Source organism: Denticeps clupeoides, chromosome 8 (assembly GCF_900700375.1).
Source record: "Denticeps clupeoides chromosome 8, fDenClu1.1, whole genome shotgun sequence".
Taxonomy (NCBI): Eukaryota; Metazoa; Chordata; class Actinopteri; order Clupeiformes; family Denticipitidae; genus Denticeps; species Denticeps clupeoides.
In genome coordinates, this window is record NC_041714.1 from 5,661,019 (window position 1) to 5,730,330 (window position 69,312).

At 43.2% G+C, this 69,312-nt stretch overlaps 8 protein-coding genes across 8 annotated transcripts in view; 5 read left to right on the forward strand and 3 right to left on the reverse strand.

Moving 5' to 3' along the window:
• The first annotated feature begins 950 nt into the window (after positions 1–950).
• On the forward strand, positions 951–5,830 carry LOC114795295 (lutropin-choriogonadotropic hormone receptor-like). Its single transcript, XM_028988386.1, has 9 exons — positions 951–1,013; positions 2,382–2,456; positions 2,566–2,640; positions 2,754–2,828; positions 2,938–3,015; positions 3,145–3,213; positions 3,733–3,807; positions 3,909–4,184; positions 4,699–5,830. Exons 2-9 carry the CDS (start codon positions 2,410–2,412, stop codon positions 5,828–5,830), a joined length of 1,827 nt encoding a protein of 608 aa, XP_028844219.1. The 5' UTR covers positions 951–1,013; positions 2,382–2,409.
• Positions 5,831–6,614: 784 nt separating this feature from the next.
• Positions 6,615–11,454, reverse strand: gtf2a1l (general transcription factor IIA, 1-like). The gene is made up of 9 exons (XM_028988502.1): positions 11,431–11,454; positions 11,233–11,331; positions 11,030–11,153; positions 10,893–10,945; positions 9,413–9,506; positions 8,941–9,338; positions 8,612–8,866; positions 7,296–7,385; positions 6,615–6,951 (listed from the first exon to the last, which is right to left on the reverse strand). Exons 1-9 carry the CDS (start codon positions 11,452–11,454, stop codon positions 6,844–6,846), a joined length of 1,245 nt encoding a protein of 414 aa, XP_028844335.1. The 3' UTR covers positions 6,615–6,843.
• Positions 11,455–11,776: 322 nt separating this feature from the next.
• ston1 (stonin 1) lies at positions 11,777–17,792 on the reverse strand. The gene is made up of 4 exons (XM_028988499.1): positions 17,622–17,792; positions 13,129–15,058; positions 12,430–12,632; positions 11,777–12,346 (listed from the first exon to the last, which is right to left on the reverse strand). The coding sequence occupies exons 2-4, from the start codon at positions 14,990–14,992 to the stop codon at positions 12,281–12,283; spliced, it is 2,133 nt and encodes a 710-aa protein (XP_028844332.1). The 5' UTR covers positions 14,993–15,058; positions 17,622–17,792; the 3' UTR covers positions 11,777–12,280.
• Positions 17,793–18,431: 639 nt separating this feature from the next.
• Positions 18,432–32,002, reverse strand: ppp1r21 (protein phosphatase 1, regulatory subunit 21). Its single transcript, XM_028988498.1, has 22 exons — positions 31,381–32,002; positions 30,531–30,599; positions 30,248–30,394; positions 30,044–30,145; positions 29,804–29,968; positions 29,262–29,320; positions 28,969–29,063; positions 28,765–28,817; positions 28,435–28,584; positions 28,242–28,343; positions 28,078–28,166; positions 27,063–27,199; positions 26,629–26,721; positions 24,268–24,395; positions 23,161–23,313; positions 22,891–22,983; positions 22,350–22,613; positions 21,006–21,041; positions 20,746–20,862; positions 20,206–20,304; positions 20,002–20,130; positions 18,432–19,714 (listed from the first exon to the last, which is right to left on the reverse strand). The coding sequence occupies exons 1-22, from the start codon at positions 31,432–31,434 to the stop codon at positions 19,685–19,687; spliced, it is 2,364 nt and encodes a 787-aa protein (XP_028844331.1). The 5' UTR covers positions 31,435–32,002; the 3' UTR covers positions 18,432–19,684.
• Positions 32,003–33,670: 1,668 nt separating this feature from the next.
• exoc1l (exocyst complex component 1 like) lies at positions 33,671–36,648 on the forward strand. The gene is made up of 3 exons (XM_028988503.1): positions 33,671–34,803; positions 35,037–35,200; positions 35,897–36,648. Exons 1-3 carry the CDS (start codon positions 34,599–34,601, stop codon positions 36,155–36,157), a joined length of 630 nt encoding a protein of 209 aa, XP_028844336.1. The 5' UTR covers positions 33,671–34,598; the 3' UTR covers positions 36,158–36,648.
• A 428-nt stretch (positions 36,649–37,076) lies between these two features.
• smc2 (structural maintenance of chromosomes 2) lies at positions 37,077–48,410 on the forward strand. Its single transcript, XM_028988497.1, has 24 exons — positions 37,077–37,360; positions 37,533–37,682; positions 37,750–37,872; positions 37,955–37,993; positions 38,082–38,192; positions 38,274–38,318; positions 38,421–38,654; positions 38,738–38,887; positions 39,592–39,825; positions 40,297–40,456; positions 40,663–40,780; positions 41,364–41,502; positions 41,624–41,743; positions 42,189–42,393; positions 42,926–43,061; positions 43,308–43,432; positions 43,544–43,737; positions 43,988–44,131; positions 44,331–44,525; positions 44,653–44,853; positions 47,268–47,384; positions 47,551–47,711; positions 47,918–48,065; positions 48,185–48,410. Exons 1-24 carry the CDS (start codon positions 37,193–37,195, stop codon positions 48,371–48,373), a joined length of 3,606 nt encoding a protein of 1,201 aa, XP_028844330.1. The 5' UTR covers positions 37,077–37,192; the 3' UTR covers positions 48,374–48,410.
• Positions 48,411–62,358: 13,948 nt separating this feature from the next.
• On the forward strand, positions 62,359–64,937 carry LOC114796107 (FERM domain-containing protein 1-like). The gene is made up of 3 exons (XM_028990008.1): positions 62,359–62,413; positions 64,412–64,596; positions 64,805–64,937. The coding sequence occupies exons 1-3, from the start codon at positions 62,401–62,403 to the stop codon at positions 64,901–64,903; spliced, it is 297 nt and encodes a 98-aa protein (XP_028845841.1). The 5' UTR covers positions 62,359–62,400; the 3' UTR covers positions 64,904–64,937.
• Positions 64,938–67,857: 2,920 nt separating this feature from the next.
• Positions 67,858–69,312, forward strand: part of LOC114795646 (structural maintenance of chromosomes protein 2-like) — a 3,698-nt gene continuing 2,243 nt past the window's right edge. The window contains exon 1 of the mRNA XM_028989165.1: positions 67,858–67,869. Coding sequence (XP_028844998.1) covers positions 67,858–67,869 — 12 coding nt within the window. The remainder of the gene's footprint in view (positions 67,870–69,312) is intronic.

The following is a 69,312-nucleotide window of genomic DNA, read 5'->3' on the forward strand; positions in this document are numbered from 1 at the left end:
GGAAGTGGCTGGATAGGATGCAATATCTGCACACATGTAGAGAGGTACTAGATCTGCAACAACTAGTCTTAGATTCCCAGTGGTGGCCTAGCGGTTAAGGAAGCGGCCCCGTAATCAGAAGGTTGCTGGTTCGAATCCCGATCCGCCAAGGTGCCACTGAGGTGCCACTGAGCAAAGCACCGTCCCCACACACTGCTCCCCGGGCGCCCGTCATGGCTGCCCACTGCTCACTCAGGGTGATGGGTTAAATGCAGAGGACAAATTTCACTGTGTGCACTGTGTGCTGCGCTGCTGTGTATCACGTGTGACAATCACTTCACTTTCTTTAAAGCCTGTGACTTCGTTCATCATTTTCTGTGATCTTAGTTCTTCTTAAAAGAGTTGCACTGGCCAAATTTACACTAGTACAGTCTCTAGTACATCACCCTAAATCACCCTAATCCTTTGAATGGCAGTGTAGGTTCTTGACTGCTCATTATAGAAGAGGGAAATAACTTACTTTTATCTATGCAGCAACGACATGGAAGGGGTAGTAGCACTTAAATTAAGAAGTCCATTATAATAATAACCAACTAGACAAGCGAGCGTGGCTGACACCAGTTGTCGTCTTGGCGCGGGACGCGCGCGTGACGTCGCGCGCGCGCGCGCGCGTCCCCCCACTTATTGGAGCGCGCAGGTGGAAATGGATCCAGTGTCCCTGGCGTCGTCGGGACCATGCGGAGCCGCCTGTGGCTGCTGGCCGCGCTGTGGCCCTGCTGGAGCCTCGCCTGCCCGCCGATCTGCCGCTGCACCCCCGCCAGCCTGCGCTGCACCCGGGACACGCAACTCGCGTCCGGGTCCGGCGGCGGAGCGACGCGCAGTCTGTAAGTTGCGGGTCGGGGTGGGACGTGTCGCCCGCGGACGCGACGCTCATTTTTTTCCTGTCTTTTGTCTGCTTGTAGGCAGTTCATTCACCTGCCTTTGACGGAGGTCCAGAGCGGATCTTTCGAAGGTTTGCTGAACGTGTCCAGAATGTGAGTCCCATTGCGTGTGTCGTACCTGCAACTCTCCTCCAAACCTGTAAAATGTTGAAATGCGGACTGGGTGCATGGGACGTGGGAATGTGTAGTGGGTTTTTTTTTTTTTTTTGTTATTAAAGATCTCAGCCACCATTAAAAACACGTGGAGACCATGTTGTCATGGTGATCGTGACTGTCTTGTGGGGTGTGTCCAGGTGGTCCCACAGTGGTCACCTTCATGTTAACTATGATGTGCACCATCAGAAGGTGGAGACCCACCTCACAATCATCTGCTGATAACATCTAGTCACCAGATGCCTCAGAGGGCATGTTGGGGTGTATGTTTTGATGTTTAACGGCATCATGAGAGGGACCTACGTGATAATAAGCAGCTTTCTTTATTTGTGTGTTTCTGGAATGGATGGAGGACTGTTTTATGCAGATTTTCTAGCAATGCCTAATTAAAACAATGATGGAAATATTACAATAGTAAATTGCGTCCATTTTGCAATCTGTGTCCACAAGATTTTCCAACATTGCTGCCATATTTCCAAGTATTAATACACCTTGTCCAAGAGCTGCAAGTCTGTCTTAATTTATTTAAGAAAGGGACATGGTTTGGAAGATCTGACACAATAATTTTTTTTTCCAAAAGCGAAGCGAATTGTCAGTGATTGCTGGGCACAAGATCTGCCCATAAAAAGCAAGAAAGAAAAAAACCACGTCTGACATGTTCTGACGTTCTCTCAGAACCAACAACGCTTTCCTTGATGATCTTCTCTAATTGGTTTTTTAAAAGTTTCTTGGGGTGTGAGCGAAGGTAATTGTGAAAATTGCCGCGAGCAAGAGGGAGAAGGAGGGCGAGTGGTTATTGGAGGGCAATTTCTACAAGATAGAATCTAAATATTGTTTTTGTGTGTTTTTGTAACAAAGTGCTTTGTTAATTATGCAATTAAGATAGCAGAGTAGTGCATGGCTTTGTTTATAGGGGTGTGGAATAATGAAAAAGGCAACGGTGAAGGGCATGTCACAAGGGCCTTCTCCACTCGGCTTGTTTTGAAGAACCGAATGCTGAAAGTTTTTTTTTTTTTTTTTTTTTCCCCAAAGTTAATGTTTTTGGACGAGAGTCAAACCAGTTCATTCATCCCAAGGTTCTAATGTTTTCTGCCAACTGGGAACCCTGCCATCCGAAGGAAAGAAAATGTATTTTTAATGAAAATCCATATGGCCACAAAAGGTTGCTGTGAATTATTCAGTGCTGGGCAGTAATAAATTCTACAAAGCTTCCAAAATGCCCGATCTCATCTAATGAAGTATATGGCATGCAATGTACATATCATGCCGCTGTATAATTACATTAGAAGTAATATTTTTGTGTTGCAGTGAAATCTCTCAAAGCGACTCGATCAGGATGATAAGAAGCCAGGCCTTCATTTCCCTCAGAAGCCTCGCAGAAATGTAAATACTTTTCAATTCTTTCACTTACAACTTTTTTTTCCACAGTCAAGCTTAACTAGGAAATCATTATTATTTGCCTAGTTTCATCTGCGACGTTTTCCTGTTCTAGCTCCATCCTAAATATCAACCAGCTCGTGGCTATTGAGAGCGGGGCGTTCACCGACTTGCCCAAGCTGAGATACCTGTAAGACTTCTCTCCCCTTCCTCAAACTGAAACCTGCCTCGTCCGTTAATGCGGTAACTGTCACGGTGTTACAGGTTTGTGTCTCACTGTTGCACTTCCTTTCTCCTCTCCAGAAGCATCTGCAACACAGCCATAACCCAGTTCCCTGATCTCAACAGCATTTCATCTCAGGAGTTATACTTCTTTCTGTGAGTTGTGGGTTTTTTTATTGGTTCAGACCAGTCTGGCTGAATGAACAGGCGTTGCCATGGCGTTCGGGGGGAATGATGAAACACAATTGGTTTTCCATGTGTGCAGAGAGATGGGAGACAACCTGCATCTTGACGGTATCCCCTCCAACGCTTTCAGAGGCATGAGTGAGGAGTATGTGTACATGTAAGTACCATGAAGCCCACCAGGCTAGATACATCAACCTTTCATCCGTTTTCTGCTTTTTTCAAAAATGTTGAACCTCAAAAATAAAAAAAAGCCATAAGAGGCATGATTTTTAACGTTCTTTTCCAGGAATCTAGTCAGAAATGGCTTTAAGGAGATTAGGACTCATGCGTTCAACGGGACAAAACTGGATAAGCTGTGAGTATCCTGCATTTGTTTATTGGTTTGCAGCCCTTTGACTGACTGTTGCCGCTATAACTTGTTACAAACCTTTTATCCGGCTGAAGGCCCGGCTTAATCTTTGTTCCGGAAAATAAACAGCCCAGACAAAACATTGATTGCGAACCGTGTTATTTAATTGCAAGTACACAACCGTGCCGGACCAAACAGCCTAAACTATCAAACCGATCTTTCTAACTCTGACCTGACTTGTATTCCAACACTAAACTGCGCCAAATATTACATTTTACATTTACCAGAGTGACTTGCAATCAGTAGTTACAGGGACAGTCCCCCCCTGGAGACACTTAGGGTTAAGTGTCTAGCTCGGGGACACAATGGTAGTAAGCGGGATTTGAACCTGGGTCTTCTGGTTCACAGGCGAGTGTGTTACCCACTAGGCTACTACCACCCAGCAGTCATATTACAGTCAGAGATCCGATTTAAACACTAAATATAATGCACTAATACACATATTGCATGGATTCCTTCCCGCAGAGTCCTAAAAGGCAACAAACGCCTCTGCGAAATTCACGAGGACGCCTTCGAGGGAGCCACTGGGCCGAGCGTGCTGTAAGTGAACCGTGTCTCAATGTTGGGACCGTGGTGTTACCGGGTCTGGGTAAATATGGAGTTGTGCGGAACGCTCATGAACATTTTGGTGTGCTATGCAGTGACGTGTCGTCGACTGCCCTCCGCGCTCTGCCGGCGCGTGGCCTGAGGAAGGTGAAAGTGCTGATGGCGCTCTCGACCCCCAGTCTGAAGACCCTGCCCCCTCTGGAGAACTTCCAGGAGCTCCACGAGGCCCAGCTCACCTACCCCAGCCACTGCTGTGCCTTCCATAGCTGGAGGAGTAGTAGCAGGTACAGGAGAGGCCATCTTCTGCTGATTAGAACGCCTTTAGCCGCCTGTTCCAAGCTCCAAAATGATGTGGCGAGCGATAAATCAACGTCCCGTTGGTTATTCAATAAAAGGTGCCGTCTTTTCCGTACTCAGCTGTAGCCTAGTGGGTAACACACTCGCCTATGAACCAGAAGCCCCAGGTTCAAATCCCACTTACTACCATTGTGTCCCTGAGCAAGACACTTAACCCTAAGTGTCTCTGGGGGGGGGACTGTCCCTGTAGATACTGATTGTAAGTCGCTCTGGATAAGGGCGCCTGGTAAATGCCGGAAATGTAAACGGTAGACTGATTTGAGGCTGGAAACAAGACATTCTGTCTGCTGATGGGACGACTCAAAATGTAAAGCAAGATTTGTTTCTGCGCATTTCTACCTAAAAACGGCATTTTTCTGCCCTCCTTGCAGAGATACGGAGCTGGTCGCACGTTTTAATCTGACAAGGCTGTGTAACGAAGATAACGTACTGGATGTTGCGTAAGTCGCGGTTTCATTAGCCCGAACGGCAGCGGTTTAGCGCGCGGCCACTTGCGTGACTCAGTCTACGTAATCTCTCTGGCCGCAGCGAGGCGGTCGGCCTGTACGACGTCAGCTTCCAGTATCCGGACCTGGACCTCTGTGCCGACAGCTCGCCCATCAAGTGCACGCCGGAGCCCGACGCCTTCAACCCCTGTGAGGACCTGCTGGGTTACGCCTTCCTGCGCTCCGTCACGTGGATTATCACCGTCTTTGCCATGTCTGGGAATCTGACCGTCCTCTTCGTCCTTCTCTCCAGCCACCAGAAGCTCACCGTCTCCCGCTTCCTGATGTGCAACCTGGCCTTCGCCGACCTCTGCATGGGACTCTACCTGCTGATCATTGCGTTCGTGGACTTTTACTCCCGCCAGGAGTACTACAACCACGCCACCGCCTGGCAGACGGGAGCGGGCTGCCACGTGGCCGGCTTCCTCACGGTCTTCGCCAGCGAGCTGTCCGTCTACACCCTGACCCTGATCACCCTGGAGCGCTGGCACACCATTACCCACGCCATGCGGATGGACCGGCGGCTCCGCCTCCGCCACGTGCTGGGCCTGATGGCCGCGGGCTGGGGCTTCTCCGGGCTGGTGGCCCTGCTGCCTGTCCTGGGGGTCAGCAGCTACACCAAGGTCAGCATGTGCCTGCCCATGGACATCGAGACGGCGGCCTCGCAGGGCTACGTGGTGGCGGTGCTGCTCCTGAACGTGGCGGCGTTCCTGGTGGTCTGCTACTGCTACGGCCGGATCTACGCCAGGGTGCGCAACCCCGAGGTGGCCACGCGCCGCGGCGACGCCAAGATCGCCAAGCGCATGGCCGTGCTGATTTTCACAGACTTCCTGTGCATGGCTCCCATTTCCTTCTTCGCCATCTCGGCCGCGCTGAACATGCCGCTGATAACCGTGTCCCACTCCAAGATCCTGCTGGTCCTCTTCTACCCCATCAACTCGCTGTGCAACCCCTTCCTGTACACCATTTTCACCCGCGCGTGCCGCCGGGACGTGTGCCTTTTCCTGAGCCGCTGCAAACGCCACGCCCACACGCGCGCCGGCCGAGGGCAGGGCCGGGCAGCGCACGCCGGCAAAGCCAAGCGCAAAGACCCGTCCAGGAAGCCCCACTCGCTGCAGTTTTACACCTACCACATCAAGATGCAGGGCTGCTTTCTCAGCAGAGCCGGCACCTGACGCCTCGCCACGTGCTGCCTGTATAGTGTACATACTCTTCAAATTCAACTTTTGTAATAAAATATTGGCAAAAAACGGTATGGTTTTTTTTTTTTTTTTTTTTTGGCGAGACATTCAACATTAGCCACCAATAACCGTAGAATGTAATAGGAAGAGCATCAAAATGCCACAATTAGACCTTTTTATTCTAAATAATAGATTTTTATATATGTGAAACGTTGGAGAGAAAGAAAGATTGTCTGGACTCCAGGTGTTCGGGAATATTGAACTTTCTCCATGGAACAGCAGCTCTCAACAATTAAGTGCAAAGAGCTGGAGGGCCGGCTGAGCGCTTTAATCTCCGAGGGACACTGGGAGCAAACATCCAGTCACGTGTGGCCAGTCCTGGTCTGGGTGTAACGTCTTGTACACGGAGGGATCCATCTTCTGCACCCTGATATCTCGTGGGAACCGAGAGCAGGCTGGGGCAGCAGTGCACATTATACACAAACTGGCACAAAAAGAACACAACTTATCATCTGCAACCAATTTAATTAATTCAGAATACAGTAAGCATTTGCTCAAATTTTGACAAAATGGAGTTTATCTTCAAAATAAGCACATAATTGTGAACAGAAAAAAAGAAAAAAAAAAAGCCACAGTCGTCAGCGGACTGTTTTAAAATCCCATAATGCACAGCTAACATTAGGCCAGCACTGTTAGTGCCGTCTCCAAGATCACAGAGACAAATGAGCCACACTTTAATGGCTGCGCGTAACAAAACACAAACAAATGGGATATCCAGGCCAAGCACGATAGGGGCTCATTAGAAACGTAACCTTACATAAACTGTTCCATAGAGAAAAATTACGGGAGGCTGCTGTGAGGAAACAATGTTCTCTCATAAACAAAAAAAATTATGCATAATACATATATCTGCTCTTCACACACACTATGAACACTCTTTATTCTCCTTTTCTTAAACTTCTTAATCTGCTGGGGTTTATTCGCCGAGGCAACGTCTTCCTTGAGCCTCACCATTCCGCCTCCCCAACCGCCTTAGAGAAAACATAATCCTTTCCCCTGAAGCTCATCACCCCATCCTTCAGGTAGAACTTCCAGCGGTTTTTACTGCGGTGTATCTGCAGAGAAGTGAAATGCATTCAGTGCACCGGCATTAAAATGCAGGAACAGAAACGTCCGACAACGGATGCAAAACCCTCACAGCCCTCATCCCTAAACTGGGATGCCGGACCTCATCCTGGGACACTAGGCGCAGGGTGGGGACTCGGCCAGGGCGAGGAGACACACAAACCAAATCACCTAGCACTCATGCTTTTAGACTGTAAGAGGAAACTGCACACACAAGCCGGGTCCGAGCCAGGATTCACGCTCGCAACCCTGGAGTTGCCACGACCCCGTGCAGGTCCCAAAATGATTTATTATTATTATTATTATTATTATTATTACACGGGAATGGGCTTACCTTATCATACTGACATACTATGACGTTGTCGGTGTCAAACAGATCTGGAACATCTTGCTCACTCACATCATCCCCTGAGTTCAGTGGGTCCTGTCAGATTAAAGTTGACAGCACTTGGAATCAATAATAAAAAAGCTTGTCAATATGCCTTGAAGGAAATAAAATCAACAATTGTGCAGTGACCACGTTAATCTCTGAGCATCAGGTACCAAACGTAAGGTTTCGCATCACCGTTAATATTTCATCTTGTGGACGGCATGCACCTTTGCTACAGGATAGATCTCCTAACCAGCACAGCCCCTCTCGTGCAGACAATAGATCAATATGTCTGGTGTACAAATGTGCCATTTCCTGCATTAGGCAGCATCTTCACTCACTCGCCTTTAATAACATCATCCTGACGGGTTTTCAGTGGGTTATAGAATGACCAATAACACAAATAAATAACCTGGTTAAATGGAAACAGCCAGACTGTGTGAGAAAATGTGTGATTTCTAGTTACTAATATTCTCTATTAAGCCAATACTCCTGAATTACTTAATTAACGATTACAATGAATACCCATAATCAAATAAAGCTGACAAAGTTATCTTAGTGGGAATTAATCATTTGACTCATACTACTGTCTTAGCCTTGTGTAATATTTTATTATCCTTCTAATAACTGTCTAGTTCCATTAACCATTTATGGAACTCCAAAATGCTCTAAATTAAATAAATTACCATATGAATAAATAAGGGACTGATATATATAATACCAAAGGGAAATTGTGAAATAACTGAACACATTTTGATATACAGCTTATTACTGTGAAATATTTTGCAGTCTGCTATATTACTGTGAAATATTATTTCACGTTCAACATACATTATTGCAGAGGCCTTTTATTTCATTCCAGCAGGTTTTAATTCCAAACCGTCCGTTTTTCAGAGTCAGAGTCTCAGCCACTGCGTCGCAACAGCTACACCTGGTGTCCTACTAATGTAGCGCGTGAGGAGACGTGCTCCACGAACCAGGACTTTAAAGCTGCATTCCTATTGCCCAACAGGAGCGGTCCTATTGGACAGGAATCGGGATTTCTTGTCCAGCAAAACTGCAGACCTCCTATTGCGTCTTCAAAAAAAACGAGTATTAATTAGTAAGTGTAGTGTAGTGATGGTCATTGCGATGCACGGAACAGCGCACGGTGCCACAACGAAATGAGTCTCTGAGTTTGGCCCATCACCCTTGGTGAGCAGTGGGCAGCCACGAAAGACGTCCGGGCAGCAGCGTGCGGGCACCTTGGCGGTTCGGGATTCGAGTCCGCCTCCTCTTACCTCTTCTTCCAGCATGATGTCTTCCAGCTTCTCGCTCCCGCTGCTGGACGCACTGCTGCCGTCATCGCCGCTGTCTCCTGCTTCCTGAAGGGCCTCCAGGGCGTCGGCGTTGATCATGCCGAGGAACTCGTTCTCCCCCAGAACCCCGGCATCGGCCCCGCCCTCGTCTTCGTCGTCGCTGCTCCCGCCGCACGGCCCGTCCAGCTGCACGATGTCTGCCAGCTCGTTGTAGTTGTAGTCCCTCAAGCTCTCGCGCTAAAGACAAGACATTTCAGTAATAAAAGAGGACGCGGAACCAAACGAAGCGCTTTGATGGAGAACGCTCCTGCCTTGATCGCCTCTTCCAGCGGGCTGTCCAGGTCGGGCACGGGCGCCGCCTTCTCCGCGTCCTCCTCAACCTCGGGTCCCAGCAGCCGCGTCTCTTCCGACTTTGCCGGGGTCCCCGCTGGACAGCCCGCTGGGGGTGTCTGCAGGCTCATGTCCAGAGGCTGTGGGCTGAACTCGATGCCCTCCAAGGTGAACTCGCCGGGACTGTCTGGGACGGGCGCGGTCGGCGGCCGCGGCTCCTCCGACTGGCCGGGGGGTTTGGAGGGAGCCGCGGCGGTCTGGGGGGGCGGCGGCTTGAAGGCCGCCGGCTGCACGGCCTGGACTTTGGGCTGGGACGTGGCCCGGTTTCCTCCCGGGCCCTGGGTCACCACCACGGGTACGTTCACCTTGTAAAAGTGGCCTGAACATCACAGCAGAGGTCAGAGAGATGGGGAGAGAGAAACAACGAGGTCGGCGTTCACCCGGTCAAATTACCCGAAGCCGTCTGCAGAGTGACGCCGGCAGGGATGTGGACGGGGTAGGTCACGCCGGGCGGGAGCGAGAACGTGGCGATGGCGCCGGGATTGGCCTGCAACCCACCAGCAAGCACAAAGGCGGCATTCAGCGATGTCAAGGGAATAATCTGGCATCTGAAGGGGGTCAGGAGGGCGCGGCCGCGGCTTCTCGCCGAGAAGCTGTCATTGTCACAGCGTCACGCGCGACCCACTTTCATTCAGCGCCAAGAAAGCCTTCCTGCTCAGGCTGAGAATATTCTTGGGTTAATTCCCCCCCCCCTCTTCCTTCTATTCTTCGGCGTGCTGAATGCAATGTCACCCCGACCAGCAGGAAACGGTGGTTGGCGTCACCGTGGCGTCACTTGACCCCCATTTCCATTCCCACAGAGCTCGTTACGTCATCGCGACCCCTTCATTCAGACCGGGTAGAGATCATCACAATTGTCCCCATCTTCAGAGCACTATAACTGACGTGGCCCTGTCCTCTACCAAACACATTAAAAGACATCAAATAATGCCCCCCCCGCGACGCGGCGAAGAGGCGGGCGGAACTGGAGCAGAACAGCGGGCGGGTACCGGCGGTGGCGTACGGGTTGGAGACGGTGGCGCTGGCAAAAGGAAGACTGGAGGCAGAGACGCAGATGGTGAAAGTGAAGTGACTGTCATTGCAAAACCCAGCAGAGCGGCACACGGTGGCACAACGAAGAGTGCCCTCTGGATTTAACCATCAGCCTTGGTGAGCAGTGGGCAGCCATGACAGTCTGGGTTGCACGTTTTTGGAAATGAAGCCATAGTTTGGATAGAGGAGGGAAGTAGGAGGTTTGTGGACGCGTCGAGTGAGGACATGCAGGTGGCTGGAGGCCGTGGAAGACTATTTGATATGGTGCCCCCACGTCCCATCAATATACAGTACAGGCCAAAAGTTTGGACACACCTTCTTATTCAATGTGTTTTCTTTATTTTCATGACCATTTACGTTGGTAGATTCTCACTGAAGGCATCACAACTATGAATGAACACATGTGGAGTTATGTACTTAACAAAAAAAGGTGAAATAACTGAAAACATGTTTTATATTCTAGTTTCTTTGCTCTGATTACTGCTTTGCACACTCTTGACATTCTCTCGATGAGCTTCAAGAGGTCGTCACCTGAAATGCTTTTCCAACAGTCTTGAAGGAGTTCCCAGAGGTGTTTAGCACTTGTTGGCCCCTTTGCCTTCACTCTGCGGTCCAGCTCACCCCAAACCATCTCGACTGGGTTCAGGTCCGGTGACTGTGGAGGTCAGGTCTCCACTTTTTGTTAAGTACATAACTCCACATGTGTTCATTCATAGTTGTGATGCCTTCAGTGAGAATCTACCAACGTAAATGGTCATGAAAATAAAGAAAACACATTGAATGAGAAGTCGTGTCCAAACTGTTGGCCTGTACTGTATTTGTAAGTAAAATTCGAACATACCGGCTTTGCAGTGAAACTCTGAACGGTGTGGCCTGCAGGAATAACAACTGAGGCTAAAAAAGGAAGAAGAAGAAGAAGAAGAAATAAGTTCGCTGTCCCGGTGAGACGCTCGGCGCCTGAAACTGGGGTCTCCTGACCTGTGGGTTTATGGAAGGCCTCCGCGTAGCTGGCCGGGAGCTGCAGGACGAAGTTGGACGGGTTGATGGCGTCCTTCGTGAAGCCCTCCACCGCTTTGGACTGCGTGACCTTGGCCTCCCACCGCTGCGCGGAAACAGAGCGGCCGTGGTTGCACTCGCCGTTCGTGACCCGCAAAAGTTCCGAGTTCGACGGCGGACGGTACCTGGCGCAGGTCTTCCAGCACCTCCTCCACTCCCTCCTCCAGGAACGTCTCCCGCAGGCCCTCGATCACATCGTCGATGACGGAGAGGTACAGTTTCGGCTGCGGGGGAGACGGCGTCTTTGTTTCTTTGTGGGTTTTTTTTTTTTGGTTGTTTTTTATCGGCCTGGCCAATTAGCCGGTTTACGCTCGAGAACTTACCAGAACGTTCGCGCTCGACAGCATGGCCGGTTTTAGCCCGGCTGCTAGCGACCCCGCTCGGCGTCATGCGTCCAGGTGATGGAGCCTCGCAGCCTTCCTCCTGCTCTCTGGGTGAAGACGCTTCTTCTTCTTCTTCTTCTTGTTTTGTTTTTTTTGTTTTTTTTACAAAATTCTTTTAAAAACGTCGCACGCTCACGCCGTAAAACAACTTTTAATTGTCGATGCTGAACGTGATCGATAACGAATTATCGATACCCATTATACAACATACGACACTGTGTATACGTGCCGTGGTCTGCAGATGTAAAAAAAAAAAAAAACAATAAACCACAATGATGATTTATAGTTTAAAATATGAACAGTTTAATTAGCTTGGTCCATAATTTTACCAAAAATACACATATGACTGCATATACAGTACTTATAAAGTCACGTGGTTACAGTTCACATTAATAATAAATTCATTTGGTATGGTTAGTACCCAAATCTTGATTTTGCTAGTGCTCAGATAAATCTTTTCAGCTTCTTTTAAATACGGAGACACCAAAAATCCACCGTTCTCATTATCTCCAACTGTCATAATTAGAACACAAGCCGTCTATTAGTAATTAGCAAAAAGTATAAAGTGCAATGCATCTGTAATGCTGAGAATATAAATGTGTCACCATGCTGTGGCTTCATATTCTTAAGTTAGACACAATGGTGGTTGTTCATGCTGTGCTGTTGTAAATTAAACCACAGTACAAAGTCAACATGAAGGTGCACATCCCAGTTACTTTGAGTACAACTTTTCCCCGTCTTAAATCGAGATTGTGTTGGCAAGTTGGTCACTTTTTTTGTGCATCATGCATCACTGTGTCATGCAGTTTGCTCGTCTCTGTGTTTCTGTCTCAATCCACTTCTGTTCTATTTCCACCTAAGGAGAATGCACACGTCACATTAATATCATATAAACACTACTTGGAACGTTATATACAGAATACTTGGCCATGTCCTTACCTGAAAATGGTAGAATGATTTGCTGCTCACGTGCTTTTGGGGCTGAATGTCACTCTCTGTGCCGAGAGACTTCACTTTTGTTTTGGACACGACTGTGTCTGCTACCTCACACTCAATAGTGACAAATGGATACCAATCATTGGGGATCTCCTGATCAGACCCAAGTTCCAACTTGCAGGACAAGGAGTGTGGATAGTCCAGTGCTGTAAAGAGGAAAGAAGAAACATGTCAGTGTTCCTGCTCCACCACCAGAGGGCGCACAATTACTGTATACACTGAAAAAAGTAAAAACTACCATGACCTGAAATCTGGAGACACTCAGGGTTAAGTGTCTTGCTCAGGGACACAATGAACCTGTGACTTTGTGATCTACCTGATCATATGCGAGCATGTTACTACATTTACATTCACAGCATTTATCAGGCGCCCTTATCCAGAGCGACTTACAGTCAATAGTTACAGGGACAGTCCCCCCCTGGAGCAATTTAGGGTTAAGTGTCTTGCTCAGGGACACAATGATAGTAAGTGGGATTTGAATCTGGGTCTTCTGGTTCATAGGCGAGTGTGTTACCCACTAGGCTACTACCACCCTACCATTCTAAACCTCACATTTAATCCTTTAAACAATTATCAAGTCGTTCTTTCAGAATATTCTTAATCATACTTTGTCAAGAACAATAAATAGCCGAGGATTCTTACCCACGTTCTTAGCAGGGAGCCTGTCAATCCTCCAAACAATCGCGCCGTACACATTTTCATACTTGACTGTACCAAAAGTCACCTGCATCGCAGGATGAGATTCCAGCAAATTTACTGAGCCCAGGCACGTGTTCCTGTTCATGCGGGCCTTTAGAGACTTCTGTCGCAGCAAAGACACCGTACGGGACGCCTTGATCCATTTCCCTGGCACGGGCACGCGGATCAGCACGTTCTCACACAACGGCTGTGCCTCAGACGTCCCTCCCGGACAGGGAAAGGAGGAGGACAAATTTAGGAAGGCCTGCAGCTCCACGTAAGCCCCCTGCACGGCGACCGAGGCCTTCACGGAGAACGGCGGTGCGCTGCATCCGAAGGACGACGTCTTGTAGCGCGCGAGCTCTATTCTGCAAGCTTCGGGCGGCGAGAACCTCACCAGCCGCGACTTCTGGAACTCTGCCTGTTTGACGCACTTGTGGAAGTAGCACTCTGCGATTTCCATCCAGACCTCATCGCCTTCCTCGCTTCCATAGCTGGAGTCTCTGCTTAGCAACCCAAGGTCATTCAAAGCCATGAAGCATTCCCCCGCGCCGTTGAGGAAGGCCAGGCAGTGGATCCTTGTGATCGCCGCCATTTCCAGCACAGCCCCGTCCTTGTCCAGCCTCATCCATACGTGATCTGCTATCTGTATCGCGAGTTCCTGCTCCTCATAGTGCTTGCGTTGCTGGCGGGGAGGCGAGAGCTTCATCAGTTCCTCCTCGATGGACATTACCAGGTCCTCCATGTCCCCATGTTCGGTGGTCCCAAACTTCAACAACTGTTCCACCTCCGCCTCGTGGATCACCTCGGGCTTTGGGTGGTAGCGTTTGCGCTCCGCGTAAGAGACATGCTCTACCTTCACGGTGTGGATTTTACGTGGCTCCCCATAGCTTTCCAACTTCGGACCCGAGAGACGAAACTGTGGCTGAAGCTGAACTTCCTTGAATGGCTTGTCCAGGCCTTTCTCATAGTACATCTGCAGGATCCCTCCAGGTAGCAGCTGCAAGTAGATGGGTCCCCACTGGCGGGAAGACATCCTGTTCTTTTTCTCGGGGATCCTCAACATCAGGGCCCATCCATTTGTCTGCTGGCTGCAGAACAGTCCCTGCGGCAGAAAGGGAGATGGCTTTTTTGTTACCTCAGTGTCTCTGTCCCATTCCGAGTCAGGACCCCTACTCTCTCTTTCTTCCACAACTCCACTCTCCTCATCCCCTTCATTGGCACGCAGACGCTCCAGCTTGTGGCAGATGTAGGAGTAGGAATTTTGAAGATGCGCCGCCGGGGGTGGCTCATAACCTTCTTTGGTCCGAATGAAGAAACGGGGCAAGCTGGTGCCTGACTCGGAAGAGTCGGAAGAAGAGCTCCCAGACTCTAGGTTGTGCCTGCTCTCTTCCCAGAAGGGACTGCAATGGCCTGGGTCATCCTCAAACAGAGGGAAGGGACTGGTGTTCTCCGATGTTGATGGAACCATGGTTTTTCCAGGAACTGGCAAGGCCGCGCTCGTGGATGAGGTGACGGAGAGGCCCTGTTGCCCCCTGGAGCCAAAATGGAAGGGGGAAGCGCTAGAAGGAGTCTCGTTGACCGGCGTGCACAATGGGGTGTTGCTAGGCACACAGGAGCTGCCATTCAGGCTGAAGTACAATTGAGGAGATGCGAGGGGGCTGCTGAGGCTCCGCGATGGATCACCTGGTGGCGGGAGCAACAGCTTCAGGCCATTGGGTCGCGGTATGGAGCCCGGGCTTGGTGTTGAGGGTGTTTTCAGGTGTTTTTGGGGTGAAGAGAGAGGAGTCCCCTCATCCTCAAAGGTTACCCAATTAGGATGGTTCATTGAGAACTTCAGACTTCAGCAAACACAGTTTCTTGGTTTAATGTGTTTATCCACCAAAATTGGTATCTGTTCAGAATGGGAAAAAAAAATATATTAGACACTAATATACAAGTGCAGCCAGAAGAAAAAGTAATTCCAATTCCAATATATAGACAGTGTGGTGTGTGCTTAAAATGGAAAAACTGCCACTACTGCAGCTGGATGATGCCAGATGGATGCCAGCCAACCTCCATCATGATTGTTAATTTAATTATTCAATTGCACGACAAGTTTCTGGCTCCTTTTAGATTCCATTTCAACCAGTTTTCTCCGGTTTGAAATGGAAACATCTGGAGCAGCGCAAAATGTGCTACTCGAGCCCAAAATCTTGTTAGCGAGATGTCGAAAGGGAAGGAATAAAATGTGCACTGCTGCCACATTCCATATGTCCACCTAAGTAGCCCCGAGGAAATGTTTAAATATAGTAGCCTGAATCAGCTGCTGAGTAACGTCTGTCTGGTCCTGCTTAGTAAAGATTCAGCAGTAAAGGGACATTTTACACAATTAGGTTGGCAAATGCCCACAGTCTCTGTTAACCAGTTGATTTATATTCTAGCTATACAGGTATGAAGATCAGATGTGGACTACAAAGCACTGATGCACGTTGCTCTGAATAAGGGCGTCTAGACGATTCTCTAGGTGATGTATGGGACATTTTGACAAAAACAAGTATCTTTATCCCCACTAGTGGTCAGAACTATGACCAAGGGAAAGTGAAGATATTGTCATTGTGAGACACTGCAGCACAACTTTACTTTACTTTACTTAGCAGACGCTTTTATCCAAAGCGACTTACAAGAGGAAGACACCAGCAATTCTCGTTCGGTTTCTATAGATTTTGAGTTACAAAACTATGAGCCCCGATAAGGCATAACTTGTCAGGAAAAGAACACAACGAAATGTGTCCTCTGCTTTTAACAATCACCCTTGGTAACCACTAGGCCACCACTGCCCGTGTACGTAGTACTTGTCGTGCTTTACTACTGGGTAGTTCAATATAAAGTTATGACAAAAGCCATACAGGCAGTTTGAAAACTTGCCACGTGATGCACGGGACACTTGTTAAAACCAACTTCCACAATAAAATTCTGTAAACTCTATGAGCATTCAGACAAAACAATTGCACCAAATATTTCACTGAATAATGGGTGTCAAAACTGAGCAATACAATTATCAGTAGTATCTAATATTAAAACACATGTTTGATGAGAGCAGATAAAAGTTCGGTTTCAGCCAGCCTGAAATCAGTGCTTTTGGTGGCGCTTTCCCTTTTTATAAAAGTATAAATCACCAAACAGTGATGACAGCTTCGCTAAATACGAAGAGGAAGAAGAAAGAACACCGGTGGTGTGTGTGTGTGTGTGTGTGGGAGAGGGAGGGGGGTGGAGTGTGTGCTTCTCTGGGGAAAAGCTAACAGGCAGAATCAGAGAGAGGGACAGAAATGACCCAGATCCAGTCCCCACTGAATAAGGAGCGCAGAGAAACCAGGAGGTTGGAGGCCAAGCAAGGCATTCCACGCATTCCTCCGGGACGATCTCCGCGCACACAGGAAATACCACGACTATCTTCAGCACCTTCACAGTTACCAACAAACGCCTGTCAAAGTCCACTGAAGTACTACAGCGACAGCACCATTCTGGACACGTGCATGATGGGTACGGTCCCTATACCGCCAGCCGGAAGTGAAAGTGATTATTCGACATGCGTGATCCGCTAGGCCGCCATCGCGTGTGTGCAGGCGGGATTGTTGGCATCGGTCGGTTTCCGGGTCCTGTTTACACTCCAGCGTTATCAGCCAGGGGTCAAGTCCAGGTCACGCTGCTGTGCAAGAGGCAGATATGAGCACTGGACCCACGTCGGCGCCGACGACGCAGCCCAGCGGTACAACCTGGTACAAAAGGTGTAGAATGTGTTTATTTCATCTTATCTAGTGTTAGATGTGGGTCCTAAACCCAAAAGTCAGATAAATGTCAGCATCTGTGAGTTTCGTGGTTGATGACCTGGACTTGACCCCTGGCCAGACATGCTCAACTTTGCCTTTATTCCCATTATTATCCGCATATGATGCACACTGCTGTGCTGAGTGTGGAATTCCATGAAATGAAACACTGAATACAGAAACGCGTCTGAGGGAAATTATTCATTTCGGGCAAAACGACAAAACAAAGAAAGATCCACCTCTTCAACTGGAAAAGTAAAGAGCTGCTGGAATGTCGCGTGGGATGTACAAATATATAAAAGAAGGATGTTTTATCTAAAAAAAAAAAAAAAAAAGAGATCGGGGACGAATCATTTATAGCCGGGACGGAAGGAAGGAAAGAAGGATGGAAGGATGGACATTTAAAGAGTCTCGAAGTTCAGCCTCGTTCGCTAGTGTGGCTATTTTGCACGGTTCCGAACGAACAGAATCCAGTTGTGTTTTAATGAGAAGAAGTTTATTCCCTAAACTGCGCCACAAGTCCGCACATTTTAGTTCGAAAGGGAAAAAGAGGTCTAAAAGCATTTGTACACGTCGGCCTCCGAGTTTTAAAAGCCCTTCCCTGGAACTTTTTTAAAAGTGTCCCCGAGGAAAGTAAAACGCGCCACTCACCCGGACTTCTCGCTGCTCGCTGGGTAAAATCCTCGGGCCGACGTTACATGACGGTGGACGCGGGGCGAAGCCGCTGTTGTTCCGCTGGCCGGGTTTCGTTCAAGATGGCAGGGGACCGGAGCACCGCAGGCCGCCCACTCGCCCCCTCCCGCGTCCCGCGTCCCGCACACGCGCACTCGCTCCCCATCTTTCACGGCGGCGGGGGGGGGGTCATATACATGCACTGAGGTCACCCGAGAGCACCAACCGTATTTATGAGGGTGGTGGTAGCCTAGTGTGTAACACACTCGCCTATGAACCAAAAGACCCAGGTTCAAATCCCGCTTACTACCACTGACATTGACACTTAACCCTACGTTGCTCCAGGGAGACTGTCGCTGTAACTACTGATTGTAAGTCGCTCTGGATAAGGGCGTCTGATGGCAAGTTAGTGACCGTGTAAGAGAGAGCAGTTTATTTTAATAATAATCTGGATTTGGATTAGAACCTGTTTCATGTCCCATCTCCTGTTCGGTGAAATGTAGTGTCCAGCCTTTTCAGTGTCAAAATTGCTTGGATTCTAATAGGTTGGCTAAGCTGCCAGGAGAACATTTATTCCTCCTCACCCCATGTAACAGACAACGGTGAGACCAAGTGTTAACAATGGCCTAGTTTTCAGATTTTGAAGGTTTTGGCAAAGGATATCAAAGAGAAAAAAAAAAAAAAAAAGTTTCCGAACAAACAGTGATTTTGACAGTACCACTAGCCCACTTTATACTGTAGAATAAATAATAATAAAACACTTTAAATAGGGGAATAAAAACATGGAGCTAGGTCTTTTAATTACTTTACTTCTGACTTGCTTTGAGTACATTTTGGTGATACACACGGTTAATAAGATGTGCCGGCAACCTATTTGCATTTGGACTCCTCAAGGCAGTAAACACCGTAGTAAACTCGGGCGTCCAGGTCTGCTGAACTACCATGCAACTGAAAGAGCCGTTTTAGATTCCACTGCAGAAAGTTTGCCAACACACCAGCACATAGACTTGCATTTATAATGGAATAGGATATACTGCTCAGCATCAAATCTCTATTATAGACATAACAAGTGGTAGCTATGGTTTTTACTTTTCACCCCTCTTCGTATTCCGGTGCTCTCGATCAGCAGTGATTCTTATAATCAGCACATAAACCAAAAAACAATTATAATAATTTCATTGGTTCAGCTACACATTCAGAGCCTGTGTTTGAAATTCCTATGCTCATACATTATTAAAAAAATTAATCACACGGTACAACAACCGTGTTTTTGTATAAGTACGTTATACAAAATGAAAGTGTATTGTTCACATTTAAACCCTTTTAATCTGTCGAAGGTTCCCAGGTTTAGAAGACAGGTTAAATCAGTGCACATCCAACAATATCCACACTGGATATCCTGGAAAATATCAGTATCTTCTACTTCTGGATATTTCCTCTCTTGTAGAACATGGGAGTGTATGGACAACCAGATGAAGAAGAGTGTAAAAAGCAGCTGATTGAGAGGAATGTGTGACTAATCATGGACTTTTTATATTGTACACTCATAAGCAGCCACGTCTATTTCCATAAAACTGTCATACAAATATAAAAATAAAAATAAAAAAAAAAAATGCCTCACTATTTCTCTCTCACACACAATGAACAAAGGCATTCTCCCATCGTATTCACATGTTAAAAACCCACACATAGAACAGAAGTGCATTCCAGTAACTTCACCACCTCGATTGTATGTGGACATGAAACTTCACACGCCTCCAACACACCAGTAAACCAGGCCACACATCTGGGCAGCGCTGTCATGTCTTTGGCGGGCCAGTGCAGATCTGCGGAAGTCAGGGAGCGCTTCACAAATAGTTCGCGTTTGCATGGGAACACGAGAGCCAAGGAGTACCTTCCCATTCAGTTCGTGTGCAGGTAGTGGTCGAGTGGTGTGTGCATGCATGTACGCTCTCTTTAATTGTCTCTGGTTGTGGGAAGCGCCAGAGAGGACACTGCTGTGGTGGACTAGTAGAACACACCTCCTGTTGACAAGCTCAGCACTACCGGCCCTTGTTCTTCTTAGAGTTTCCCTGAAGGAGAATCAGAAATTATGCAGCATAGCAAAGGACCAAATCCCAGTCATTTTAATTTACGCATGTGTTAATGTTATTAGTAAGTACACTGCTTCATTTTCTCTTACATACCTGTAGCTTATAATATATAAATATATATTAAAATATTTTTTATATATTTATAAGTCTGCATCAGAAAAAAAAAAAAAAACTTTCTAAACTTTTGAATGGTAGTGTATCATAAACACTGTTATATGACCATATACGCAGGTCTGTGTGAAATGAACAAATGTGGACGGGCTGACCTTGTTCCCCAGTTTGAGTGTATCAATCTCTTCTCTCTGCTTGCTCAGGGTGTCATTCATGCTGCACAGATGGTCACTCATCATGCTCAGCTGATCCTCGTAGCTGCGCTTTGTGGTGGTCAGTTCATCCTGTGAGGGTGAAAGGGTGCCATGTTAATTTGTCTCAATTTGTGTTTGTGCGCAATTGTCTTTTCGTCTCCGTACCTGCAGTCGTAGGATGTTCTCTTTGGCCTGCTTAACATCTTCACTCAGAGCCTCGCGGGATTTTTCTGCGATGGCCAGGCGCTTGGCTAGAGCGCGACACTGAAGGAGGCAGAAACTGACGTCATCACAAGCTTTAACCCAGCAGTTTGAAGGTTATGTTAAAAAAAATCTTTCCATTAAAGGTGCAACATGAAACAATGGTTAGATGCAAATAGTGCCTTGAACGACAAAGGCAACACTAAATGAGCTAAATTAAGACCGTTGGTTCAACTATACAAAATTACACAATTTAAGGATCTGAACGAACAAAGGGAAGAACGAATAAATGTCTGGTACAGCTGCTGGTTCAGGATGTCACACATAATGAAAAGCAGAATACAAAAGAAATGTAGTGAAATAGAAACAAAGGGGAAATCTGCCTGGAGGGGAAACAAGGTGTATTTTTATCTAGTGCGTTTCCTCCTCTTCTGCTGCGGGGGGGAAACCACATCAGCAGGGTGTTATTAAAGTGCTCAGCCCGTCACTGGCGTGGGCTCCTACCTCCGCATGGAAATTCACAGCCTTACTGTCGGACAGCTGCAGCTGCATGGTGAGCTCTGCTACGCGGGCCATGTAGTGGGATTTAATCAAATGTTCCCGTGACTCTTCATCACTCACCTACACACAAAAAAAAGATGGAAGGGTGAGAGAGACTAAGGGTTTATTTATGCAAAGCCAACAAATGCAGTCAAATAGGACCACAAATGTTCCTAGTGATCAGTTAAACAATCATTTTAACAGTTTACTAAAAAGGCACTTACATGTTCACTGCAGGATGTTGTGGTCAGCATGCCAATCTGATTGGAGGAGGGAGGAGAAAGAAAAAAAGAATGCGCAATGATAAAGAACCCGTTTCTTACACTGATATTTAACCCTCCCAAACATAATCAAAGCATGTATTATATATTAGCTGATATAATATTTTTAAAAGAATGTAATTTATAATATTCAATTATTGTGAGTATTCTTATGTTGTGAACAAAATTGTAGATTAAACTGTATTCACATCTTGATCCAAAGACAACAAGCCTAAAATCAGGGTATATCAAGGAAGACTTTTATTTTTATTTTTTTTTAGGCCAATTTCATCCAATTTAAGACCGTTCATCAGGGTTGTCAACTTAATTTGTCCAAGGATCAGCGTTTTTCTCAGCAGACATGCTCATGAGGGCCACATGCTCTTCTAAATGTCATGTTTACTTGCAGAGAGCCACTAGGGGTACAGGTGATTTCGGTTTCTTATTTGTGAGTCATTTCCATACTGCATCTAGAATCCGATTCAGTAATATCAGATAAAGGTTTGTATTAGTTATAATTTTTTTAATATTATTTATTTATATTCTGCTTTTTTTTTTTTTTTTTTTTTTTTAAGAAGAACTCCCACTCTCAGAATATGTCCGCCAGCGAATGCAGAATTTAGCCATCTAGTTCCATAGACATCCATTCATTTTCCATTGGGGGACCAGATGGAAAGCTCTGGTAGGGCAGATGTGGCCTGTAGGCAGCCTGTTGACTATCACTGCCCTACATTCACAACTGCTGCGCACCTGAAAAAGTCCCCCTTTCCCCCACACACACAACTGAAAAATGTTGGTGGTTCTGCTAATTCCAATCTCATAAATAAAAATGCAAAACACATATTACAAATTCACCAAATCATTTAAAGGTTACCAATTAATTACAAAAATTAATAAAAAAATGCAGACCCAATTAATTTTTTTTGTCATGTTTAGACCTTTAAACATTAAATTTCTTAAATGATATTTAAGGCCTTTTGAAAAATCCAATTAAAGACTTTTTAAGGATCTGCAGATGCCCTGTAAAATGTTTTATTTTCATTTAACCAGTCCTACAGTCTCAAGTTTGTGTAAAGTAAAAAAAAAAAAAAAAACTACTGTGTTGTGTGAAATCCACTAGCCAATCAGGTTATAAAATTAAACAGAATCTGTAGCTTGTTTCTAAACTTCCGGACATGCTGGAAAGGTTAATACATGTCATTTTCATGTATGGTACGTACATTTAGATGACATGCTCTGTTTGCTTTTGTTCAGTGCTATAGCTTTCAAATTAGATTCAGAGAAACCTCCATCCTATGTTGTACACACCAGGCTAGTGTTTTGAGAGGCTTCCTTGCTGCCCATCTTGTCCTCTGCCTCTCCGTCCTGCTGACTGGCCGTTGCTACACAGTCCTTCACAGGGGCAGGGCTGGGGGTAACAACACAGCCCCTCAGGGCTGCAGACAGCTGGGCTTCCAGCTCAGAGATTCGCTGGTTCTCCTTCTCCAAGCGAACACGGCCCAGTTGAGCCTCAAGCAGCCAGTGCTCCTTCTCCTGCTCCAGACGGGCAATTTTTTCAAGACTCTGCTGCACCTGTGGGATGAAAAGAAGAAAATAAGAGAAACAATCTTCAGAAACAAACAATATATTTATGCATAAAATAATAACCTATTAATAACATGAGTAATAAGGAATAACTGTAATTAGAATAATACACTCAATTTATTTATTGTGTACCCATCAAAAGCAGCAACAATCTATCAATTAAGAGATGTTTCCACTAAGTCGATCATTTCTTGAAGGCAAAGTTCTAGTTATCTCGAAGAGTTGCAGTTAATGACATTGGAGGTAACTGGGTGGAGGTCTGTACCTGCTGGGTGAGGCCTTCTCGGCTCTCTGTAGAGCTGGTCAGGATGCGGCGGTTTGTAAGAGCCTCTTTGTAGGGCACAGACTCAGGCTTTGCCTGAGTAAACATCAGTCATAAAGCATCAGGCAAGACAAGAACACCACCCACAAATAACAAAAAGAGAAAACTAAATCCAAACAATGCAAACCCCAGCCAATGGCACCGCAGTGTTAATGCAGATGAATATAGGTCTGATGGGAAGAGGTGGAATGAGTCAAGGCCAGGTCTACAGACCTTCCTCAAAGCCTGCATGAAGGACGTTGCTTGCTTCTTGTTAGCCAGCATACTCTCGGCCTGAAGGGGGTTGAGGGTCCCAGATCCTCCTCTTGGCCCATAGCCAGCAGATGATGTAAAAAAATCCAGATTGTTGCTGAAGAATATAGCAATCTGAAATAAAAATCACGTTTTGTGGAGGGATAAGTCTAAATGCAGCAGAATGATGAGCTGAAAAACAGAAATTGAGGAAATCAGCTCAGACATGGAGTCTTGCACTGAGTGTTAAAGGGATCCTAGCTTCACTCACACATCCGCAAATACACAGAGAGTAGGAATAGTGTTGGCTTCTCTCCTTCCTCTGCAGCCCTAACTCATCTCACACCGAACAGAACATTCCCTGCTGCTCTTTGAGCCGGATGTTATTCACAAAAAGTGGACTCTCACCGCCGGAGACATGACAACAGTCTGCACGTCAAAACAACTTAATTCCGCTCGTGCCAAGTACTGAAATGCATTAGCAAAATCACCACTCAAGCCGGCACACATCGAGCTATGGTGAACGCAGTGTCCACTAGGCAACTACATGTTTTATAGAGTAGATCAGCAGCAGACACGTTTCGTCTAGAAGGCCATGTTGGGAAGTAAAGTAACAAATGTAGTGCAGTGTCCATCGTAAATCTGTTGGCACCCACGTGCGGCTAAACCAAGCATGCCTTGGATTACGTGGGAGGACAGGATTTGACGGGTTTCTGTGCACAAGCTATAAAAACAGGAGCACTCATAAACCACACTTATCTGAAAGGCTCCAAACTAGGCCTGACAGTACTGAGGAAAACCAAGATAAACTTAATGTTTCTGCTACTGGTCTAAAAATGTACATCAGCACATTTGTAACATTTAACAGTACCCAAACCAAATGCCAGTGAAATAGTAGACCCTGATACTCTTCCAACATTAGTCCAGTATGCCACTATTCCTATTCCTAAAAGTAACAAAACTATTCTGAAGCCTTCAGCATGTTAGTGTGTGATATTTGAATGTGGTATTCACAAGATCTTTAGGAAATACTGTAATCTGAATTATTCCACACAATATACGACCATCCATAAGAGCTCCTGTCAGTACCTTTCCAGTGCTGTTGGTCAATGAGCCCAGGGAGGACAGAAGACACTCATTAGTGGTGCGCAGCTTCTGGGTAACGGTGGGCAGATCCTGCTCCAGACTGGCCTTCTGACTGTAATGCTTTGACATCTCTGCAAAGGATCAGCATAAAAGGTGAAGAAAAGGATGAGAGCGCACATAAAACTCAGCAGCATATACTCATGTAATTTACCCCCATAACAAATATAATTTAGAATGTATTATATATTCATACATTATATATAACATATGTTTAGTTAAGAGTTGAATGACTCTCATAGTATGATTAACTTGAACTAAACATGTTATACATAATGTGTGTGTTTTTTATATATATATATATATATATATATATTACATTAATATATTTGAGAAAAATACATATATCAGTATATTCTGTGTGTGTGTGTGTGTGTGTGTGTGTGTGTGTGATTATATCTAACGTGTAAATATTTTATCATATCTTTAGTTGGAACAACAGATATTACACTTTGATACAATATAGTCAGTATGCAGCTTGTATAACAGTGTAAATTTGTTGCCCCCCTTAAGGTAATTGAACACACAGCTATTAATGTCAAAAGAACAATAGTGAGTACACCCCTAAGTGCAAATGTCCAAATTGTTCCCAATTTTCCCTCCACGGTGTCATGTGACTCATTAGTGTTACAAAGTCTTGGGTGTGAATGGGGAGCAGGTTTTTGACGGGAAAGACAAAAAAAAAAAAAAAAAAAAGAAGAAGAATTACTGCTCTACATCAGTGCTTCTCAAATTGTGGGACTCCAGGGACCTGAGTAAAGTTAGCAGTGAGTTCTGTATTCAACAGACATTCATAGAGCTTTGCTGGATTTCCTCTCGCTTATTAAACAAAAACCTAGAAATCTCCACTTTCACAATGTAGTGTATGTCTGTGATTGTACACACATGTTGGTTTTTCAATTGCTACAGCCGATAAACTGTGAAAATGTGAAATAATACAGCCGCTCTTCCACTCCCTGCACTTTTGACTGTATGCAATGTTTCAAAATAAATATTCCAAATGGGAAGACAGGCATTGATTTAATATACATTAATATAAAGCCTTTCAGTTTGGGGGTCAAACTACATGTGTAAATTCATCCGGTGTGTGGTCTGATGAGGCCAAAATAAACCATTTGGGTCAAATGGTGTCAAGCATGTGAGGAGAACAAAGATTAGTGTGTCATGCGTACAGTCAAACATGGTGGTAGGAGTGCCATGGATTGATGGCTGCATAAGTGCTGCAGACATTAGGGAGCTACAGTTCATTGAGGAAACCTTTCCTTTCGGAAACTGGGCCGCAGGGCAGTATTCCAACATGATAACGACCCCAAACACAACAAGACCTAAACCCTACTGAGGATTTGTGAGGCATCTTCAAATGGAAGGTGGAGGAGTGCAAGGTCTGTAACACCCATTAGCGCTGTCATGTAATCATGAGGTGAAGAGGATTCCAATGGCAGCCTGTAAAGCTCTAGAGCTGAACAGCTGAACTGCATGTTCAGAGAGTTAAGGCACAGATGGAAAATAATGGTGGCCACACAGAATATTGATGCTTTGGGAACAATTTTGTACTCACTTTTGTTTCCAGCAGTTTAGATACATACATACACACACACACACACAAACACACCCCCGCTCTACAAGGGTAGCCTATAATTTTTATCATTATGTTGGGCTTCATTTTCATGGCACTAAAAGAGTAGCATGTAGAGAATGGGCTGTGCTCATTAATGGCTCTTGGCCTCCATCGCATGTGATATGTAAAGGATAATAAACAGTGGAGGCCAAATTCCATCATAAAAATAGAAGGGCTTTCTGAATATTCAATTATTCAACAATAATGTAATCCTACAGTGACTGTACTAAAATGCCAATTAGAATTTTTTTTAATTCCATTGTATTAAATGCACTACTTAGTAATTATATTATATAGTGAAAATGAACACCCCAAAGCCTGTCCCAATTCAAAGTATGACTAAGAAAAAAACTCAGTCAAACAGCAATTAGAATGAAATACAACAGGGCCGTCACTGACTGCAGTGTCACATCAATACAGACGCTGTCAATCTGAGAACAAGCAGGACCCATTTCACGCCAACTGTGCCAGCTATGCCCAGCAGCTGCATTCAGAGCCCACACAATAATGTCTATTCAGCTGAAGCCCGTAACAAATGCAATTCAACCGCAAAGCCAAAAAAAAGGCTGTTTATTTAAAAATGTTCATGCCTATCATGCCGTGGCGTGGGCTGAGAATTATGTTCAATGTAATTGGTGTATGACACCCTGTGTAAAGAGCGAAATATCAGTTCGTTGTCACTGTTGTACCTTTGGTGGCATCGTGAAGGCTATGCAGGCAGGCAGCCAGCTGGGTAAACACAGCACTGAAGCTGCTCTGGGGCATGGCATCCTGCTGAACACCTGCCAATCACACAGCTCTTATTCACAACGTGAAATAACAACATTACAATAAGATACGGTGGCCTGAGGTGATATACTCAACAATATTGTAAGCATTGCTAGCTCATCCTTTGCAACAATGATCAATTATGTCTTCTACAAATTTTGTATATATCATAATTGAAAAACATTGCTCTGTATAGTGGGAATCTCAAAATAGCGTTATAACTGAACAGCCCTAAAACTACATTAGAATGTATTCATCTATTGTGTAAGTCTGTATAATTGTTTGATAAACGACTACTGAACTGAATATGTATCAAACTGCCAAGTGTTCATCAATGAAGAAATACAAGACGTACTGGGTAAGGCCAGCAAACTGATGTAGCTCTGCAGTTTCTCGAAGACCGAGGTCACTCTCCTTATGTCTCCCTGTAGCTCCTGGTTTTTAGAGGTGAGAGAAGAGGTGCACAGAGCGGCTTCGCACTCCTCTTCAAGACTAGGTTTAAAAAGCAAGAGAGCGTTATGGCGGTGATAACATTTACATTTGGCAGACGCCGTTATCAACGTGCTTTCAAGTTATCATCGATGAAGTGATCAATTCTGGTTCATTAGGACCCCCAACTATGAATACAACCTTTTTATTCACTCTGTTGTAGATTCTGTACACAAGTTCGACAATAAGAAAGTTACAAGATGATCGAAATATTCTTTAAAGAGGAAGGTCTTTTGAAAATACTCAGTGACTGAGCTGTTCTGACCTCGAGGGGAAGTTCATTCCACCATCGAGGGGCCAAGACGGAGAAGAGTCTAGATGAATGTCTTCCTTTTACCTTTAGTGATGGGGGGACCAAGCGAGCAGTACTGGAGGCTCGGAGTATACGAGGTGCAGTGTGAGTTGTAATAAGGGCCACTAATAACCCACTAAAAGAATCCAGAACAGATATCCAAACAGAAACTACATTTGACTGGTGCTTCTTTACATGGACTGGGCACTTTTTTTTTTATTTTAATTTATTTGGATTTGTTCATATTTAGGTGTAGTTCTTCTGTATTTTTTGCTATTACATTTATAGACATGTGATAACCATAAACATCACTGACACGAATTTGCTGTCTCCAGACTCAATGTGGCCCTATTAAGTGGTTTTGAAGTCTTTGTTGAGAATAGGTATGGAGGAACCTATTTCTCATTTAAGTATCTACCCAGTACCCAGTCACAGCAGTTCATCAGGTTCTGTGCACATTTTGGCAAATGTTTGGACAATCTGGGACAACACAACCAACTGGTCCAGCTAATTTCACATCATATTCTAGTGAACTACTTCCACAAAACCCATCTACACACAAAGTTGCACATATGAATAACACACAGACCTTTTGAGTTGGTATGGAAGGATTTTCTTTAGGAAACTGGTGTAAGAACTGAAGTACTTGGAAAAATCTTGCAGCTTGTTCACGGTCTCCTAGAAGCAGACAGTATATTAAAAGGAATGATTCCTCAAGTCCCCCAGTGTGCCGTAAGGACGACATCTGCTCACCAGCACAGTAACGGTGTCCTCTGTGATGCTCTGGTGCAGCTGCAACAGACTGTCCTCTAGGGGCCTCACAAATGCAGCATTCTCATGAAGATACTGGGAGAACTGTGGCGCACAATCAGAATGCAGGGGTCAAAACACCATTAAAAATAAACCAATAAACCACCCGGCAAGGCAGTGGTAAATTACAAAGTACCTTTTGGTTGAGGGCAGAAATTGGCTCAATAGATGAATCCGAGGGGTAGATATGCACCCTCTGCTCAGTGTACGAGTGGAAGTTGAGGAGCGCTGCCACCAGATCCTGGACAAAACCGAGGGCCTGTCCTGCCACGTCACGCGCTTTCAGCTGCAAACAACATGACAACACTTTCACAATCCAGCATTACATCATCCACACACGTCCCGAGGCTATAAAACCATTGCGTTAGACTGCACAAGTGTGATTAATGCTTTTCTTTTTTGTATGGCTAGGGGAGGTGGGGGGTGGGTGTCATTCTGTGGACAGAGTGAATACAAAACATCTCACCTGGTGCCTTCGGTTGTGTGGAGGGACATTCAAGCTGTTATAATCACTGAATTCTGATGAAAGAAGAAAATATTTTCTATACTACAATAGTGGTTCACATGCCAACATTACACAAATAAGCAGGACATGTTGTGCTCAGTGTAGTTTCGGCATTAAAATTAAAGGCAGAGTGCATTATAAATGTGTGAGGATTTTAGTACTAACTGGTGTCATTGAAGGGCACTTTCTCATGGATGACACTGCTGCTTTGTTGCAGCTGACTGTTCAGCTCTATCTGGCACTTCCTCAGCTGCTGCTGACTGTGGGCAACCAGAAAAAATTGAATGAGTGAAAGAAGGCAAAAAAAAACACACACACACACACACACACACACACACACACACACACACACACACACACACACACATTTCTTTCAGAGTTAAATAACAGTTAAAAATGATTTTATGAATCTCCAAAGACACTGGCACCATATATTGAAATAATAGCAGCCAACGTACCATTCCTCTGTTCTGATACGGCACTCCTTCGACTCCCTCTCCAACGTTTGTGTCTTCACCTGTCATGGACAAATAAATTAAAAAAATTAAGCATGCAGTTTACCATTTCAAACAACAAGCATTCCTCACAGAAGTTTAGGAAAGAAAACCTAGTTTGAATTACTTTTATTGCTCTCGCTGTGAAAAACATTTAAACATGGATCACTAGAATAATATCTACAGTCTACAGAGATGGTTTCCATTTTGTCTGTACGTGTTTACATAACCATGTTCACAGCACATGTCCTATTTATTCCCTCAGTTATTTTCTACAATTAGATTTTTAAAACGCAGTTTTATGCAATGTATTGCAATGGTCACAATATATTAAATCATAAGCCCTGTCTAGAATAGCCTATCATCAGATTCTTGCCGATTCGTCCATTCAGAGGCATTATTATCTCAAACACATAACATAAGAAATCTGTCTATGAAAATTATAACTGGTCTGGTCAAGAGCATCTCTCTGATGTTCAAACTTGGGTTCTCTGCCCGTCACTCACCTCAAGACGGACCTTATCGCTCTGCAGTTTCTCAACGGTGTCCATGTACTTGCTGGTGAGGCCGTCCACCAGAGCTTGGTGCTGCTGTGACTCCTTCTCTAGCTCCTCCAGGCGAGAAGTCAACTGGGCCTCCTGACGCCGATGCTGCTCATCCGCCTCGTAAAACTGGAAGACCATCGGTGGTTCAGAGCACAGTGCAGTCTGATACATGTCTCTAGTAGAACTGCAACATTGACAGACCTGGATATGAAGTCTCTCGTTTTCCTGAATTTTCTTCTGCAGGTCCTCGTCAAACACACTTTGAGTATGAAGGTTCTGCTGGGAGGGGGAGTCACCTCTATTCTGAAGGGTCACAGCATATAAAAAAAGTGGGGTTTGTCTGAATACTCAAAAGCCACAGTCTTGTAATTTTCGGATACACTTCTCATTTTCCAAAATCTCCACCTTGTTCCTCTTTCCCTTGGCATCACTGGCAGACAGTTCCTCCTGCAGCAGCTCCACTCTCTTGGCCAGCTGCTGATTCCGAAAGTTCAGGCTGTCCATCTCCTGCTCCACTTTTCTCAAGCTTTGATCCCTCTGCTTCAGCTCATCCTGAACATGGGAACACAGAGCAGCAGCATAAGAACAGATGGTTGTGCCAAAAGCTTATCATTAGGTGTGAAGAATCCTAATTTGGAACATCATGAACAAAAAGTCCTAGGCATCTCTTGTGAGCGGTAAACCGTACCTTCAACGTTGCAGAGGCGGCCTGCTCATCAACCACAGCTTTCTTCAGAACTTGGTTCTGGGCACGGAGCTTATTGCAGAACATAGACGGGCAAAAAGAACACTGATGTCAAGTTAAATGTTTAAATGCCATTTACTGCATGGAACAGATTTTCCCAACTGGTTTGCACTACTCGTGGGAGGTTGTGCCCATTTTGGTGAAGGGAAAGGGAAGTGACTGTCATTGTGAAACACTGCAGCACAGCACACGGTGACAGAACGAAATGTGTCCGCTGCTTTTAACCATCACCCATGGTGAGCAGTGGGCAGCCATGACAGGCGCCCGGGGAGCAGCGTGTGGGGACGGTGCTTTGCTGAGTGGCACCTTGGCGGTTCGGGATTCGCACCGGCAACCTTCTGATTACGGTTCTGCTTCCTTAACCGCTAGGCAATCACTCCCCCAATTTTTAACTCTTAAAGATTGTATGCAAATAATACTTGGTGCAATAAATGTCACTGACAAGATTTAAAGCCAGCTCAACAAATACGAAATGAAGAATGACGAGGTAAGAGAAGGTTCCGATTGGCAAATAGGAAGCAGCCCTGTCCTCAGCTGACACTTCTGTAAATGCAGACTAAGCACTTTGTTCAAGTTACGCGGATTTTGTATTAACCAGACCCACAATCATCCTCAGAAGCACAATGAGCCATCATATGGTGGACAAAGTCACACTTTACTACCTGATCCTCGCCGATCCTGCAGGTTCCAGGCATCATCTTCACTTATTACCAAGACACATTCCTCATACAGATCTTACCACCAGGCTGCACTCCCTCACGGTTTCCAGTCAAGTCGGCGACACGGCCCTCACCTTCGAGTACTCCTGCGCCAGCTTAGTGTATTTTGCTTGAAGGTCTGCGGCCATGACTCCCAGGCAGCGATCCGGCTTCACAACATTGGCCGGCGCTCGCTCGGTGTGACAAGTCGGCTAAACAAGCTAACACGGTTTCGCCGAGCGCCGAGCTAGCGGTCAGTGCCTGCGACTGACATCCTAAATCCCGCACATGACAGACTGGAGAGCTGGAAAGAAACCCGGAGCTAGCGTGGCTTTAAATGGACTGCTGCGGCTTACGCGGAGGCAGCAAGCAGTGGCGGATTAACTCGCAACTCGAAACGTGCCGGGTGACGTTCACCCTTCGCGTGTTACGTTATGTTTCATTTCTACGCAGAACGTACGATTAGGCATCTACGTGGAAAATGCCGAGAGCAGACAGGCTAGTGCTAAGCATTAGCTAACTAACAGCAGCGCGTTTGGCGAGCATTAAAAGTCGACTGGCGCGCCGGGGCGAAGCTGCAGAGACAGCCCGCCACTCCGGGTTTGTTATTAAAAAACGACAATTCTGCCGCGGCCAGCGACAGCGGCATCAGCAGCGACGTCGCTGCCTCTTCCGTTCATATGTGTTTGCGCTCAGGACCAAACAACGCCGGCTTTCGTCAGGGGTCAAAGGTCAGCGCGACGGACGGGCGGGGAGAACGCTTTATTTTATTTTATTAAATTATACACGTTCTTAACCTCGCATTAAAACCTTAAATAAACGACGACATATTAATTTCACATCAAATATATCATCTGTGTAGCGCGCTAGCAGCAAGTGTTTTTTAGACTTTTTTGCAAAGGTTTGCGCACCACAAAGGTTTGTCCCCTATTATAAAAATTTCACCTTGTGAGACTAGTTAACATTAATACGAGTTCCCCGAGCCTGTCTATGGTGACACAGTAGCTGGAAATGGCGATAGGTGTAAAGGGAGCGGCAGCTCAGACAGCCGGATCTGGAATTTCTCCCCTTATGTCGTCATAAGAGGAAATTTTACCTCCCGTTTCTCATGCTTTTCCCACCCCTCCCCTAAAAAAGTAACTACACCGACCATCAGCGCTTGAAAACATGCGAAGCATTGCAATTGCTTGGTGATTGGATGTAGTTAGTTCAGTCATGCAAGACTCTGAAGAACCAGTGGATTAATTAAGTTTTATTCTGGAAACATTTGCGTCAAACTTTGTGGTTGGGGAATGGTGTTGATGACATAATTTTCACGAATAAATTTTGGAAAAAGACTTCAGATACAGTATTAGGGGACCACCCAGACCTATATAAATGCAAAAAACATTTTCATAATAGGTGACCTTTAAATAAGCAAAAGACTTTACTTTACTTTACTTTATTTTGCCGCCAATTTTATCCAAAGCAATTTACAGGAGGAAGACACCAGCAATTCTCATTCAATTTCTATAGATTTTGAATTTACAAAAACTAAGAGCCCTGATAAGGCCTAACTTGTCAGCAAGATTTTTAAGTGCTAGACGAAAATTAAAATTATTATATATATATATATATATTTATTGTTTTGTGCATATGCATGTGTAAGTGTTAGATTTGTCTGAAATACTTTTGAATAAGTGGGTTTTCAACTGCTTCTTAAAGGTGGTCGTAGTCTCGGGTAGGAGGGCAAGTTGTTCCACCAGCCAGGTACAACAACAGAGAACAGAGTTGATTGGAATCGGAGACCCTGTGAAGAGGGAATTTTCATCTCATTTCATTTGCAGATCTGAGAGAGCGTGCAGGAGTGTAGCTAGGTAGTATTGTATTGATATAGGAGGGTGCAGTTCCATTTACAGCCCTGTAGGCAAGCATCAAGGATTTGAACTCAATGCGAGCAGCTACCGGGAGCCAGTGGAGAGAGGTGAGAAGAGGCGTGACATGGGTGTATTTTGGCTGATTGAAGATGATTGATGATTGAGGACAAATTAATAGCCAAAAAAGGCATGTAGTTAAAAAGATTTCAACATTTTATGGAATATGGAATCCTGGCATGGACCTTGTGTGTGTGTAGTTTACATGCTCTTCCCATGTTTGCACGGGTTTCCTCTGGGTTCTCAAGTTTCGACCTCTAGAGGCATGAAAACTAGATGAATTGTGTTTGTTTGTGTGTGTGTGCGTGCCCTTGGGTGGGCTGGCACCCTGCACCCAGTGTCCCGGAATAGGATCCGGTAGCCGCAACCCTGAGTAGGACTAAGCGGTTAAGGAAAGTGAGTGAGAGAGTGTAGAGACAAGATGGTTTGGACCACCACAGTGTCTGTGGATTGTAATGGCATGAGTGGGATTAGCTTTATGACTTTGTATGCTATGTAGTAGGTACCCACAAGTAGTGTAAATGCTGCAGGAAACTGTGGTATTTCCTGTAACTCCCATTGAGCATTAGAATTTCTTAACACTATTTATAAGAATAATTTGTTAATTATCTATTCAAAGTCTTTCATGCCATCATTTACCAGACCAGGCAGCCTTTAACAGATTTTGGTGGTCATTTGGTGGTGAAGTCATTATCTCTTGATGATGGAAGATGGCTGAGGTCTGGAAGATGTTCAATTTTAATGTCCAATTCAATTTTAATGCTTTCCTTAATGCAAAGGTAAAAACAGAGTGGAAACACACAACAACCATATGGTGAAATATAAAAGAAAAAAAAAACAATTAAAAGGTTTCTTGGCCAAATAAATAAAATGCTAATAATATAAAGACATATATTGCATTATGTTTTTTAAGAACGCATATTGTGGCACTGTGGCGGTTATACTTTAAAAATCAATCAAAACAAATATTTTGAGGACTGGAATCACAGCCTGAGTGCTTTTTCACTTTCTCGGTGTGACTATCAGATTACACTGCAGAGGAGCGGAAAATGGATCAGAACTCTCTCCATCCTTTTAATCAGAAAATGTAACCTGGCACAATCCCGAATTCGTATGGGCATCCATTGTCTGTTGTATTTCACTTATAAAAGTAAACACTATGAAATGTAATGGGTCTAAAAATCCTTAATGGAGAATGCTTTAATCAATATCATGTCATTCTTGGTACTTAATTGGTGCTTTAATAAGAACAGTATTTGAAGAGTGCTTGTTGAATGATCTCATCTATTCTTCAGGGGGCATTTTAGAAAGAACAGGGTAGGGTAAGGCAAGACAGAGATACAGGAAAGAGAGAGAGAGAGACTGTGCGAGAGGAGAGAGAAAAAAGAGGGGGTCTGCTAATGGAGGACAAACCCTCCACCACAAATCGGCTAAAAGATTCTGGCAGTCACGTCCATCTGCCTCTCCGCCTTGTTTCTGAAAAAATGTCATCGTTGTTAAAGGAGGAGATGCAGAAGGTGCTCTTCAGGTCAGAGGGACAGACTCTGAAGGAATTTATAGAAATTGAAGAACCGGGACAGGGCCGATATTTTCTCTGTGTTTCAGGTACATGTTTTATTTAATATAATTTTCACTGAATGTTTGTTAATTTTTAGGAGACGTGGATGAAGCAATAACTGTGCCAAAGAAACTCAACAAAGAGCAAATGAGGTTGCATTTTTAGTGTAGTTTTTAATCTAAAGATATAATTTGAATATGTAGCTCCAATTAAAAAAAATATCCAAATGTGAGTCAGTGTAAATGTGACTGCAAATGTGTGTGTAAATTGGGGCTTTCAGTGTCAAAAAGCAATGACGTCCAGGTATCAGTGATACGGTGCCAAAAAAAGCAGCGCACAAACTCAAAGCAGTTCCTGTGTTCCCATCTGGAGGACTCATACCACAGAACAGAGGTGTGGTCACTGGCGGATCTAGTGCTTCTTGATGGAATGGATCCTGACACTGTAAGTAAATTATCTTTTAAAGATTTAGAAACACATTTTAAAAGAAATGTACAATTTATTATGCCATTAAATGCCTGTCCCTACGCTGCTCTGATTGGCTGTGGAAGAATGGCCTCTGACCAGTCGTTTTGCTGAATACTGGTTCAAATTGCAAGTTTCATTTAAATGTATTTTCATTCAGTTGTAGCCTTTTTAAGATGATGCTGTGAAGTCCCTTCACACTTAGATAAACATATTTTATTTATTTCTTAAATCTATTCATTGTGTCATACATTTGTCACTCGGTCAAATACAAAAAGAATCATATTTTTCATTGGTAAACCATGTCCTGGAGCACTGGTATGCTTAAAGAAAGCATTTTGGGTTTGCATGCAGTAGAATTCATACGAAAATAAATAATTTTGAGTAGCCCCGCCCTTAACAAAAGCAAGCACACTCTTTTGATGAAACGTCATGAATCCTGTAAGTGTTTTAGAAATATGAATCCCTAGACTAATCATTACTGTGCAAAGTGATAATATTACTGTACCATGTTATTTGCCAGTTAATGTCACTGAATTGTTTCGGAATAGCTGATCACTTTAAAATAAATTTGGCATCTAGTGTATTTAATACGCATAACTTTGTGTTTTCATCTTAAATATACCCAATGTCAGTTTAATTAATGCTCTGCCTCTCTATTTTTCTTTGTGCCAGGATAATCCCTGCTTCCACATGCATTTCTCCACCGTTCGCACAGTGCAGGCTGTTAATTGCGCGGCAAAGTACTCCCTTGCACGCACTCTGGTCGCTCTGAGCAGCTCGCATTGCCAGACGCCGCTCAACCTAACAAACTTTGACTGCGACTATATCCAGTCTGGTTCTGTCTACACCAACCGAGGGGACTGCATGGTCCTGATGCAGATTTGCTATTATGCCTTTAACCTGGTGTGTCTCTCCATGTGTCCTGCACCTTAAGAGTCATGAAAAATACATTTTTGTCTTTCTCCATTGATATATTGTTTAAAGATATAGCATACAAGTACATTTTGTTTTAAAGGAAACAAATCATCAATGAAAATATATTGAATTTCTGTACCATCCATACCACTAATTCCAATGCAATACTTTGTGTGTACTCGGATGAGTTGATAAAATTAAATCGAGTGTCTTAAATGGGTCCAATTCAAAATATCATTTAATATTTCCTAAAAACAAGAAAATGTACTGTCATAATATTTCAAATCTATTTTCCATACATTTCATATAACACCTGTACCCTCTTTATTATTTAAACCTTGATGAAAATTATTTTTGAAAGATCTGTTTGTCAATATTTTCACAAAATCTGCATTTCAGGATACACATTAGGCACAACGCTACATTTTATATGTAATGTGTTGCTTGTATTGATCTGAGCATTGCAGGTTAACGAAACCTGTAGATGAATGAATAAATGGAAGTTGTCGGTCCCCGATTCATTATTTTATTTGTTTGTTCGTGTGCTGCTTGGCTGGTTGATTGATGCCGTGTGTACATACGCATTTCTTGTGTTTGTGACATCCACTAAGCACAATTTGCTCACATTTATCGGATTTCCACGAAGTGAACGAGCGGCAGCGTTCTCTTTATCACCACAGATGGCGCACTGCTGCACTGTTTTGATCAACAGGACCCCTTTTCTAGTTCAACGCCTGCCTGTAAAAAAAGATGTTATTCGTTTAAGAAAACGACAAGTTGCTGCTTTAATTAATTTTAGTTGTAGGCATTATTTTAATTACCGACGTTATCTCCTCTCATCATATTATGTAATTGTGTGTAAGTTATTATTTATTTAATTTTGGTCAGGCGAGACAGAGTCGACAAAACAGACACCGCCTGGCGCCAAAATTGAACTTCAAAATCTTGTGCGTTTCTTTCCGTGACTGCAGCGAGTTCTCTTTGGTTTCTGACGAAATTACCAGCGATTTTCGCGGTTGGAAGGCGTGGGTGTTTTGAGGGAGAGTGCTCAAAATGTATATCAAGTCCATTATTTTAGAAGGTTTCAAGTCCTACGCGGAGAGGACAGAAATAAACGGCTTCGACCCCCTTTTCAACGCCATAACTGGATTAAACGGCAGCGGGAAGTCCAACATCCTGGACTCGATATGCTTTCTACTCGGAATATCCAACCTGTCGCAGGTACGCTGTTTTCACAGTCGCCGCAGAGCCATAGGCTCCCCGCACATGCGCTGCATTTCGTTGCGCAGTGGACGCCGATATATGTGCTCCACGTTCGTAAACCACGCGTTCCCTACGCGGGCAAGCCTTTCGACTGAGTTTGCACTAACTGCCCGGCCTCGTTCCCTTTTAGGTGCGCGCAACAAGTCTCCAAGACTTGGTGTACAAAAATGGCCTGGCTGGCATAACGAAAGCAACGGTGTCGATCACCTTTGACAACACTGACAAGAAGCAGAGTCCACTGGGGTTTGACAGCCACGACGAGATCACCATCACCAGACAGGTACGCCAAGACAGTCCCGTGTTCAGCTTCAGTTCGGGCCCTCACACGCGATGGTGTTAAATCGTAGGTGGTGATCGGAGGGAGGAACAAGTATTTGATCAACGGGGTGAACGCCAACAACATGCGAGTCCAAGACCTGTTCTGCTCAGTCGGCCTGAATGTCAACAATCCCCACTTTCTTATAATGCAGGTAGGAAGTTAGGTTACTAAATGTGAATCTGGATGAAATACAGACTCGTTAGTGAGCTGATTGCACTGTTCTGTTATTTCAGGGAAGGATCACGAAGGTGCTGAACATGAAACCTCCTGAAGTAAGTAGTTCAGTAGCCTTTCAGTGGTTTTATTCTTGCTTTTTGGAAACGGAGGACGCGCTTCTATAAAGTGAGCAACGTTTTCCAGATCCTCTCCATGATAGAAGAGGCAGCCGGTACGCGAATGTACGAATGCAAGAAAATCAGCGCTCAGAAAACCATTGAGAAGAAAGAAGCAAAACTTAAAGAGATTCAAACGGTGAGAGGTGGTGACATTAATCAGGCGTTTTGCAATGTGGTTGCCAGGTACATGTTTTGTAACAAGTGCTCTCTTCTCCAGATTTTAGATGAAGAGATCACTCCTGCCATGCAGAAATTGAAAGAGGTTTTTTATTATGTTTAAAACCCTGTAAGCATTTTCTAGCTTTTATCATTCTAAATTGAATGAACTTAATGTTGTTTGATTTGCATACATTTCCAAAAACAGGAAAGATCCTCGTATTTGGAGTATCAGAAGCTTATGCGCGAGATCGAGCACCTGAGCCGGCTATATGTGGCCTACCAGTTTGTGTGTGCTGAGGAGACCAAGTTGAAGTCCGCTGAACACTTTAAGGAGATGCAGGATTCCATTGGCAAGCTCAAGCAAAGCATGCATGAGAGTGAGAACAAATTTCAACAACTTACCAGTGAGATTCGGGAACTGGAGAAAAGTCGGGACAAGGTAACAGGATCAATAGGCAGGACAATTTCCACTGAGTTTGTCTTTGTGAGCTCTGCTATGACATTTGACATTTTTGGTACCAGGAGGTAGGTGGTGTTCTGAAGACCTTGGAGAAGAACCTTGCTGAGTTGCAGAGGGTTGATGCAAAAGCTCAAAGCTCCCTGGACATGAAAAAGCAAAATCTGAAGGAAGAAACAAAGAAGAGGAAGGATCTTGTGAAGAATATGGAGGAGGTTTGTCAAGCATCTAGAGAACTGTGATGTACTTTTATGTAAAGACTATAATATAATGTACTACATACACTAACCAGCCATAGCCGCCGACCTCAGAATGGCATTAGTTATTTATGTACTTATTTCCTCTTCTTTTTCATATGCTGGATCAATTTTAATTCCATCAGCAAGGCTGTTATTTTACCTTGAAAATGGTCCACATTCTAAATAATATGAAGCCTTGGGTCCTCTGATTTTGGTTCTTTGTTTAAAGACAGGCCATTTGATGATTGGGGTGATATGGGTTGCTGGACTAGCAATTAATCTGTAGCTACTCCTATAAAGTATATTATCAAGGTAGTTTTACCTTATTTGTGGGTTTGGGAATATAGGTTCTTGACATTCCTTGCAGTGGGTACAGAAAGTATTCAGATTACCTTAAATTTCTCTTTGTTATATTGCGGCCATTTGCTAAAATCATTTAAGTTTATTTATTCTCCTCATTAATGTACACACAGCACCCCATAATAACAGAAAAACACAGAATTACTTTTTAATGATTTTAGCAAATGACTGCAACATATCAGAGTGAAAAATTTAAGTGGGTCTGAATACTTTCCATGCCCTCTGTACAAAACACCTTACAGAGTGTTTTGTGTCTTACCTGTGGGAAATGTCACAAGTGTTTCAGTTAATTATGACTTTACAAACACATAAAAATACAGGATAAGAAGACTCTTGCATCAAAAGAGACTGAGGTCTCCAAGGCAACTGAGCACTTGCAAACATTGGAGGCAGAAGGGAAAAAAGACGCAGAAGCCCTGGAAGCAGCCCAACAGCATTTCCGTGCGGTGACTGCTGGCCTATCCACCAATGAAGATGGAGAAGAGGCCACGGTCCAGGGCCAGATGATGACCTGCAAGAATGACATCAGCAAAGCTGAGACCGAGGCCAAACAGGTACAAAAAAGGCTAATTATTCCAACAATTAATTGCATATTAAAGTCATCCAAATAATCCATAACTATTATATTTGATAAAAAGTTACTGCCTTCTTTTCATGAGTTGGTTCATTTTTATGTAATGTGTGATACAGTAGTAAAGAGGTGCATAGCTTTTTTTTTTTTTATTCTGATGTACACTGAGGTACTCTGAGGGATCATAATATTGTGCATTAGCAGCTATTAGTAGTAGAAACAAAAGACTCAGCATACATTCAAACAGATGTTAGTGCATATAAATTATAGTAATTTAAGAGAACATTGGATCTAACAGTGATATGATTTTGGTTCAAATCTTCTCATTTAATGAATTTGAGTTATTTTTATTGGGGTTTTTTTTCCCCCGTCCTCTCTTCAGTGGATAAAAGTACAAGCCCCTGTTGCTGAACATTGAAGACAATTTTGTTTTCTCTCTCTTCGCTGTCCACAGGCTAAAATGAGGCTAAACCATGCTCAGCAGGAGCTGAAAACCAAGCAGGCCCAAGTACAGAAGATGGATAGTGGATACAAAAAGGACCAGGATTCTTTTGAGGCCATAAAGAAGTGCAAGAACAAGTTGGAAAGTGAAGTACAAAAGCTGAATTATGAAGGTCTGTTTATTTATTTATTTATATTTAGTTTTTTATCCTTGTGCCCAATATTTATTCATCCACATTAGGTCTGAAAATATGATATTGATACGATATTTATCATGACAGTTCATCCTAGTTTAAAAAAAAAATAAAAATAATAATATATATATTTTTTAACTGCAGTTTGTTGTAAATGGTTACAAATGCTATGTATTAATCCACAGATGGTAAAGAGGAGGAGTTGATCGGGAGGAAGAGGCAGCTGTCTAAGGAAGTCATTCAGTTGAAAGAAACATATGAGTCTCTGATGACACGCTTCCCTAATCTCAGATTTGATTACAGGTACCTGTGTTACGTACACTTTGTTGGAAATCCATTTAGTTACTTTTAAAATAAAAGTTTAAATGCAGTAAAAATGCACAAATAGTGAAAGGACATAACAAAGTGACTTAAAATTTAGGTTAAAGAGTCCATATATATGAAGAAACTTTTTGGTAAAAAGTAGAACTGAAATGTATGTATGTAAGTAAAGTAAAGTGAAGTGATTGTCACACATGATACACAGCACACTATGCACACAGTGAAATGTGTCCTCTGCATTTTACCCATCACCCTGAGTGAGCAGTGGGCAGCCATGACAGGCGCCCGGGGAGCAGTGTGTGGGGACGGTGCTTTGCTCAGTGGCACCTCAGTGGCACCTTGGCGGATCGGGATTCGAACCGGCAACCTTCTGATTACGGGGCCGCTTCCTTAACTGCTAGGCCACCACTGCCCTAATAATGTGCTTTAATAATGCAGAATAATCAATATCTAAGTTTAAAGCGCAACTATAATACATTTAAATTTGATTAAAATAATATTATTATTTTTCCACCACTGTGTCCTTGCGACCATTTTCGTTTATTAATTGTGATTATTTTTTCAGAGACCCAGAGAGGGGCTGGGACAGGAATAAAGTCAAAGGTCTAGTGGCCAACCTGTTCACTGTCACAGATGTTTCCAATGCCACAGCTTTAGAGGTTGTGGCTGGTGGTAGGCTATATAATGTTGTTGTAGATAATGAGGTAAGCTTTAAAAAAAAAAAAAAAAAAGTTACCTATACATTCAATTACAAATTATCCAACTGAATGTTGCTTTTTTTTTTTATAACAATTACTTGCATTATGACAAATTTTGCATTTCAAGGTAACTGGAAAGAAGCTCTTGGAAAAAGGGGAACTGAAACGGCGATACACAATCATTCCACTGAACAAAATATCCGCCAGGTCCCTCGGGGACAACGTTGTGAGAGCTGCAGAGAGTCTGGTAATTTAACAAGCTCATAGCATTTAATCAACCCAAATTGTCAGTAGTCCTTAAGGCCCATTTTATTATATGCCTTGGTTTCACCAACATTCACATATCCCAAAGCCAGATGTTCTCTCAAACCTCTTAGGCTTTAGAGACTGTGAACCTTTAATTAGTGACTACAAATATAGTTACATTCGGCATTTATTTATTTATTACATTTATAGCAGCCGCCCTTATCCAGAGCCACTTACCAAATTGTCAGTAGTGACAGGGACAGTCCCCCTGGAGACACTCGGGGTTAAGTGTCTTGCTTAGGGACACAATGGTAGTAAGTGAGGTTTGAATCTTTGACACCTGTGCTAATAGCACTATATCTAATAATGTGAATAGCACATGTATTTGTAAGACTTAACATTAATTAATGACCTGACCCTGTTTGACCTTTTGAACTGTATTTTAGGTAGGATCTGACAATGTGCACACTGCTCTCTCGCTGGTGGGCTATGAGTCGGAGCTGCAGAAAGCAATGGAGTACATCTTTGGCACTACACTGGTCTGTGACACCCTGGACAATGCCAAAAAAGTGGCCTTCGATAAGCGTGTGGCCACCAAAACGGTCACCCTTGGAGGAGATGTGTTCGACCCACAGGGAACACTGACTGGAGGTGAAGATTAGATATCACGAACTAGCAAGCTCTTATGCAATTACATGCAAGCAAGACCATTTGGCCTGTTGTATGATCGTGTTTTTCCCACTGTTATAATATTCTTTGTGTGCATGTAGCTGATGATATTTTTGATATATTATTTATTTAATATGTGCTATCCAAGATAAGGTAAATTTCACCAAACTGAATACTGTTTGATTTGTTATGATTGCTGCATCTTTCTGGTAACATAACTATTTATACTGGAAATTTTAAATGATCAAATGCTGGTTTTGGCCTATGGTTTTTGCCGTATGTTAAAAAAGAAGTATGGGGTCCCCTGTTAGGGGTCGCCACACTGGATCACTGGATGTTCACACAATTGACCTGGCAAAAAGTGTTGAACCAGATGCACTCCCTATTTACCCAGGTTTGGAATCGGCACCAAGAAATGTAGTGTCACATGCATCCCCAGTGGCAGGATTAATATGGCAGCTGCATTTGGTGGTGTTATTCTATTCATATGCATGTTATCTTCTTCCTGCTTCAGGAGCCAGAGCTCAGACTGCCTCTGTGCTGTCTAAACTTGCTGAGATAAAGGACATCCAGGATATTCTGAGAAGCAAAGAAGCTGAGCTGAGTTCTTTGGAGAGGGATCTGGGCAGCCTGAAGGGAACCGCTGAAAAGTGAGTGCAGCAAATTTCAGTATAATATGAATATGTTTGTCCATTTATTGTGTATAATCAGCTTGGCATGTATTAATCTGCACCATAAATACACTGGTATTTCTGCGAACCTTGGTGCTGTTTTTAGCTAATTGAAGCAAAAAGTATAATTGGGATATGTACACTGGTAGACTCATTGTGCTATTTACCACAAACACCTGTCTTAATGTGAGGAGAAAAATGTCATGTTGCCACTCTCTGCTCTAGGTATCGCCAGTTGAAGCAGCAGTTGGATCTGAAGACAGAGGAAGCTCAGATTCTGGAGACCAAACTGCAGCAGAGCTCATTTCACAAGCAGCAGGAGGAGCTGGGAATGCTCCACAAGACCATTGGTATAACAATCCCAACTTCTACAGACTTGTAGTACTCTACAAATGAAAATGAACAGGACTGCACGTTTCAGAGAAGGTCTGAAAACATTTGTGGTGATTCCTTTGTTTCAGAGGAGAGTGAGGAAACGCTGAAAAAGACAAAGGAGGTGCAGAAGAAGGCAGAAGAGAAGTACAAGGTGCTGGAGAACAAAATGAAGAACAGAGAGGCAGAGAGGGAGAAGGAGCTAAATGCAGCACAGCAAAATCTCAACCAGGCCAAGAGCAAAGCAGATGCATTCAAAAAGAAACTAAAAGAGAGGCAGCAGGTACACCAACAGCACACCCGTCTCAATGGTCTGAAGGGCCGAAATTTGATCACATTTGCTTCACCACTTTAATAATTTTTTTGGAACTTGATCTACTGAATGGGTAATTCCTATTTAAGGTTATACAGCAATTATTTTGCTTGGGGAATGCATAAATATAAATTGTGTAGATTTATAACAAATCTAAAGTAGAATAGCTGTATGATAATTTTGTAACATTAGTGATGCACAAGATCTGTGAACTATGTAGGAGGTGGATACTTTGACGTTGGAGCTGGAGGACCTGAAGAAGGAACAAGCCAGTTACCAGCAGCAGATTGAAGCTGTGGATGAAGCCACGAAAGCCATTCAGGAACAGATAGAGACCCTATCAGCCTCTGTCTCCAGCAGTAAGGTAAAGTCACTATGCGGTGACTGAGTGATGAATTTACACAAGTTCTTTCACTGGATGCATAGATGGAACAAACATCTATTTTCTGATTTTTTTATCTAACTCTTGACTTTGTATTACTGAACTACTGAAATGCTTTCATTCTCTATGCTTTGGAGCACTGAGGGCTAATGTTCATTTGGACTGTGTTGTGATTCTCCAGGAGGCTGTGCAGAAGGCCCAGGACGAGCTAACCCAGAAGAAGGAGGTGATCCTCGGGCAGGAAAGAGAAATAAAGGGCAAGACCGGAGAGGCCAACCGCCTGCGGGAACAGAACAATGAGGCTCAGCTGAAGATCAAGGAGCTGGAGCACAACATCAACAAGCACAAGAAGGACAGCGCTGACGCTGACGCCAGGGTAAGTTTGCATTTTGTGGTCTGTATGTACAGTGGTGCTTCATTACAGCTTTTAAATGTGTAGGAATGATTTATATAGAATATTATTAGACGTTGTGTTTGTAAGCCATGTCTGTCATCTGCTGCAGGTGGCTCAGATGCTGGCAGGGAATGATTGGATCACACCAGAGAGGCATCTCTTTGGCCAGCCAAACACAGCATATGACTTCAAAGCCAACAGCCCGAAAGAAGCAGGCCACAGGCTCAGGAAGCTGGAGGAGACGAAAGAGAAACTGGAGAGGAATGTTAACAGGAGGGCCATGAACATGCTGAGTGAAGCTGAGGAGAGGGTATGAGCGCTCAATAATAACCTCTTCTCATTTATATTTGGTTTCAGCTGCATTATTCATGATATTAAACAGTATGCACAGAACTCACTGTCATGTCAGCAACAATTAAGTCAAATTCTTTCAATCATAGTCAATTCTGTGGCCCCCACAATTTTATGGAGTGCCAACAAATGGCAAAATGGGAAATTTAATACATATGACAGGAATGAATTAAATAATTAATTAAATGTCATACTAAATGAATTACTTCAATCTGTCAGTCTGTCCCATCAAAGTAAGTCGGTAGGAGTAATGCTGATCTAGCCTGATCTTTTGATTATTGGTTTGGGCCAACACGACCCTACCATTCATTGGTGATATTGCAGCAGAGCTGATAAGAGACATTGTAGGATCTGCAAACAACATCAATGCAGGGGATGCTGAACATGAATATGTACAAGGTATGTATTTGACACAAGGACACAGGCTAGACCAGAATTAGTCCCACCCACTTACATTTTGTGATTTATCAGTTTAATTTTGGCACTCTATACAATTTGACAGCATTGCATTTTCATTTGATCAATATTATTGGTATTGCTGTACAATACTATAAGGAATGTACAATAAGGAACATTTGCTGGTTACAATGTAAGCAGAGAATGTCCATCTTGTGCATCCATCTGTACCACCATACACTCTGCAATTAACTTGAAAGTCTTAAATTTTGTATTATTAAATTAAGGCCTTGAAAAGTTATTGCATTTTGTTCACAGGTCTTACACTTCATAAGGAAAAATAGAAAACAAAAGAGGGAAAAAAAAGAGGGATGAGATATTTCATATTTTATTTTCATACAAAAAAATATTGCATATCACTGTTAATAGCAGTGTTTCCCAACACTGGTCCTGGAGGAACGTCTGCCAAAGAGTCACTCCAGCCCTACCTTAATTAAGTTCAGGTGTTACTTAATGGCCTAATGGTAGATTTTCCTCCAGGACCAGGGTTTGGAAACACTGGCCTATAGCACAAACAGATTAGGGTCAAAAGAGTCTGCAAACACACTATCAACTTGGCCCAGTATTTACAAAATCTCACTTTCTGCAGTCTTAAAACATTACCAAGATTTCGTAAATTATATTCAAACAACCTGGTAAGGTCGGATAGGTGGGATTGGGAGAACCAATGCTCCCTCCAAAGATTTATGCATTTCTTGGTTCGAATCCCGATCCGGTGTTACTGAGCAAGGTACCGTCCCCACACTGCTCCCCGGGCGCCTTACATGGCTGCCCACTGCTCACCAAGGGTGATTGTTACAATCACTTCACTTTCACTTCATATCTTGCCATAATTCCTCACATATTTGTAGTTTGTTTTTAGTATAAAGTGAGGACACTACCCTGTTAGTCAAGAAAGCAACGTTAAATTAGAATACAACAGCAGTGAGAGGCATAAGAAAGAAGGGTTCTGTGTATTGTATTGATGTATTGATTTATAGAAGTCCATAGGTTCCTTTTCTTTTATTGTCTGATTAAAATACTATCTAAATACTATTTTTTTTTTCCTTCTCTTTTTTTTATTTTTTCTCGTCTTGCCACAGATATCTTGAAGATTATCCCACTCATTAAGTTGTTTCAGGATTCTCTAAAAACAGATAGTCAACATGTTCATTTTAATTGAGGTTATTCTAGATTCTAATCTTAAAAAGGAATTAAGTTCTATCTCACAATGTCCGTTTTTGAGGTGAATTAACACATCATCTGTGAAGGGTGACTGTTTATGTTCACTCTTCCCAAGCATTATATATTTTTTATGTTTTTATTTTGTCTAATTATGTTACTTAGTGAACAGTGAAGGTGAAAGTGGACACCATTGTCTCATCCCTTTCTCAAGACTAACATTTTTTATATGTTTCCATTTATTTTAATCCTAGCATAGGGACTACTGTATAAGAATTTAATAATGCCTATGAAGTCATTGTGAACCAAATTTCCCCAGAACCTTGTATAAATAACACCAACTCACTGAGTCAAAAGCTTTTTCAGCATCTAAGCTCAGTATAGTTACTTCTGTGTTATTTCTGCATCGGTGTTGCATGATATGCAGAGTACGTTGTATGTTATCTTGTTTGCCTTTCTCTAATCGATTGGTTATGAGAAATGATAGTTTAGTACAGATTCGAGCCTCTTTGCTTATATAGAAGCAATTTATAATCAACATTCAATACTGATATTGGTCTATATGAAGTACGCTCTCACTTATCCTTCCCGCCCTTGGGAATAACTGTAATGATCGCTTCTGGCCATGTGGGGGGCATTTGGCCCTTCACCCTTATTTTTCTATAGTAACCCTCAAATATTATTGGGATTTCTGTCAATTTATGGATTTTGGTTACATGTTTTCTCATTTTAAACTTTTTTTGTGCCTGTTTTTAGTACAATGACCTGAAGAAGAAGAAGAGGATTGTGGAAAATGACAAGGCCAAGATCTTGGAGACAATTGAGGAGCTTGATCAGAAGAAGAATGAGGCTCTCAACGTGGCATGGCAAAAAGTGTGTGCCCCAGCCTGGTGCCTGTGTGTGTGTGTGTGTGTGTGCCTGTGTGTGTGTGTGTGCCTGTGTGTGTGTGCGCCTGTGTGTGTGTGTGCCTACGTGTGTGTGTGTGTGTGTTCACATGCGCCTATGTAAAGGAATCGCTAATGCATGCGTGTGTGTTCAGGTGAACAAAGATTTCAGCTCCATCTTCTCCACTCTGCTGCCTGGGGCTGATGCTCGACTTGCTCCGCCTGAAGGCTTTGGAGTTCTGGATGGGCTGGAATTCAAGGTTGCCCTGGGCAGCACCTGGAAAGAGAACCTGACAGAACTCAGTGGGGGACAGAGGTTAGTTAAAGTGTTGAAATGCTTCTCACCTTCACTGTGATGTAGTTAAAGTTTGTTTTAATCAAGTGAGCAATGACGTTGCTTTGGATTGGTATTTTCTATGAATGCTGTTGCCCACAGTCATTTTACACAATTTATGATATTGATTGTGGGAGTAGAGTGGTATGTGACGTGCCTGTTGCCATGCGGTTGCTCTTCTGCTGCAGGTCTCTGGTGGCCCTGTCGCTGATCCTGGCCATGCTGCTGTTTAAACCAGCACCCATCTACATCCTGGATGAGGTGGACGCAGCTCTGGACCTGTCACACACACAGAACATCGGACAGATGTTGCGGACACATTTCAAACACTCACAGGTACTCTCATACACACACATGCACATTTTAATGTAACACTGATACAGTCTCCCAGTCTTGCTGCATGCAACTTTCATGCTCTGTTTGTCTTTGCTAATTATTTCCTTATTATTTAACAGTTTGTGGTGGTCTCCCTTAAAGACGGAATGTTCACCAATGCAAACGTTCTCTTCAAGACCAAGTTTGTTGACGGTGTGTCTACAGTGACACGGACTGCTCAGCTGCAGGATGGCAAAGGGCAAGCTCAGAAATCCCAGGAAAAAGGGAAGGTCAAAGACAAGAAGCAGAGGCAGATTTTGGCCAACTGAAGCAAAAAAAAAAAAAAAAAAAAGAAAACTGCTCTTATGTTTGTATGTCCTTATACTGTCTTTCTGCACTATTTCCTATTTACTCCCCAATTTGTTTTATTTCTTTCTACATCAAATAACATTTTACATATACATATTAATGCAGTTGTGCCATTAGTTTTCTTGCTGTTTTAAATGAGACATGAATAAAGCTAAAGTTTTAAAATGATTTTTCTTTGTTTTTATTTTCTGAGTTCTGAGTTCTTCCAACTGAATAATACATTATTCCAGGGGAGCTAAAATGTGTTTTCATTAATCAGCCATGTCATTAGTGTAATTCCCACTGGTGCCAATGACCGATCCACAGCTACAATGCCCCTTACACAATAAACTGATACGTTGTGCGTTCTAACACCTTTCTGTAAGAACCAGCAAATTCTCTCATCCTTTTCATTTGCAATTCTCCTCTACTGGATCAGACAACATGGGACTGTGTCAGTGACCCTAGCTGTACATGACTCTGTCTCCTGGTTCTCACTGGGTTCGATGTGCTGCTGGTCCGTGGACTGAAGGAATTGTAAGGTAATATGTGATATGGACTGTGAAGGTTCTGTGGTGCAGAGGGTGATACAGGTTTAATAATCCCCCATTACTCCTCTTGTCTGTTTCTTCATTGCTTTTCTCCAGCCTTGAGCTGAGCTTTGGTCTCTAGTCCCACTGATGGACACTTGAAAATATCCTGTTGTTCAGTGTGTACACTCAACTCGTTTTGGGAGAAGATGTTGTTCACATGGCCTTCTCTATACTCCTTGTAAGAAAAGTGTGTGTGTGTGTGTGTGTGTGTGTCTCTCTCTCTCACACAGATTGGTGTAATATTGTGTGTATATTAGATTAGATTCAACTTTATTGTCATTACACATGTACAAGTACAGGGCAACGAAATGCGCGCACACACACACACACACACACACACTTTGCTGCCATCCATGTTCTCTGTCTGTATGTATATAGAAGAAGCCTGTGGGGGCGGGGTTTGTGACGTCACGTGCAGGTGGGGAGGAGGAGATACAGGGAGAGCGGACATGTGTTTGGGGATCGCCGTGGCCGGGAGCGAAGACAGTCGGGTAAGTAGGGGGGACTGGAACTAGTTTAGGTGGAGACATTTAGCTACGCGGCGGAATTTGCGGGCGCATCTGGCGGCGGAGGAGGACGGGACTCGGAGTGGCGGCCGAGCTGAGCGTCACCGAGGAGGGTTGGGGGGGGGTCTGAATGGCCCGCTCCTGGGAAGTGCTTTTAAATGTCTACAATATTACAATATTGTAAATAAACTTTTTGCACAATTTGGCTGGCCTGGTCTTCTCACAACACCTACTACACTCGCGTCTCCATCATCTTGTTCCCTCTGATACTAGTCACACAATGGTAGTAAGTGGGATTTGAACCTGGTCTGGTTCATATGCAAGTGTCTTACCCACTAGGCTCCTACCAACCTTGGTGAAATCAAAATGTAAAAGAACATTGGAACTAATAACTGTGTTCAGCAGTGAGACTACAAGCATTTACGCATAGACAATTGAAGAAGGAATGGAAGCAATTTAGAAATTAATGTGAAAGGTTTCAAAACTACTTATATTTTGAACTGTTCTGTAACAATTTCTGGTGTCTGTTTTATGTTTTTTTTTGTTGCAGGAACAAAAATTCTTCAGTACATCCATCCTACATCCAGTTGTAAAATAATTCAATTCAAAATGCAATTAAGGGAAATATTCCATAGCCCAAACATATAATAAGTGAAGTGAAAGTGAAGTGATGCACAGCAGCACAGCACACGGTGCACACAGTGAAATTTGTCCTCTGCATTTAACCCATCACCCTGAGTGAGCAGTGGGCAGCCATGACAGGCACCCGGGGAGCAGTGTGTGGGGACGGTGCTTTGCTCAGTGGCACCTCAGTGGCACTTTGGCGGATTGGGATTCGAACTGTCAACCTTCTGATTACGGGCCCTGCTTCCTTAACCCCCATCACGGTGACACCATTGTTATATTGTTGTTATATGTATTGTTATAGTTGTTATATTCAGAAAGTTAAATAAATCTGTTAATGTTGTTGAGAGAAAGAAGGGGCCGCTTCCTTAACCGCTAGGCCACCACTGGGAAAGAACTGCAACACTGGGAAAGTAAAGTCTTTAAGCACCTCGAAAGTTATTGTTTTTTTATAATATTTAATAAATCCAACAACAAATGTATGATTTTATTATTGCTGCTTATGCCTGTAAGCAGCACTGATGCGTGTCTATGCTTGATTATGGCCACCTTTCCCTCCCCTGTTGCGAGTTTGATGTTGTGTAGGGACCACGTGCTCATGCTGCTAAGGTGTTTTTTCTGTTCCGACAATGTACTGGATTAAGTCTAGTCCTCTCTAGGGTAACCACAGGGGTTCCACAAGGCTCTGTCCTTGGCCCCCTTCTCAATATACACTCGCTCACTTGGTCACATCATCCACATGGCTTCTCCTATCACTCTTACGCTGATGACACCCAGCTCTATTTGTCATTCCCACCAGAAGATGCTACTATAGCAACAAAAATTTTGGCCTGTCTCTCAGACATATCGGCATGGATGTCTGAGCGACACCTCCAACTCAACCTATCCAAAACCGAGATTCTGATCTTTCCGGGCAACAACTCAGCAAAACCTTTCAATTCAAATTGGCTCACTACTGTTAACACCCACGGCGTCTGAAAAAATCCTTGGAGTTTGGATCGATGACAAACTGAGTTTGAACCATCACGTTGCTGCGATCTCCAGATCCTGCAGGTTCACTCTCTACAACATTCGCAAGATTAGGCCTTTTCTCTCACAACAGGCTACGCAGCTCCTCATCCAGGCAATGGTCATCTCCAAACTCGACTATTGTAACTATCCTGGCTGGAGCCTCTACACTCACCATAAAACCACTCCAGATGATCCAAAAAAGTGGGTTTTCACTTTTAAGAAGCAGGTGAAAACCCACTTATTCAAAAAGTATTACAGACAAATCTTACACTTACACACGCACATGCGTACACATTGCACAAAACAATACAAATATATATATATACACACACACACACACACACGCCATATAATTTTTTCTTCATCTAGCACTTAACAATCTCCGAGCATGCTCTTTGCTGACAAGTTAGGCCTTATCAGGGCTCTTAGTTTTGTAAACTCAAAATTCTATAGAAATCGAACGAGAATTGCTGGTGTAAGTCGCTTTGGATAAAAGTGTCTGCTAAATAAAGTAAAGTAAAAGTAAAGTCTTTCCTCGTGCAATTCCATTTTTCTCTGTTCTTCTGATGCATGTGATACACATGATGAATAAATCTGAATCTGATTATTTTGGAGGTAATCATAAACCTAAATTGTAAACATTTAGTCTACAACTAAAATATACATTAGATGTTCTTTCATGCATTTATGCTTGTTTTTATTTTTATTTTAACTGTGCACTACAACAGTACATCAACATGTGCAGCTAATACATCATCTCTGAGTATTCTGCATTAGTCCAACTTCTGCAAAGTGTGTTTTCTGCTTTTAATTAATTATGTATTAAGAAAAGAAAAACTTGTTCATTCAACTTCAGAGAATGTCTTTTTTGGTCATGCATATAAAGGTAGTTGATGAATACTTCCTGGAAATCATAATTATTTATAATCTCAATGATGAGCATTAACATTTGCTCGGGCCTGGACGGCTGCTCCTCCCACCAGCAGGTGAGTGAATCGGCTCGGAGACTCGCTGGACCGCGGCTCCATCTAGTGGTGTTTCATGTCATCGTTTCTACAAATCAAATGTGAATTAGTGAACAGGTTCACCAAACAGTAAATCAAACCAAAGACGATGCGAGTACATATTAATAGTTCAAAGTGAACCTTCCGATCCAGAATCAAATGATCCGAATCACTAGTTCACGACTCTTGCTATAAAAGGGGCGGAAGTGACGTTGCGCGCCCCCCCAGTTCTAGCTTCTGAAGCGTGAGGTAGGATTGCTGTTCACCTGTTCAACGTAATGTTATAAATATGCAAAAAGGTTTTAAAATTAGTTGTAAAAGTGTTTAATATAGTTTAATTATTTGGATACATGCGAAGTTAAGCAGAATTATCTTAATTTATATCCATAAAATTATTGTTACTGTTCTGAAATGGTTAAAGATTAATGCTTATGTACGTTGCGGTCACCGCTTTCATTCCTTTACGCATACTGCTAGATTTCTTCTAAAACAAAGATTTAAAGTGATTTCTCGGTGGCCTGAAGTAAAAGTATATGAAAAATGTATATGAGCTGTATTATTGCCATAGCAACAGTAAACAACAATACGCTGCTTTTGGCGGGAAATAATTTGAAGGCCGCGGGATGAAAGGCAGGGCTGAAATTGTCTGGCGAATCAGCAGTCAGTATGACTTCTAGAAAACGTTTACAAGATGCTGCCACTTTTAAACCAGTTGCCTGGCAGCAGAACTCTGACTTTCACTCGTTCTTCACTTCTCTCGCTTTACTTTCCGTGGCCGCGCTCACACACACGTGGTGGAGGCGCCGCAGAACTAAAGAAAGTTTTAAAGCGCAGTGCGAGCGCCAGCCGATCAGTCGGGTTCCGCTCCACGTGTTGTCGCGAACGAGAAACAATGATGTAATTGTCCGACCATGCGTCAGGCGCGCAGACCCTTAAAGAGGCAGAAAGCAGCTCTATAAAGATCAATGCTGGGTCGTCTAGAGGTGGGTCTGGTTGGCCAGTTCTGGAGCTGTAGCTGCTGTCCACTCTGGATCAGAAAAAGAACTGGTGCCACCTTCAGATAGTATTGCAAAATGACAATAAAATAATGAAGTGTCTGTGCCAACATTAAATAATGTCTCAGTAATGATTTAAAGTGGGGAGTTTTTAAATTTAATTTTAATGAAAAACTAAATGGCACAAAATGTCCCTGGGATCTTTTATGGGTTATTGATGAGCTGAATAGTCCATAATTGTGAACTGTATTTAATTAATTAACTAACTTATTAATTAATTAATTACTTAATTTATTAACTAACTAACTAACCAACCAATGAATTAATAATAAATAAATAAATAAATAATAAAATGTCTCAGTAATGATTTAAAATGGGAAATTAAATAATCAGTAATCAGTATGACAGGAATTCTAAAAACTTGCAAGATAGAAGTAAACTATGATTTTTTAAATTGTATTTTAATGAAAAACTGAATAGCACAAAATGTCCCTAGGATGTTTTATGGGTTAATGATGAGCTGAATATGCCATAATTGTGAAATGTCTTAAATTAATTAACTAACTAACTAATTAATTAATAAAAAATGAATAAATAAATAATATAATGTCTCAGTAATTATTTAAAATGGGAAATTAAATAATCAGTAATCAGTATGACAGGAATTCTAGAAACTTGCAAGATAGAAGTAAACTATGATTTTTAAATTCAATTTTAATGAAGAACTGAATGGCACAAAATGTCCCTAGGATCTTCTATGGGTTATTGATGAGCTGAATATTCCATAATTGTGAAATGTCTTTAATTAATTAATTAATCAACCAATTTATTTATATATATATAAAATGTATCAATAATTCATAATACATTAATTTGGTAACACCTATGGTCAGACCTAAATGTTCATGATCTTCTTTTTCACAGAACGAGCGAGAGAGAGAGCGAGTGAGCGATTGAGCGAGTGAGCGATTGAGCGAGCAAGCGATCGATCAAGCAATTGACTGCAGTTTCAGAGACCATCCACTGATCAAAGAGGAGAAATATTGATCATAATCCATCAAGGAGACAATCTACAACTTTCTTGACCAGCGTGGACTAGACCACTCATCATGGATTTGATGAAGTTGGAAGACGTTGAGGACGACTACCAGTTCATCTCACTACTTGGTACTGGGTCCTTTGGTGATGTGTATAAGGTAAATAATTTGAATAATGAGATTAAAATGAATGTCATGCATATCCCTCTGTCCAGGATATTTCAGTTATCTAGTCCCTAATAGCCCATCTAGAACCCAGCCATCACAAAGGCTAACAAGTTAACAAAGTAGAAGCTCCTCACCTCCAATGGCTGTTTGTCACCATGTTAGGTCACACCTTGTTAGCTCACCATGTTAGCTCAAGGGTGAACCATACTACCTATACCCATAATAACAGGGTACCAAACGATTAATTAAAAAGTCTACATACAATAGTCCCTACAAACATAACAATCATATCCTAAAAATAGCAGCCTCCTATATAAATGTGACTTTTTATTCAATTTGTCTTGCTCTCTTTGCTGCAGGCAGTAAACATCCAGACCGGCAAACCTGCAGCCATCAAATCTCAGGTTGTGACAGGATCAGGTCAGTGTGCACAGATTCTTACCTAAGTGAGGTTCGAATGTCTTTACCAAAGGATCAATAAGTTGAAACAGACTTTACTCTTGGTTTCTGAGGTTGATAGTCAGATTTCTAATAAATGTACCACATATATTGTGAAATGAAAGAAATGAATTTTGTGCATGTGTTTGTGTGAATGTAGTATCTCCCAGTGAGCAGGTAACTGTATGATTGTTTTATCTTGTTGATTTTGTGTATAAACTTGTTTGGTGTGTCTTTTTGTAGATGACTTCTCACCTTATGAGGAGGAGTTGAAAGTGATGACGGCGTGCCAGCACCCCAACATCATCCAGCTTCTGGGAGCCTACTGTCGGTAAGAAGTGTACCAGGCAGAAGGGGTTATACTCAGGGATTAAAAAAGATTCAAAAAACAAAAACCAGAAAGAAATGAAGACAACAGGAACATGGACAGTTTGTTCTAGTCGGTTCTAAATAACCAGTTAATAACAACATTTATTATTCTTATTAATAAATAATGATGATAATTGAACAAACAAAACAACCCAAAAGAGATTTACCAGCCAAGGTCCCTGAATGCACAGCACACAGCTCTAAGACCATGTGACTGACACACCCTCATCCTTTTCTGTCCTCTACAGTGAGTCCCATGTGTACATCGCCATGGAATATTGTGAAGTAGGCTGCCTGTCTGCTCTGTCTTACGGTAAGTTGTCACCGCGTCACCTTCCGGTCTTTTCATCTGCAGTATGTTGATGGCAGGACTTCATTTTTTGTCTGGACAGAGAGGAGATTTGAAGAAGAGGAGGTGGCATATGTCTGCAGAGAGGTCTTGCAGGTAACAGTTCAACTCATCCCAAACACACACACACAAACACACACACACACAAACACACACTTCCAAGATGGTACAGTGTCTGTGATGCATCTTTTGCTATTTTCTTACTTACATGCATTTTTGCCAGAAACAGCACAGTCCAACAAACATGCACTTCTGCACTGGTGTGTGTGATGTACTCACAGTTTTCTTTGTTTCCTCAGGCTCTTGGTTACCTTCATCATCTGAAGATCATGCATCGTGATCTGAAGGTATGGAGCCCACCCATTAGCCCCACCCACCCCAACACAAGATACAAGATGAACATTGTAGAGCTTATTCACTGCTGTTCTTTAGAAACACAGAAGCATAAAGTGGTTCAGAAAGACAAGTTAGACAAACATCTATTTACACCATTTCATTCCTGTTTAACCTGTGTGTGTGTTTGTTGTTCTATAGGGAGAGAACATCCTCCTGAACACCAGTGGGGACGTCAAGATCTGTGAGTGTGTCCACTGATTTACACACAAACTGAACCAGCCGCACAACCACTAGACTGAAGGAACCACGAGTAAAACCACACAGAGGCAGGAAGAGAGCGATTGTGATGTCAGCTTTTAACACCTCATGTCTTCCTGCAGGTGACTTTGGGTTGGCAGCCAGCTCAACTGACCCCAGGTCTAAACTGGAGGTTGTGGGAACAGAGAACTGGTCAGTTTCTTCTTTTTTCTGAATGTGTGTTTGTGAGCGTTTGTGTGTGTGTCTATATTACTTTACTGATTTCTTGTGTGTGTGTGCTGATACAGGATGGCCCCTGAAGTCATTGATCCCCAGCGATACGGGGGTTACAATGAGTCGTGTGACATTTGGTCACTGGGCGTAACGGCGATTGAGATTGCCGACGGCAAACCCCCATGTTGCATGGCCCAGAACATGCTGAGGTACAAACACGCACACAAGCCATTTGTCCACATTTTGTTTAGCTTCATGCTTATGAAATCATTTAAATATCAGGTTTTGTGTCACGTTGTTTAACATTTACAGTAATGTAACACTGTTAATGAAAAGAAGCACTTTAATATGGACTAAAAACATAGTGATGATCAAAGATTTGTTTTATGAGAATCTTTTTGTAACTTTTAGTGTCCATTGTGTTTCCAGAATCACTGACGCATCCAACATGTCAGACAACCTGGTCCCACCCACTCTGGAGGATGAAGATGAATGGTGAGTGTTTTCTTCACTCACTCACTCACTCACTCACTCACACACACATACACAAAAAAATGTTTTTGCACTGAGTGTAATGTGTTGAGTGTTTTATAATCATGTGGCTAGCTGTGTGTAATAACAACTGAATGGGTCTTAACTATAATCATTAATTAACCTTAATTCTAAACTACATCGTAGGACTCTTTTTATATAATTGTTTCTAGAGAGAGTCTTTAGTTTTGCTTAAATTGAACGTGTTCCCATCTTCACCCGCACAAACACACACACACACACACACACACACACTGCTGGTATCTAATCTAGATTCTTCTTTTCTCAGGTCCAGTGACTTCAAACATTTCATCTCGAAGGCTGTTAACATCCATCCTAGCGAACGACCCTCGGCTGAGAGGTTGCTTTTGGTAAGAAGTTGTGTCGTGCACAAATTCAAACACACACCACAAGCACCACTGACCATTTATTATATTCATTTTGAATAAACATTACTGTCATGGCGCAAGTTGGGACGCTTCCACCATCCGGGACCATTCTCCAGCTGCCAGCATCAATTGCAGCAAGGGGAATTGGTACCGGAGGAGCTGGAGTGGAGGACCGGAGGCCCTTGGCCCGAGGTAGAGACACTGAAGGTGAGGGGCGACGGGAGAGGGATGGACGCGCAGCAGCTCGGCGGGAGAGGGGGACTCTGGCTCCATGTGGAGTGGCGGAAAAGGAGGCGAGGGGTGGGGGACTCTGGGAGGCGAGGGGAGGGGGTTGGGGTGAACAGGAAGACGGCTGGCTTGAAGATGATCTGGGAGCGTGGGTCAGATGGGGGACACAGGCGGAAATTGTCACTTGGTTCTGGGTGGCAGGAAAACTTGAGGTTGGAGGCTGGCAAAGGTCGTCGCTGATGAGCGTGACCAATTTTTTTTAGAAGGCTAGCGTCTCTGACAACTAAATTTGCCAAAGAGCGGTCAGTGTCCACCCTGGCCATGTATTATATTCATATTTAGAATGAACATAACCTGGTATTTGTACTCCTGCTACCATGTACTGGACTAACATTCTGTGTCTGTGTTTGTCCATATAGCATCCATTTGTGGACCGGCCTGATCTGACTGGATCTGTGTTTTCTAGAAGACTGGATGCAAAGGTAAATATCTTTCTCCTCCACTACCTTACTCCATAAAATCCATTTTACATCCTACATCAACCCTGAACTTGAACTTCAAAATCCTTCTAGTGTTTCTAAATAGTTTCAATATTTCTACTGTGAAGAATAGAACTTCCTCCTTCATCTGGAAGAATATTAATCTTGACATACAGATTGCGAAGCTGGACTTTGGGTTCCGTGGTCTGGTACCAGTTGTGTACAGTTTGTTGACCTTTTCTGTCTCCTTCACAGGGGATTCGTTGTTCAGACCAGGAGCTCGAAGCAGCGGCAAACCCACTGCTTCTGTCTGACCTGCAGCTGCCAGATTCATCTTGGCTGGAACCAGCAGATCCTGCTTGGCTGGAACTGGACCTGGAGCCAGCAGGTCCTGCTTGGCTGGATTCGGACCTGGAGCCAGCAGGTCCTGCTTGGCTGGATTCGGACCTGGAGCCAGCAGGTTCTGCTTGGCTGGATTCGGACCTGGAGCCAGCAGGTTTTGCTTTGCTGGAACCGGACCTGGTGGCAGCAGATCCTGCTTGGCTGGATTCGGACCTGGTGGCAGCAGATCCTGCTTGGCTGGAACCGGACCTGGAGCCAGCAGGTTCTGCTTTGCTGGAACCGGACCTGGAGCCAGCAGGTTCTGCTTGGCTGGAGGTGGATCTGGAGCCAGCAGGTTCTGCTTTGCTGGAACCGGACCTGGAGCCAGCAGGTTCTGCTTGGCTGGAACCGGACCTGGGGCCAGCAGGTTCTGCTTGGCTGGAACCAGACCTGGTGGCAGTAGATCCTGCTTGGCTGGAACCAGACCTGGAGCCAGCAGGTCCATCTTGGCTGGAACCAGACCTGGAGCCAGCAGGTCCATCTTGGCTGGAACCGGACCTGGAGCCAGCCGATCCATACTGAGCTGGAAGTGGAGGCGGAGCCCGAGTTCATGCCTGAACCGGAACACGAGCCGGAGCTGAAGCCAAGAACCTGGATCAGACCCAAAAAACGTATCCTACATCTCCTCGACCAGTCTTGGCACTGGCGGGGAACGATGCGGGACCACACTGGGGAGCCAGTCGGAGGGACCAGGGCCGCCATGCGGGACCACGCTGGGGAGCCAGCCGGAGGGACCGGGGCCGACATGCCGGACCACGCCGGGGAGCCAGCCAAGCGAGTGGGGCTGCCTGATCACAGAAGGCACCAGACTGGGGTGTCGTGTGTGGTTGCCGGAGGCTTCGAGACCACCTCCCTGCATGTGGCAGGGAACGACGCAAGAGGCGTCAAAGGGGATGTGTGGAGACAGGGCCCGCACATACCCGGAAGGGTCGGCCCTGATTTATGTTTGCAGGTTAGAGGGTCCAGGGCCACCATGCGGGACCATGCCAGGGAGCCAGCCTGCGGGACCGGGCCCGCCATGCCGGGGAGCCAGCCTGAGGGACCGGGGCCGCCATGCCGGGGAGCCAGCCTGAGGGACCGGGGCCGCCATTCCAGACCACGCCGGGGATCCGCCTCCACTGATTGTACTGTTGGGGCTTCTCCGGATTGGGCATCACCTGTGATACCTCTCCAACGCCATTTATATGCATAATTATCTGTAAATACGTGTATATATTTGTATATCTTTGTGGATTAAATGACAATACTTTTTTGACCTGATCCCTGTTTGTGTATAACTGGCTAATAAACTGTGCACCATGTTAATCAAAAAATCAGAAACAGTCATTCAAAAAAAGAATTATAGCTGGGTGATGAATAGAGAGAAATCAGACTACATGACAAAATATTCTTCTTATTTCAGCAGTTTCACACATTTTCAACTGATATCCTGAATTAAGTTGTCTGTGCATCTTATAGTTCAGAATTTCGAGTGGCTATGTAGACATTACCATATACCGTATACCATATATATATATATATATATATATATATAAAACCATAATCAGTATACCAAATATATTTTGACCATTTTATATTTTATATGATAAAATCGATCTGTTACATCTCAGTTGTAACTCAGTTTAACCAGCCTCTACTCGGCCTCTACAGAGTGGCTCATTTATGTGAATCGTAGGTTCACACACATCACATCACATCACATCTGGGAGAAGAATTCAATGCCCAGGAATGGACCTGCCAGAATACCAGCAAATGATTAATTATACAGGATGAACAGATAAATTACTTTGGTATTTCTCTGAATTCTACCCGATAATATCTGATTAGAGAACGTATCACCACACTGAGGCTGGTAAAAAGGATGATAAATTAGAAATAGATGCGTGGTAGACTGATGTACCAGTGTGCATCTGAAAAAGAGGTAATAACTACAGTCATTTACAATAAAGCACAGTTCTGACTAACCTGGCACCAGCCTTTATATCTACATATTTTAGTAACAGGAAATTAAAGTCAGGAAATTAATCACTTATCCAAGATGGACCATCCAGGTTCTGGGACATCCATCTGTGACATCATTGACCAGGTTTTAGTACAGAGCTGTGGCCTGGGCGAGGATTTGTGCCAGGAAACATCAGCTCTGTTGCTCTGCATCATTGTTTTCTCCGAGTGAAGCATAGATTGCAATTCCACAGTCGTCAGTTTCTGAATAATGAACAAAAAGATTAACTTCTCAGATCATTTTAAATTTCGATTTGTGGCCACTGGGTGGCAGTATTAGCTCTTATTTTCTCCTCCATGTATAGATGGAGGAGCCCAGGAGTAATTCAGTAATGTGTGTGTGTGGTAGGATATTGGTAGGATATCATGTGTAATATTTAGATTTAAATTATTACAAAGATGGGTAAATATTTGCATCTGTTGTAGTATTAGTATGTATTATATGTACCATATTGGACTTTTGGGTTGGTGTTGGGTTGATTTTCTGTACATACAATTTCCAGTGTCCAGCAATGTTGTGGGTGCCCCACGCTTTTTTTATTTAACCAGCTGATCTTTGGAATGCTGTCTCTCCATGGAAACCCTGGAGCTCCCAACGAAAGGCACTTGTTGAGCACCCTGCCCCCACGTCTCATCTCTCCTGACCATCTTTTCAGAGCGAAATTGCATTGTGGGATGATATCTGAATGCAGAACTGTATTAGGTCTTAATGGTTTGCAAACTGTATACACCAACGACATTTTCGGACGAAATTGCTGCACACCATTTAATGTGCTTTGATTCTAAAACCGATTCTAGGATTAATTCTGGACTGTAATGTTTTTGGAGGGCCTTACAGATCACTAGTAGTTACCGTCTGTGTATTGCTCTATTGCGCAAATGCTATATTGTGACAGTTGTTGTACTGATTTGCTGTGGTGTGGAATCTAAACATTGGTTCAAGAAAAGAGAGGGATGGTCTGATTCGCTATAATCTCAGACTGACTACTGCTAATCTTCTTCTTAAATGTAAGTTTTATAAAAACCTTTGAATAATGTTTATATATATATACACAAACATCATCATTAACAGTACAGGCCAAAAGTTTGGACAGACCTTCTCATTCAATGTGTTTTCTTTGTTTTCATGAGGTAGATTCTCACTGAAGGCATCAAAACTATGAATGAACACATGTGGAGTTATGTACTTAACAAAAAAAAGGTGAAATAACTGAAAACATGTTTTATATTCTAGTTTCTTTGCTCTGATTACTGCTTTGCACACTCTTGACATTCTCTCGATGAGCTTCAAGAGGTTGTCACCTGAAATGCTTTTCCAACAGTCTTGAAGGAGTTCCCAGAGGTGTTTAGCACTTGTTGGCCCCTTTGCCTTCACTCTGCGGTCCAGCTCACCCCAAACCATCTGGATTGGGTTCAGGTCTGGTGACTGTGGAGGTCAGGTCTCCACTTTTTGTTAAGTACAGAACTCCACATGTGTTCATTCATAGTTGTGATGCCTTCAGTGAGAATCTACCAACGTAAATGGTCATGAAAATAAAGAAAACACATTGAATGAGAAACTTGTCCAAACGTTTGACCTGTATTGTATATAAATAATGTTCATTTATCATACACACACACATGAAGGACACACGCATATATATGTTATTCATGTGTGTGATAAATGAATATTATTTATATTTATGATCATGTTTGTGTGTATGTGTATGTATGTATATTTCACCCTCACATTCGCGCACACATGGTACATGGTAGTTGCCTAGAGGGTAAGACACTCGCCTATGAACCAGAAGATCCAGGTTTGAACCCCACTTAGTACCATTGTGTGCCCGAGTGTCTCCAAGGGGACTGTCGCTGTGATTGTACGTCGCTGTGGGTAAAGGTGTCTGATAAATGCCGTAAATGTAAAAATGTTATGAAAATAGTCAGGTCTGTCACCCCCCCCCCACCCCGTGTCTACTTGGTACAGTCCAGCCGCGGTCTGGACCAAAGTGGGTGGAGTTTCCTTCAAGTAGCGCGGCGCGCTTGGTCCGCGCACCGTTACTCGCAGGATCCGGATAACTTGAGCTGCTACACCGACACTCCGGGGAGTGTTGGAATGGAGTGTGCAGGTTCGTGTTTGCTTTTAGTCCCTTCTTCTTCTTCTTCTTCTTCTTCTTCTTCTTCTTCGGTCGGTAGGTTGACTGGTTTCGCGGTAGATTCCGGACCTTTAACGCGACCTGTACGCTCTGTTCGTGTTTGTGAGTTTCTGCGAATCGGTGATCAATGACCAACAACCAATAATCAGCCCGCGTCAGCAGGATTCGGGTTCGGTGCTTTTCACGACCCGCTACACGTGGAGCTGAGCCGGCCTGGCTTTCCCCCCTCTTTGTGTGTGCGAACATAAATACAGGCTCCATCTGAAGCAGATAATTCCAATTGGGTTGGATTAATCTTTTTTTTAAATAAAGTTTCATATGCATGCCTTCATGTGTTGCCACAACCCTGCAGTTCCATGCTTCATAATTCTATTGCATGGGGCAGTAATTGTACAGTTATTTTTGCTTATACAATACGACGAGACAGCATGAGATGGTGTATGTGACAAATAAAAATCGAATTTGATGATAATTTACAGCCACTTTACAGCAGTGTGACAACAACAGCTTTGTCCCGTCCTCTTCAACACGCACCCTTTTATTTTCACCCCTGGAATGGTCCTGAGCGAGACTCCATGTGGATGAGAGAGAGAGAGACTCGCTGCTTCCCTTCATCTGATTAGTTGATTTATGGAGATTAGCCTCCGTTAAGCAGCCGAGGATCGTACCAGCTAGAGCACTGGTGTGAATTAGAGGAAAGGCCCTTTGGATTTCTCGCCCTGCTTCTTGAGAATGAAATTGTGGTCCATGGGGATGCTCATTAGTAAAATGCTTATTGATTTGATGTTGAAATGTCCATTGATTGACTGGCTTTATTTTTAAATGAACATTCCATTATTAACACTAGAATACTAATAAAAATGCAGGTAGTTTACAGTTCTCTGCAGTTCAGTTGTGTCGTAGAAGGCAGACTGGATCATTACATATTGCATAAATAGTTCATTCAGATGCCCTGCGATTGGCCCTTGTTAGTACCATTGTTGTCTGTGGAGAGTGAAAGTAGAAATATCCGGATCATCTGATATTACACCATCTGGACCATAATCTGCATCAGAAACACTGGAAATAAGGAAACAGGTAGATGTTAGTAGAGAAACATCTGCGTGAACTCTCTAAACTGCTCATTTGGACACATCTTGGCACTATTTCTTAAAACCCAAACTACAAAAAAATGAGTTTACATTCTTTTTGGATTTTTATATAATGACGGCATGATATAATATAAACATAATGTAATATTATTATGGTATGTCATTAAATTGATATAATACTAATATAATTACATCATGAAAAGGTCAAAGCAATGCAATCCCCACCCCTGGGTGACATAAGGTGCCTTCTTTTAATGGGACCACGCTCCAGTCTCAGCCAATGTTGCGAAGTGACGGTACGGAAACCCACTGCACCTAAAAAAGACGCCACATACGGACGTGGCAGTATAGGTCTGTACATATTTAGTGGCTGTTTAAACTGTTGAAATGGCAGCAGCCCCCAGTTCTCTGGTCTCTTGGGCTCAAGGTTGGTTGGTTGTTTAACACCATGCCAATGTTAAGAAACCGTTTTAGAATTATTTGAGTGTAATTCCTTTCAAAAACATAAATGTAAACTCTTCCGTGTTCATGCTTGGTTCACTTCTTTAAAGGTCAAAGGTGACTCTGTTACAGTCCATGTTGGCATGTTATTGTGTTCTTTTTACTTGTATAATATCTGTAAACTCAAATTGCATGGCTCGTGTAATGAGCTGAGACTTGTAATTTCCTGGCCATAACCCTGTGGTGCATTCTGGGTGATGCAGAACTTTGTGAACTAATGCATAAATGGATTAGGATATTAGCATTATTACAACATTGTTGTTCTGTATTCGGTTACATCTCAGAGTGGCGTTCTGTTGCACTCTGACTACAGTAACGTTGTACAGTAAATAAACATAGTTTTTCTTTTGCTCGGTTTTTTGTTTTATGTCTTCTATAGGCCAGAAGCATGCAGCATTTAAACATTCATCTCCAAGAAGAGTGAGATTAGAAAATAAAACAGAAGATAACAGATTAAAGCACAGCAGACATCCCCCCAAGAACAGGATGTCTGTCTCAGCCAAGCTGGGGAGGAGCATCTGCGTTCTGCTCCCCACCAAGGAGCAGCTGGACATCACTGTGGGGGTAAAATAACTTTGCCTAATGTTTTTTCTGCTAATCAGATTTATATTTGCAGCCCTGTTCATCAGGAAGTTTTGTCTTGTGTTGTACTCAGATTCCACTGTACATCCAGACATGTGATCCTTGTCTGAGATTTCTAACATGCTTGTAGGATGACTGACTGTCTCCAGTCTGGTACAGACGCTCTCGTTTTCACCGTTCTCCCCTCCAGGTGAAGGCTACAGGACAGGATGTTCTTACTCAGATATCACATCTCCTCAGCATCAAAGAGCTGCACTTTTTTGGCCTGACAGTTGTGAAAAGTAAGTGACACCTGTAAACCCCGTTCACCTCTGTTCTTCTCCTGGGCTCCCCCTACAGTTGAAAGGGTTTTTTTACAAAATATAAATCACGCTCCTGAATATCTGTACTTGTGCATTTGTTGGCAAGCCAATGGAACTTAAGACTGATATTACATGGCAACTGGAATCATTGTCACTGAGGGCGTTTACCCCAGAGAGTCGAGTTGCTCTGGCATAGGAGCTAGAGCCCTAATAAGCTCATTTCATTTTAATCATCCACCCACAACATTTCACGAATGTCACTCACTCGCCTAGATTCTATAACTGCATAATCCAGATCACACACACACACACACACACACACACACACACACACACACACTATCCACTCACTCACCCATACCTACAGACAAATTATAGTTGCCAGTGTGCATGTCTGTGGATAGAGGGAGGAAATTGTAGTATCCAGAGGAACAAGACACTTAACCCTGAGTGTCTCCGGGGGGGACTGTCACTGTAACTACTGATTGTAAGTCGCTCTGGAAAAGACGTTAAATGTAAACATAAAACCAACACTGGGGAAGCATGCAAAATGGCATGAATAAATTTTCAAATGCATATCAGCCTGTACATCAAAAACAATTATTTCTTATAAAGCCCATAAACACATACAGTATGTCCCAGTGGGCTTTGACAGACCCTACAGTTGACACCCCCCACACTTGGCACACAAGGAAAAACTCTAGGAGACAAAAAGAAAGGAAGAAACCTTGGGAAGGAGTGATACAGAGAGGGACCCCCTTCCAAGGTAGAGTGAGCCTGCAATTGGTGTCAGTGCAGGGTTGGTGATGAATTGTCCAAGAAAATAAAAAGTCCTAAAGTTGTAGTGGTGGAAAAGTCCAAAGTGCAGAATGCAGCATCTGTCCATGTTTGGAGGTACTGGACAGTGCAGAGTAGGTTTTAGTCAAGTGTAATGGTGTATATTACGTGTCCATTATAATGCTTCTGGTCTATTTGAAAATCTCTGACAATTTAGCTGTTACGGTGGTGGTGGCGGTGGTGGTGAGCCTCTGGTATATTTGGGTCACCTCAGCAGTTTATTGCCAGGGACTAGGATTCTCTCTGGTGGTCTCACTGGACTCCGGTCTCTCAGACGGTGGCATTGAACAACTGGTACAGAAGTATGTGGCTATAGTGGTACATATGTGCAGCCTAACTAATTTAACACTGTCTGTGCTTGACTAAATGACTGTGTAATTAAGTGGACTTACAAATTGACACTGTGTCTGGGACTTTAACAAAAGTCCAGAGTAAACAGTTATGTTTTCAGTTTAGACTTAAACACTGACCGGCAAGCCATTCCACAACTGTGTAGCTGAATAGGAGAAGGATCTGCTCCCAGTGACCTTCTGTACTTTGGGGAACAAAGTAGTGACCCCACACCCTTAGAATGCAGGAGCGTGGTGGATCGTAAATAACTAAAAGTTCATTTATGTATTGAAGGGCAAGACCATTAAGAGCTAATAGGTCAAAAGTAGGATTTTGTTGTCAATCCTAATTTTGATTGGTAGCCAGTGCAGTGAGGGGTGATGTGGTCGAACTTTCTGGTTCTAGTTAGAACATGCAGCGGCATTTTGAACTAGCTGGAGTTTACTCATGCACCTGCTAGAACATCTAGACAGTAATTGTATTGCAGTAATCTAACCTTGATTAAATAAAGGCGTGGACCAAATTTTCTGCATTGTGCACTGAGATCATATTTCTTATATTTGCTATATTTCTAAGGTGAAAGACTGCTATCTTGATGATATTATTTACATGCGAATCAAATGAGAGACCTGTGTCAATGAGGACCTAGATCCTTTACGTCTGTACTTGCAAGGATATCCAGTGTCATGATGTAGTTATATGAAAGTACTATGATGTAGTAGCTTATGTCTGGCAGCGTGAGGCCCAAGTACAAGAACTTCTGTCTTATCAGTTTGCATTAAAAGACTAAAGACATGTTTTTATTCACTAGCCTTTTTTGGACCATTTATTTTTTTAATCTGTTGTCATGTATAGCTACACTGCAACAAAAGCTTTTCTTACCTAGTAATTTTGTCTCGTTTCCAGTCCAAAAATCTAAAAAAAAAAAAAATCTTAAATCAAGATTACTAGACAAGAAAAATGGCATGAGAAAATTAAGTGAAGGTTAAAACTTCTGTTTGAGATTATATCTCATTAAGATTGGTTTTCTTACCCCATTGGCAGATAATTTTGCTTGTTTTAAGCAAACAATCACTTAATTTTGAGATGTTTTTTCAGAAAACAAGACCATTTCTTATGCTATTTCTTGTGTCTAGTAAATGTATCTTGATTTAAGATTTTTTAGATATATGGACTGAAAACAGGACAAAACTACTAAGTTAGAAAATCATTTTTTGCAGTGTATATTCTGTGCTTTGTCCCATATATGTTATTATTGACAAATATATTTGTGTGTGTTGTACTGTTGTAATTTTAAAGTTATTTTATAGCACTTGGTCATCTTAAGATGTGTTTAAATGTGGTGTATAAATTAACCTTGCACTTACTACATTGATGGTAATAATTTAATGAATAAGCTTCAAGTGAGCTTGAGAGAGAGAAAGTGTGTGTGTGTGTCTGTGTGTGAGTGTGTGCGTCTGCGAGTGTGTGCACCTGCAGTGTAGTGTAGAGAACAAGTCCTAACATTCGCACAAATCCTGTTAAATTTTCTTATTTGTATTGTTCTTTATTTTTTTTATAAATTAGTTATCGTTCTGGCAGCTCAGGTGACACTTTCTTTAAAAAAAGTCTATATTTGGCAGATGTAAAGCATACATGTGTATGTTTTTTTTGTGTTAGTCCATTTTTATTTTTTGAGCCTGTCAGAATGAACAAAAGTGTCAAAAGTACGGTTTACTATTGCGCAGAGGAAGATGTTTTCAGCTCCCTGTGACCAGCCGTAAAAGCTAGAGACATGGGAGTCAAGGCGACATATTGGATGTGTTGCTACCCCCAACAGTGGTTGAGGAAATCTGGAAAACAAGGAAAAAAGCAAAAAAGCCACACTAAGACCTTGCCACACTAAGACCTTGAAACGCACAAAAAAAACAGAGAGGTTTCCGCACAAAATGACATATTGGTTGCTTCATTGGGGACTACAGGACGGCCACAAATTGTGAGCAAAACATTAAAAGTTTGAAAACATTAAAGCATTAAAAATTGGTTTCTTAGAATTTGCGATGACACGTTTCAGCACACGATCAACTTTCATGTCAGGTTGTTCGGCCTTTCGTTCCGCACAGTTTGACATATGGCTTGGCTCAGTCGGATTTACGGTTTGCGCGCAATTCCCCAAAAAGTGTTTTCGGAACGCGTTAATTATCCTAGTCCAAAATTGATTTTTTTGTGTCCAGATGGTTTGACATACAAAAAAGTTTTTAATGATGTCTTGTAGATATCGCCAAGACCGATGTTTTGACATATGGTTTGTCTCTGTCTGATTTACAAATGCACAAATTTTAAAAAACCAAAAAGTGTCAATGGGCAAAAAAAAATTATTTATTATTATTTCAGCCTTTTTTCGGCACTTAATGCGGGTCGTACCGAAGCACGCACACCGGCGTGCTATTTAACAAAAATTTGTACTATATTGTGTGAGGTGTGCTATTACTTTTATAAGCGATCGGACTGGGCGTGGCCAAGCTATTAACACTCAAACAGGGTCATTTCCCATTGAAATGTATTGAATGCTAATTTTAGCATAGGTAGCATTTGTAAAATGGGGCCCCTTTTAAGTGGTACTGCTACTGTGTCATTGCCAGCAAAGGGGGTCCTACAAGGGGTACTGATACAGCAGCAGCGCCAGCCAATCAATGACATTATTAAGACCACCTTTTCCGCTTTATTAGGGACGAGCTGTCCTTTGGCCACTTTAATATTGGGGCGCCCTGTCCTTCGGCCATTTCATAAGGGATGCCCTATCCTTCAGCCACTTTATTAGGGACGCCCTATCCTTCAGCCACATTATTAGGGATGCCCTGTCTTACAGCCACTTTATTAGGGACGCCCTGTCCTACAGCCACTTTATTAGGGACGCCCGGTCCTTCGAACACTTTAGTAGGGACACCCGGTCCTTCGAACACTTTAGTAGGGACACCCGGTCCTTCGAACACTTTAGTAGGGACGCCCGGTCCTTCGGCCACTTTAGTAGGGACGCCCGGTCTTTCGGCCACTTTATTAGGGACGCCTGGTCTTTCGGCCACTTTATTAGGGACGCCCAGTCTTTCGGCCACTTTATTAGGGACGCCCGGTCCTTCGGCCACTTTATTAGGGATGCCCTGTCCTTCGGCTACTAACATGCAAGCCTTGAGCTAACATGCTAATTTTTTAGACATTGTCCAAACGTCACCAGATTTAATATTATGCTTCT

Coding starts and splice junctions, on each gene's coding strand:
- LOC114795295 (XM_028988386.1), top strand. CDS start 2,410: ATGATAAGAAGCCAGGCCTTCATTTCCCTCAGAAGCCTCGCAGAAAT. Junction 2,457..2,565: donor CTCAGAAGCCTCGCAGAAAT/GTAAATACTTTT, acceptor TTCCTGTTCTAG/CTCCATCCTAAATATCAACC. Junction 3,016..3,144: donor AGTGAGGAGTATGTGTACAT/GTAAGTACCATG, acceptor GTTCTTTTCCAG/GAATCTAGTCAGAAATGGCT.
- gtf2a1l (XM_028988502.1), bottom strand. CDS start 11,454: ATGCTGTCGAGCGCGAACGTTCTG. Junction 11,332..11,430: donor TGTCGAGCGCGAACGTTCTG/GTAAGTTCTCGA, acceptor TCTCCCCCGCAG/CCGAAACTGTACCTCTCCGT. Junction 9,339..9,412: donor CACTCTGCAGACGGCTTCGG/GTAATTTGACCG, acceptor TGTGATGTTCAG/GCCACTTTTACAAGGTGAAC.
- ppp1r21 (XM_028988498.1), bottom strand. CDS start 31,434: ATGGCCGCAGACCTTCAAGCAAAATACACTAAGCTGGCGCAGGAGTAC. Junction 24,396..26,628: donor CCTTCACGATGCCACCAAAG/GTACAACAGTGA, acceptor GATCCTTTGCAG/AGATGTCAAAGCATTACAGT. Junction 20,863..21,005: donor CAACATCCTGCAGTGAACAT/GTAAGTGCCTTT, acceptor TTTTGTGTGTAG/GTGAGTGATGAAGAGTCACG.
- ston1 (XM_028988499.1), bottom strand. CDS start 14,992: ATGAACCATCCTAATTGGGTAACCTTTGAGGATGAGGGGACTCCTCTC. Junction 12,633..13,128: donor GCTCCCTGCTAAGAACGTGG/GTAAGAATCCTC, acceptor TCCTCTTTACAG/CACTGGACTATCCACACTCC. Junction 12,347..12,429: donor AATCATTCTACCATTTTCAG/GTAAGGACATGG, acceptor CATTCTCCTTAG/GTGGAAATAGAACAGAAGTG.
- smc2 (XM_028988497.1), top strand. CDS start 37,193: ATGTATATCAAGTCCATTATTTTAGAAGGTTTCAAGTCCTACGCGGAG. Junction 43,433..43,543: donor AATGCTCCACAAGACCATTG/GTATAACAATCC, acceptor CCTTTGTTTCAG/AGGAGAGTGAGGAAACGCTG. Junction 44,526..44,652: donor GCGCTGACGCTGACGCCAGG/GTAAGTTTGCAT, acceptor CATCTGCTGCAG/GTGGCTCAGATGCTGGCAGG.
- exoc1l (XM_028988503.1), top strand. CDS start 34,599: ATGGAGGACAAACCCTCCACCACAAATCGGCTAAAAGATTCTGGCAGT. Junction 34,804..35,036: donor ATATTTTCTCTGTGTTTCAG/GTACATGTTTTA, acceptor TGGGGCTTTCAG/TGTCAAAAAGCAATGACGTC. Junction 35,201..35,896: donor ATGGAATGGATCCTGACACT/GTAAGTAAATTA, acceptor TCTTTGTGCCAG/GATAATCCCTGCTTCCACAT.
- LOC114796107 (XM_028990008.1), top strand. Junction 64,597..64,804: donor AGCTGGACATCACTGTGGGG/GTAAAATAACTT, acceptor TCTCCCCTCCAG/GTGAAGGCTACAGGACAGGA.